Here is a 69625-nt window from a genome sequence, read left to right on the forward strand (position 1 = left end):
TGAATCTATTGACTTTCTACATGAAAAAGACGCTCTTGCACTTTCTGTCTGAATCATCACGTGAAGGGGGAGTGCCTGGGGAGCTGCAGAGCCTGGTGCCTCAGCAATGCCACGCGTGCTTCTGGGAAAGTCTCCTCTTGAAGAGGGGAAGAAAATGATGGATGACGGAGAAAATCTAGTTTCATTTTTCTTCCACTAAATGCTTTGCCTGTTGTTCCTATACTGAAGACATAAATTTGGGGATGAGGTTTTTTAAATGCTTTATTTTCTTCTAAAATACAACCACATATTTAAGCTGTTTCCTGTTGAAACACATGTGCAATTTTTAAATAATCAGCACATCTGGATACCAAAGATGGATTGAGGGCTTCTAAATGACTCGTCTGAAAGAAGATGAAGTGAAACTCCAAGCCCAGAGCGTTACCCAAAATGGAGGGTCTTTCCTGGATTGAAATTTCTCTTTCTGGAAGCTGGAATATGAGCTACTGTATGCAAAGAGCTGTGGCCTTTAGATTTTAGTATCTTGAAAGATGCACTTAAATTGAGTATAAGAAGGCCTTGGAGTTTCAACAGGCATTTATCAGGATTAAAGTAATCCAAGCAGGCTTGACTCAGGCTCGGCAGTCTGGATCTGGATTTCAACAGCAGATGTTTGGCGGGGAAAGCCATTTTTCTTATATTTAGTTTGTGTTCTTAAATTTATTGAAGAACTAACTTTCAAATCATTCCATTTTAAATGGAATTCAAATTCTGGGTCAGGAAATGGATAAAATGCGGTTCCTGGAATTCGTTAAGTTGTGCAAAATGAACAGTCCCGAGCCCTCAGAACCCCCTGCCTGCACGTCCATTGCAACCTCACACACTGTCACCTACTATTTTTGTTAGTTTCTCCTGGAAGTTGAAACCATAATTTCCAACCCTTTCGTTTATGGATATAAAGAGCGTCTCTGCATTTGATTTGGGGGCTGACTGTACACTCTATGAAGATGAGATTATTTTGGCAGAATGTTAAGAGTGTGAGACACTTACTCCCTCATTTCACGAGGGTGTTAACCTCCCATCCCCTTGTGCCCCTCGTGGGCCGCCCAGAGCCCAGCACAGCGCTGTTGACAATCACTCTCAGAGGTGCTCTGAGGCTCCTTCCAGCAAACCCTCCCCTTCACCATCATCCCTCACATGTCAGACCTGCTTCTCTTGCCTAAGGCTCTCTGCCCTCTGCCACCTCTGCCCCTGTTTCCTGTGTCACAGTGTTTGAGGCTCCAAAGTCACTGTGGATGGTGACGGCAGCCATGAAATTAAAAGACGCTTCTTCCTTGAAAGGAAAGCTATGACCAATCTAGACAGCGCATTAAAAAGCAGAGACACCACTTTGCCGACAAAGGTCCATCTAGGCAAAGCTATGGTTTTTCCAGTAGTCACGTATGGATGTGAGAGTTGAACCATAAAGAAGGCTAAGTGCCAAAGAACTGATGTTTTTAAATTGTGGTGCTGGAAAAGATGCTTGAGAGTCCCTTGGACAGCAAGGAGGTCAAAACAGTCAACCCTAAAGGAAATCATCCCTGAATATTCACTGGAAGGATTGATGCTGACGCTGAAACTCCAATACTTTGGTCACCTGATGTGAAGAACTGACTCATTGGGATAGACCCTGATGCTGGGAAAGATTGAAGGCAGGAGGAGAAGGGGACGACAGAGGATGAGATGGTTAGAAAGCATCACTGACTCAATGGACATGACTTTGAGCAAACTCTGGGAGACGGTGAAGGACAGAGAAGCCTGGCGTGCTGCAGTCCATGGGGTCTCAACGAGTCAGACATGACTTGGCAACTAAACAGCAACAACAAATCTCTTGTACTTCTAACTCCAATTTGGCATTTGTTCCCCAGAGACCTAGATAAATACAAAAAAGATGTAAACCAAGTAATGAAAATTTATAAGCTGATTCCTCTGCTTTCATTGCTTTTTCTTGTATTTTATATTATGTATTGAACAATATAAAGGAATATAAAATATTTCTCTCCAAATACTGATTAGATACATTGTGTGTCTTTTACTTGTTGCATTTTTCTATATCCAACTCTTGTATAAAGTATTAATCCTAAAGCTTTGGTCATGTTAATTAATCTTTTTGTTTTATCTTTTTAATAGCACTTTGAGGTTAACAAAATTGAGAAGGCATTGCAGAGATTTTCTGTACACCCTCTTCCCCCACACATACAACCCCCCCCCCATTATCAACATCTGCCACCAGAGGGGCATCCGTTACAATGGCCGAGCCTGCACTGACCCATCACAACCACCCAATGTCCGTGGTTTACCCTTGGGTTCATCCTTGGTGTTGTACGTCCTATGCGTTTGGACAAACGTACGACATGTAACAAACATCATAGTATTTGACACCATATATTAGTATTTCCCACCACAAAAATCCTCATGTCCCCGCCTTGACCCTCTGGCGATCACTGATCCTTTTATTGTCTCAGGTTTGCTTTTTGCAGAATGACATATTTTTAAATAACACAGTATGGAGTCTTTTCAGATTGGTGACTTTCATTTAACAATATGCATTCAAGTTTCCTCCATGTTTTTTCATAGTTTGAGAGCTCATTTCTTTTTAGGACTGAATAATATTCTGCTGTCTGGTTAGCCCACAATTTATCAGTACAGTCACCTTCTGAAAGACATCTTCGGTGCTTCCAAGATGTGGCAGTCATGAATAAAGTTGCTATAAACATCCGTGTGAGGGTTTTTGTGTGAACATAAGTTTTCCAGTCCTTTGCATAAACACCAGGTAACATGGTTGCTGGATCAGGGGCTAAGAGCATGCTTAGTTTCGTAAGAAACCACCAGCCCATCTCCTAGAGGGGCTGGGCTATACCGTTTTGCATTCTCATCAGCAATGAATGAGCGTTCCTGTTGCTCCACATCCATGCTAGCGTTTGGTGTTTTTGGTGTTCTGGATTTGGGCCATTCTAATAGCTGAGCTGTGACATCTGGTTGTATTTGCATTTCCTTGATGACTCATGATACGGAACATCTGTACATATGCTTATTCCCACCTGTATACCTTCCTCAGTGAGGTGTCTGTTAAGGTTTTAACCCATTTTTTAATCAGGTGGCTTGTTTTCTTGTTATTAAGCTTTAAGAGTTCTTTGTGTGTTTTGGATAATAGTCCATTATCATCTGTGCCTTTGCAAATGTCTCCTCCCAGTCTGTGATTTGTTTTCTCATTCTTTTGACATTGTTTTTTCACAGAACAGAAGTTTTTAATTTTGGTGAAGTTGAGTTTATCAATTATTTCTTTTATGAATTATGCCTTTGGCATTGTATCTAAAATGTCATCAGCATACACAAAGTCATCTAGTCTCCTATGTGATTTTCTACATCTTCTCACTATGATTTTACATTTGAGTCTAGGGTCTACCCTGAGTTAATTTTTGTGAAGAGTAGAAGATGTGCATCTCATTTATTTTTTATGCAGGTGGGCGTCCAGTTGTTCCAGGATCACTTGTTGAAAAGATTGTCTTTGCTTCATTGTGCTGCCTTTAGTCAAAGGCCAGTGGACTGTGCAAAGGTTTATTTCTGGGATCCCCGCTCTGTTCCATTGGCCTATTTGTCTAGTGTTTCATTGATACCACATGATCGCGATTGCTGCTGGTTAATGATAAGTCTTGAAGTCGAGCAGCGTCAGTGGTCCAATTTTGTCCTGCTCCTTCCATATTATGTCATCCATTCCGGGGCTCTTACCTTGCCGTACAAACTTAGAATCACTTTGTCGATATCTACACAGTATATTTGATTCAGATCATATTAAATTCATAGATCGAGTTGAGAAGAACTGATACCACGATTATAATGGGTTTTCCTACACACAAACATGAAAAGCCTTTCCATTTTTAAAGTTACCTTTGGTTTTCTTCCCCAGAGCTTTGTGGTTTTCCTCGTATAGTTCTTGTACGTAGTTTGCTAGTTTTATATCTGAGTATTTCACTTTGAGGGGTTACTATAAATGGAATTGTGTTTTTCAATTTCAAATTCAGTTTGCTCATTGTTGGCATATAAAAAAGCAAATTATTTTCACATTCACCTTGTATCCTGCAACCTGACTACAATCACATTTAGGTTCCAGGGGGGTTTTTTTGTTTCTTTCTTTCTTTTTTTTTTGCCAATTCTTTCAAATTTTCTGCATAGATGATATTGTCATCTGCAAACAAAGGCAGTTCTACTTTTCCTTCCCAGTCTGCCCACATTTTATTTCCTTCCCTTGCCTGACTGTATTAGCTAGAACTTCAAGCTTGGTCTTGAAAAGGAGTTGTGATGCGACAGCCCTACCTTGTACCTGAACTTAGCATAAACGTTTAGAGTTTCTCATCTTTCACTATGAATTTAGTTGTACATTTTTGTAGATAGTCTTTATTAAGTTGAAAAAGTCTCTCTTTATTCCTAGTTATTTGTCATGATGAGTTGGATTTTGGCAAACACTTTTTCTCTCTCTCTCTCTGTTGATATAATCCTGTGATTTTTCTTTTTAAAAGTCTATGAATGTGATGGGTTACATAATTGGTTCCAAACACTGAACCAGCCTTTCATATTTTAAAATAAATATTGAAATAAATTGGAGCTATTTGCTTTCCATTAATTTGGGAACCATTAAGTGACTTAAAGTTTTAAAGCTGACTGTCCAATGGGGAGCCAAGATCATAATCTCAGAGCTTGCAATGATATGGAGACTGCTGATGAAAAATAGGAAAAGTACAAAGCTCACAGTTTAACGTGAATTTAATCTTGAATCTTGTTGTTCAGGTTCTGGTAGGAAATACTTCTAAACTTGTATCATTTTATTATTTTAAAAGAGCTTCTAATACATTTCAAATATATATATATATATATATATATATATAATTTCTATAGCAACATTTTGATTGCCCATCCTAACTTTTAAGCTTTAAAAATTCCCCTTATTGTTTAAGATGAAGAATATGTAATGACTCACAATATTTGCCTATATTATTGATTTTAAACATTGACTTCAAAGAATAATTTATCACGTTTTTGGAAAAGAAAACATATATGTGGGGAAAGAATTTTAATTTTTCTACATCTTTTTTTTTGGCTGAGCTCACAACCTTTAAAAAATAATACTTCTATGCCTGTATACTCTTACCCCTCATGCAGACGTTTTTCCTATTAATCGACTTTACCCACTCAGGATGGTCCTCTGAACCTGTTTCCACCTGACTTTTCCAGTCTCTCTTTCATGTGAAGACACCTTCCCATTTCACACTTTTCTGAACTGTGATTCCATGATTTAAATCGGGTAATGCCTACTTAGTGAAAGACTCATTTAAGTAAAATGCGTTTACTGAATATATATATATATTTCAAGGACCAGAAAGATTTCTATTCCAGTCTTTCCAGGGTATCTATAAAATTTGAGGGCTTTATCATTTTTATAACTAACACACTCTACTTCATAATATCTTCCAGATATACTTTCATTAAACTTTTATTCAGTTGTTTCATGTCAATTTCTGCTTCCAAAACTTCACACAAGCTTCATAATTCTTTCTTACATAACCTTAGTGCAGTGTAGGTGATTGCAAAAGCAAATCAAATATTCTTTTGACTAATTTTGATCCATAACATAGATTCTCAGACACCAAAACTACACGTGAACTGTCTCTGCATTTTGATATTTTTAATAAGATGAGGTACTTATTAGCCAGGAAGCCTACAAATTATTCATATTTTTGATGCTGTTGTATTTAAGAAAGTTTTGCTCTATCTCTGGGGCATGTAATGGAACAAATGACTAGCATTTAAGATATCACACGTTTCATCATCATTTGTCTCACCTGAAAGCTTTGGCTGAGTCATCAGGCATCTAGAGAATAATTTCAGTTTGCCTCTTACATGTCTGCAGTTTACCTGTCTATTCAGTATTGAAGAGCTTGCAGGTGTGACAGGAGACCAGACACGTCGTGTGTGTCAGTACCGGGCATCAGTGGCTGAAGTGCTGTTGAAAAGTTGTCAGGATTTTTTTAAGAGAAGCTGATTAATATTTATCCATAATATTTATTTGACTACATAGTATGTACATGACTCAGTCCTACATCCTCAACTCCTAACATTTAATTTAGTGCCTTAATAATCAATTTTAAAATGTTGGATATATTTAAACTAAGGTAGCATCATTTACTGCCATTAAATATATGCCCACACATTCAGGTTTGATAAGGGCAGATAATCTCTGTATTTTTCAGAGTGTCAGAATTCAAATAAGCCTGTGGTGATTAGTCATATTTGCCAGATAAATACATGGCTGAATGAACAAAAGGGTGCACACATGTGTTAACAAAAATGTTTGCTGAGCTCAGGAATGATTCTGGCCGGCCCAGAGGAGGTCATCCAATTCGTACCATATTCTCTTTGTGAGATGCAAATAGCTGAACCACTCACATCACAGAGCTTCCAAGAGAATGAAACTATAAAACGTATGTGCAGGAGAAAGTGCTTTATAAACTCTAGAGTACAGATAATCTATGATGCTTTTTAGTAACCCAAAAGGAAAAACAAAACCGCTCAAGTTATATTCTCTATTTTAGTAACTTTCATACTTCAGCAATTTTAGCAATTAGTACCTTAGTAACTTCAGTACCTTAGTAAAGGTGGTACTTTAGCAACTTTGGTGAATTAACAACTCAATCCCAAGAGACTTGTTTTCAGAGAATTGTATGGTTTGATCCTCTATTAATCAGAAGTTCACTTTGTCAACTGACCCAGAAAGTTCCTGCTCTGTTTTATAAGATGTCTTTGTCACAGAACAAAACTGTCGAAGCACATACTGCTGCACCAGGAATTACATGCTGGTCATAAAGGCAGCCACGTGGGATTGTTCCTACAATGACTTCATTTAAATCTATTCCTTTCCCCGCAAAGAAATCTAGAAAAATCACCAAGTTTCCTTAAACAAAGAGGAGAAGAAAGAAATAAAAGAAAAATGTCAGGTGAGAAAAGGAATAACCTCTTTTAACCAAGCTGTCCTTTCGGGGCCACAAAGCCCGACTCTTAACAAAGCGTGGCAGCGTTGGCAGGTGCAGAGGGCCAGTGTTCAGGACAGAGGACCTAGAGCCTAAAGTGGTCCACAGACGGGTCCTGCCAGCCATGCCTGCCCCACATTTGAGTCCCCTAAATGTGGTACTTTTCCATCTGAGTCACTGTATTTCACGTGATGCAGGCAAGGGGTTTAAAACTAGTTGCACTACAGTCCATCAAATTCTCAATTCTTACCACTTTTACAACATCAGTAGTATACTTTTCTTGTGTACCAGGTCTATGTATGAAGACAGGGTATTAGCACTGGGAATTAGGCTAATTCATGGCTCCTTGTAGATCCTACGCAGCTAGGCATGGGTTAGTTTTTAAGCAATTTGAAACTCTTAAATGTTCATTGAACGACCTGCCTATTTCTGGTGCTTCTTAGAGGAATGAGTATAAATCAGCGAGAAGAAAAACGCCGCTTGTGTGCAGTCAGGTGGGTGTAGAATGTCCCATTTTGGCTCTCCGTGAGCGTCATCCGTGAACCTCGAGGAACTGGAAACTAGAAATAAAAGCACTATTGAGAAGAGCAAAGGAAATTTGAGGGTGTTTGACTTGTAGCTTCATAGACAATCTCACACCAGGTGACACGTGAATGCTTGTGTTCTCAGTTTCACATGGTATTTAGAGTTGAACTACGTTAAAAGGACTGCTCTAGGCTGAATATATTTAGACAGGGTCATGACAATGATCACGGTGATGATTAATTTTAAGAGAATTCTTGCCTTTGCCAGTTGGTTTTCCCTCTGGGCCATGTTTCCACCCAGGCTGTCCAAAATACAGAGGCAAAAACACATCCATCAGCCTCCTCGTCACACTGAACTCAGAGAGGCCAGCCTTCTGCGTGAGCGGCCGGTGAAATCAGCTTCTCGATTTCCGAGGAGCGCCTTGTGTTCTCTTTAAAATGCACCAGAGAAGAAGTTTGAAGGCTTTCAGTGTAACAAGGAGCAAATGTCAGTTGCAATGTGTTTTATGGCACGAGTGGAGAGTTTTGGTCATTTTCTGAAAGATGTTTTGAAAGTTAGCAGGTGCCAAACTGGAGCCACTTAAAAGAAACTAGTTCCAGATACCGCACCCTGCTCTCCCCAGGGACCCTGTGCTAATAATTACAAAGGGAATCAAAGACACCGTGGGCCTGAAGGAGGCTGGAGACATCTGGGAGAGCCTTGAGCAGGAGCGTGAGTCAGGCTGCAAGGGGGTGGATGGGACGGTGAGTCAGCCTCCTGGGGCGGTGACGCCGTCTCCACGGTAGGTGCTCAGGGCTGCTGGGATCCGCCCGGAGGACCCACCCACCGGAGGGGAGGCTGGCTCCAGGCCCTCTGCCCACACGGCTGACGCTCCATACACACCCTGGGAAGCCCTCCTGGAGACGGACCCCCGATTACACATCTCAAGGAAGGGAATGCAGGCCGGACAGAGCCTGGACAGACCCTGGACAGACCCTGGACAGACCCCGGGCAGACCCTGGACAGACCCCTTTCAACATGGGTCCCCAACACCCTTCCAAGGGTCACTTTTGACCGAGGTCACAATAAACAAGCCAGCGCCTCCTGGCCAGCCTCTCTCAGAACCCTTGTCTCCAGGCCAGCAGCACACAGACCACAGAACTGTGCCATCCGTGTTGGTGAGGAGGGGAAAAACTGAATCCTGACGCTCGCTGGTGGGAGATGGATGTCACCCCAGACAGGCTGTGCTGCTTGGCGAGGGGGGCGTCCCTGAGACCAGGGTACATGCTGCCCGATTCCAACTCTCAGCACTAAGGAAGAAACCCCCACCTCCCATAGCCTCATAGAGGCTGCTGTGACATAAGGTTCCAGGGAAAAGCCACGTGAGGGCCACATGGAGGGGGGTGAGGGGCAGAGGGAGGGGGTGAGGGGCACAGGAAGGGGGGTGAGGGGCACAGGGGGGGCCCTGAGGGGCACAGGGAGGGGGGTGAGGGGCACAGGGAGGGGGGTGAGGGGCACAGGGGGGGCCCTGAGGGGCACAGGGAGGGGGGTGAGGGGCACAGGGGGGGCCCTGAGGGGCACAGGGAGGGGGGTGAGGGGCAGAGGGAGGGGCCCTGAGGGGCAGAGGGAGGGGGCGAGGGGTGGAGGGAGGGGGTGAGGGGCGGAGGGAGGGCGGTGAGGGGCACAGGGAGGGGCCCTGAGGGGCAGAGGGAGGGGGGTGAGGGGCAGAGGGACGGGGTGAGGGGCAGAGGGAGGGGGGTGAGGGGCAGAGGGAGGGGGTGAGGGGCAGAGGGAGGGGGTGAGGGGCAGAGGGAGGGGGGTGAGGGGCAGAGGAAGGGGGTGAGGGACACAAGGAGGGGGTGAGGGGCACAGGGAGGGGGTGAGGGACACAGGGAGGGGGTGAGGGCCACATGGAGGGCACTGAGGGGCAGAGGGCGGGCCCTGAGGGGCACAGGGTCGGGGTGAGGGGCCCCTTGACTCAGACAACAAGCAGGATGCAGAAAGGATCTGGTGTGAACATCTCAGGGCAGCTGTGGGTGACCCTGAGCAGAGGCCCCAGGTGAGCAGAGCCCGACCCTAGCTCAGACGACCATGAGATAATAAGTGTGTTGTAAGCCACCAAGCCTGTGGTGATTTGTTACACAATGATAGAAAGGTAATAAAATCCAATAAATAAAAGGGAGGACATGTATTCATCAAAGATGTGCACAGTATTCATTTCAGCTTCATTCATAAGAGCCCCAGGTGGGCACAGAGCCCGCGTGGATCAGCGGGAAAGTGGGTGGACTGTGGCCCCTCCATCGGCGCCCAGGACAGGACAGGGAGGACGAGGAACCAAGTCCCGATAAACCTGGTGATGCCACGAAGCCCACATGCGGCATGTGCGCCAAGAGAAGCCCGGCCAACAAGGAGTCCGTGCCCCGAGTCACCGCACTGACGAGAAGGAAAGAAAAGTGAAGAGAACCTGTGGCCACAGCGTGGCTGCCTCTGGTGCTGAGGGGGCTGCCGGGCCCTGGGGCGTGTGCGTCTCGCCCAGAGGCTGGTCACATTCTCCTGTAAAGACTCAGGGAGCTGTAAGCCTGGCATAGGTCCAGTTCACCCCCATGACACACAGCGACTGAAACTGTGAAAATCAGGAGGAGAAACGGAATGTCTGTCATGTGTAGGCGGGTCATTTACCATAAGGAATTTGTAAGAGTTCCCTTAAAAAAACGCAATTTTCCCTCTGAGTTCAGGTGAACTCAGCTGCATCCAGAATGAAAGGAGAGGGGAGACATCCAAAGTTTGAAGAAAACAGCAAACGTCTGAGTTTGTTTTTCCAGGAAGTCGGGGATCAGCTGGAATGGGGGGGCAAATTTAAGCTGATTGGAATCTGTGATTGTGTATCTCCCCAGATCCACCCCCTCCTCCCTCCTAGCAAGAATAACGCTCTCCTGAGTTACACCTAATGTACACATCTAGCTTCTATCAGCATCTTCACAAAAAGACAGACACACAAGTATATGTTCATAGGGACAAAAAAGGACCTGATGCTGTGCCGTTTGAATTAAAAATTGTGCACATGAGAAGCGATGAAAACCAGAATTTTCAAGGGGAGACTTAAACTGGTGATGAAATCACCATTCGATAAAAGCCATGCTCATAAGCACGTCTGTTCAAGCAGCCTACACTGACAAAGAAACCAGATCCCAGGAGCCTGTTTCCTGCACAGCCCACCTCAGAGCTCTGAGTGGCCCGAGAAGATCCAGGTTCTTGGTCTCCCGGCCCCGTGTCTGGGGATGAGACACCGGCCCCAGAGCAGCTCAGCTGAGTTAACCAGACGGCTGCAGGACTGGGGTCAGGCGGAGTTCTCCACATCCCGGCTGAATCCTGGCCTAACAGTATCCTGTAGCCACAGAGCGTTTGGGAGCCAGCCAAGAGACCCCAGCTGCCTGGCTCTGAGAATTCTTCCTCTCGATCCCACGGAACTGCCACGTTGCAAACCCAGGAAACTAGGGGAACCGCCCCTCACCAAAGACCCCCCAGCCCCCACCCAGACTACAGGAGACTTGAACCCTGGGAAGGGGCAGTGCCCAGTCGGAAGATCGCCCTCTGGGATCAGACCCTGAGGCTCCCCATCCCAGCTCCCCCATCACTGCTGGATCTCACTCCCCACAGTCCCACTTCTCAGACTCATACAAGTCACACCCACCGCCAGGAGCAGAAGGCAGATTTCCCAAAGACGCCGGCAATCGCTGGTGTGACTGGACTCCGCTTCGTTTCTGGGAAGGAAGCATTTGATAAGAGATAAAGGTCATATATTTTCAAGCACAAGGTGAGGGGATTTAAAAACAAATCTATAGCCTGATGTGGACAGACCTCAGACCAACTACTGAGTGTGTGATGTTAAGGAAAACACCCTAGCATCAGGCCTGCACCTGTTTCCACGCCTCCCGGCCACCAGGGGCCACCCGTGCATCCATCAGATAGGAGCTGCCTTCCTGTAGAGTGTTCCCCGTGTAAAACTAAATTCCTGTCCTGCAGCAGAGAGCTCCCTGCCCACGAGAGGACTAACTGCGGTGAGGAACGTTCCAGGCCCCTCAGAGTCCGTTTGCTCCTTCAGTCCATCGAGTCTACTTCTCATTCTTCTTGAGCTGGTCTTGGAAGATGCAGGAAAAATAAACAGAACACACTGGGCAGCTTGAAAGCAAGCCAGGGGCTACCCTATGCTGAAAACTCAGAGACCAGTCAGGGCAGCTGCTGCACCGCATGTGGCTTCAAGACCTAAAAGTCAGGCGAGGACAGCCGCACACGAGCTCCCCTCGGAGCGTTAGGGTGTCAGAGGTTGTGAGGCTCTGAAGATGGCAAGGGTGTTGTTTTTGGCTGCCCAGCAGTCTTTAAATAAACAGTCACTAAAGTTTATCATGTGGTGAAGAAGCCCACTTTCAATTTAACTAGTAAGACATCTGTACAGAAAAGAACAACCCGAAAAAATAAACAACCACTAACATGGATGTTAACGTTTCATCCTCTTAGAAGCTTGAGGGGTGGAGAAATGGAATCTGAGCAAGGGCTGCAGGGTTCTTGAATGAGCATGGACTATCATCGTTTCGGAGGAACCATGGAAACACATCTTGCTTTTGTTTTCAGCATGTGGCCCAGATCCCAGACAGAAGAGAGATGGGCTGCAGACTCCCTTCCCAGCTGGGGCATGTGACACGTGACGGTGCTCCGTCAGCTCGGGACACACATCCACTTCCCGTCCCTGGGAGCGAGGGCGTGTGCGGCAGAGAGGGGCACAGAGCTCGCCCCGAAGACACGGACGCAGCGCCTGAAGGACGAGGCCGCCAGCCAGCACTCGCTCATTCTTAGCACAAATGATTGGACGCAAAACAAATCAGGAGAAGAATAAAACGTCCTGGTTCTGATCAGCAGTTGGTTCCCGCCTTCTCGGCAGAAGGGTTCTGACTCGCGCGGCTTCACTGAACAGTAACAGGAAGTGAGGCTGGAGTGTCCGGGGAAGGTGGCCACACCGGCTACTGGGGGCAGAGACAGTGTGAGGGGTTTGCTTGAGATTAACCCGGGAAGGTGGCTGAGGGAGGCCTGAAACACTGAGAAACGTTGTTGTTGCTAGTCTCAGTCCTGTCCGGCTCTTTGTGACCCCATGGACTGCAGCGTACCAGGCTTCCCTGTCCCTCACATCTCCCGGGAGGGGTGATTGTGATACAGGAAGACAGGGCAGGGATGCTACCTGCGGCTGCAGAGGTGTGTGCGGACCAGGCCACAGGTGGCCTTGCAGGCCATATGAAGTATCTCATCGATATGTCCGTGGAGATGGGAAGCTCCTGGAAAGTGGGAAGGTACTGGTGTTCCGGGGCTTTGCTTAGGAAGAAAGCGTCTTGCTCTTGGGGAGGGGCAGGTGGAAGAGCAGGGCAGCGGTCCAGGGCAACTCCCAGTTCAGACTGGAGAGCTGGGGTGACGCGGGAGATTTCTAGGACACTAGAGAGACTTTGCCGGAGAAGGCGATGGCAGCCCACTCCAGTACTCTCGCCTGGAAAATCCCATGCACGGAGGAGCCTGGTAGGCTGCAGTCCATGGGGACACTAAGAGTCGGACATGACTGAGTGACTTTACTTTCACTTTTCATTTTCATGCATTGGAGAAGGAAATGGCAACCCACCCCAGTGTTCTTGCCTGGAGAATCCCAGGGACAGTGGAGCCCGGTGGGCTGCTGTCTATGAGGTTGCACAGAGTCGGACACGAATGAAGAGACTTAGAAGGAGCTGCAGCAGCAGAGAGATTTTGCATCAGATAATTTGATGGAATGAGCTTTCCTGGGGCTTAGATGGTAAAGAACTACCTGCAATGCAGGAGACACAGGAAACCAGCTTGGATCCCTGGGTTGGGAAGACCCCCTGGAGAAGGGAATGGCAACCCACTCCAGGACTCTTGCCTGAGAAATCCCATGGATAGAGGAGCCTGGTGGGCTACAGCCCACGGGGTCACAGAGAGTCTGACACAACTGAGTGACTAACACTTTTTCATTTGATGGGAGGAAGGACCAAGCTGGCCCTGGGGGAGCAGGTGTTTGCAGTGTCCCTGGCCCGCTTTGTTGAGTAGAAGAGGTGCCAGCAACGAAGATAGGTTTGTGTGTGGGAGTCATTACTTTTCAGTTCGTATGGTGCCTTGAAGAAAACCAAAATAAAAATTAAGGATCCAGGAGGCTGTGTGGCTCTGGCACAGAGAGGGTCAGTCTGGATTGGGAAGGGGGTCATCTGCAAATATTTAGATGGTCAGCCCTGGATGGATCAGGAGTGTCTAGAGACAGCTTGGATGTGGAAGATAAGGAAGAGTGTGCCAGCCTGGACTGGAGGAACCCCAACATTTTATGGCTGGGGAGAGAAGGACACACCTTCAGTGGAGGCTGCAGATGAGAAGCCAAAGGAAGTTGAGACACGCAGGGAAAGCGTCATGGAAGCTAAAGGGTATTTCTGGGGGTGGGGGTGATCACAGCTTTAGGCGCTGACTGGTGATGCTGGGGAGATGTCCCAGGCGTGTTGTGGGGACTCTGTGCTGGGGATCAGGGATCACGCAAGTCTCACAGGAGGAAGAGACACAGGATCTGGGCTCCACGTCAGGAGGTCGCAGCTCTGGGTTAGGGCATCCAGCATCCAGCCTCTGCCTGCCTGACCCCTCAGAGCTCTCCTGTCAGGAACACTGGGCAGGACAGACTGTTTTCTAGGGCACTTGAGCTTCACAGATGTTTTGAAGGAGAAGATAGTTTTAATACTTACTGCTGTAATCAACTTTGAAATTAGCCTGCAAATATGACCTTCAATTGTGCTTTTATTTAAAAGGATAAACAGCAAAATCATGTCATTTTACAAATAATTCTATTCTTTCATTCACAAATGAAACTTTATCCAGATTCAAAGCTAATCCCTATTTTAAAAATGTTTTCTTTTCTTCTTTGCTTTTCCACCACCCACCCAAAAATGTATGGGTAGATTTGAGTATCTTGATAAATGTGGAAACATATTAACTAGATTCTTTGGAATTCGTTTAAGGTAGAGTTTTTGTTGCATTATATAAATCAGAAAATGCCAAACATAAATACTGATATTTAAGTATCTTTGTGTTTCATTAAACATCTACTCAAAAATGAACAAACAATCTTGAGGAACTATGTATCTTTTACACTCCTGTGTCTTTTTCTGTTTGTACCATAAGTTGAGATATGAAGTACAGACACCTCTTCTCTGGGGATACCAAGTCAGGAGTCAGTTCCCTCTGGAAGAGAAGCACATCCTGGCAGGACATGGCTGCGCAGTGCGGCAGGCTTTCCCCCTGGTTTTAACGTTTGTCTCTGTTTATACATCCAAAGTCCTCTTGCAGTTGGGTAACAAGAAAAATATTCATCACTGTCTGATTACTTTTCTGTGATTATCCTTTAGGACCTGTTAAAAGTGACTATACCAAAGCCTTTGACTGTGTGGATCACAATAAACTATGGAAAATTCTGGAAGAGATGGGAATACCAGACCATCTGACAGGTCTCTTGAGAAACCCGTATTCAGGTTAGGAAGCAACAGTTAGAACTGGACATGGAACAACAGACTGGTTCCAAATAGGAGAAGGAGTACGTCAAGGCTGTATATTGTCACCCTGCTTATTTAACTTATATGCAGAGTACATCATGAGAAACACTGGGCTGGAGGAAGCACAAGCTGGAATCAAGATTGCCGGGAGAAATATCAATAACCTCAGATATGCGGATGACACCACCCTTATGGCAGAAAGTGAAGAAGAACTAAAGAGCCTCTTGATGAAAGTGAAAGAGGACAGTGAAAAAGTTGGCTTAAAGCTCAACATTCAGAAAACTAAGATCATGGCATCTGGTCCCATCACTTCATGAGAAATAGATAGGGAAACAGTGGAAACAGTGTCAGACTTTATTTTTTTGGGCTCCAAAATCACTGCTGATGATGATTGCAGCCATGAAATTAAAAGATGCTTACTCCTTGGAAGGAAGGTTATGACCAACCTAGATAGCATATTTAAAAGCAGAGACATTACTTTGCCAACAAAGGTCCGTCTAGTCAAAGCTATGGTTTTTTCAGTGGTCATGTATGGATGTGAGAGTTGTACTATAAAGAAAGCTGAGCGCCGAAGCATTGATGCTTGTGAACTGTGGTGTTGGAGAAGACTCTTGAGGGTCCCTTGGACTGCAAGGAGATCCAACCAGGCCATCATAAAGGAGATCAGTCCTGGGTGTTCATTGGAAGGATTGATGTTGAAGCTGAAACTCCCATACTTTGGCCACCTCATGCGAAGAGTTGACTCATTGGAAAAGACCCTAATGCTGGGAAGGATTGAGGGCAGGAGGAGAAGGGGACGACAGAGGATGAGATGGTTGGATGGCATCACCGACTCGATGGACATGGGTTTGGGTGGACTCCGGGAGTTGGTGATGTACACGGAGGCCTGGTGTGCTGAGATTCATGGGGTCGCAAAGAGTCGGACACGACTGAGCGACTGAACTGAACTGAACTGAAAATTGATGTGCTTTTACATCATATTGTTTGAGTTCCAAACACATCAAATGACTTGATGAGTTTTTATCTATTAAATTAAATAAATGGAATTCTACATACTTTATGTTTTAAACAACGTGAAAAATATTTTTATATATTTGTATATATCCACTTGATGAGTAGCTCAGTTGTGTCCAACTCTTTGCAACACTATGGACTGTAGCCCACCAGGGTCCTCTCTCCTTGGGATTTCCCAGGCAAGAATACTGGAGTGGGTTGCCATTTCCTCCTCCAGGGGATCAAACCCAGGTCTCCTGCATTGCAAGCAGATTCTTTACCATGAGACACTAGGGAAGCCCAATCCACTATATGGATATACATGAATGTATTCATGTCATACAGAAAGCCCTTCTGTGCCACAAAATTCAAAAATGCACTGAATAACTGAAATAAGATTAGTTCAATAATCAAAAGAACTTTATAGTTACCGACAGTGACTGAAATTTTCTTGTTTTCACATCAGAAGATTAGGCGCTTAACAGAGCCCAGCTGGTAGCCATTAATGAGGACAAGATCTAATTACACCCCAGTGAGCAGAGATTATCAATCAGTTCAATTTTACAACTGCTGGGCTCAACTCCTAGAGCCACAGGGAACAAATCACCTCCCAGGACATCAGCACCGCAATTCATAGGAAACAAGTGGAGCAAACACAGTTGTTGCTCTTTTTACCTGAAAGCACTTTAAATACACAAAGTCAGATGCCATGTCTCTCCAAACCTTCTTATCTAGATTAGTGCTGCTAAACCCAAAGTTTATAGGCCGTATTATACCTAACTTCCTCTATGTGAAGTTCAATGTCAGAATATGCCACAATTCTAGAGCCGTAATTCTATAATAAACTTGATTGGTGCTACTATACCCAGAATTTATAGGCCATGCTATATCAAATTTCCTCTATGTGAAGTTTATTTACAGAATATGTCACAATTCTTGAGCCATAATTCTATAATAAACTTGCTAAAATATGAAATAGCCCAATAACTTATTACAAAACCAACTCGATCATATGAAAGCACGAGACCCTTTTATTACACACATTGTTTCAATAATTATCAAAGTATGCTTCTATTTTCCTTTCTAGTGAATAAATATTGAAATGACACAATCAAGGTTTCAAGTTACTAAATAAAGCAGCAACATTTCATTTGGCAGAATGAGAAGAAGCTTTTTTCTTGAAACCGCTCCCAGTTGTCCACATTAGACTGAGGGCGAAGCCTGTTGCTGCTCCCTCTTCACAAAGCCTCTACTCACATGTCCTTTGTTCATTTCCAAACCCCCCTCCCGGTGGGTAGCAGGCAGGGAGTGAAACCAGGATTCATGTTTTTATGTTTTGCTCACTATTCTAGAGTGAACATTTTACGATGGCATTAATTATTCTTCAAACATATGATCTTTAAATGTGTCAGGATACCATGTTTACAGACCTTCCCTCACAGCTTGATAATCTGCCTGTGATGCGGGAGACCTGGGTTCAATCCCTGGGTTGGGAAGGTCCCCTGGAGAAGGGAACGGCTCCCCACTCCGGTGTTCTGGCCTGGAGAATCCCAGGGACAATCGTCCATGGGTCGCAGAGAGTCAGACACGACTGAGTGACTCTCAGTGTCACTCACTCTCACCGTGTTCATATGTGTGTTATAAGTTAATCACTCCTTTTTTGATAATTCAGGTGCATTAGTTTGCCAAAGTTGCTGTAATGAAGTGTCACGGTTCTGGAGGTTTTGAGCTTCTGAATCCTGTCCTCCAACCCACCAGTCACATATTTTCCCAAATCTTAAGTCTTTTGGTCCAAGAGGACGTGTGTAAATTTGCCTGCAGTGGTGTGTGCCCCACAGATGTGTTCTAATCTCTGTGCACCTGTGTGAACCTGTCTTTCCAAAGCCAGCGCAGCTGTCCAGGCATCTCACCGGGAATCATAAGCAAGTTTTACTACCATTGTCAAAGATGGTTCTGAATGTCTTAATCGGGCAGGCGTCACAGATCACTTTTAAATACTGTTACCATTTGAGAGTCCGTAGCTGTGCCTGTGTACCACTGTTCTTTCTAACGCTCTGAATCAGAGGCTGGAAACATAAATCCTACAAAGCTAACCACATCTGAGAACGTCCAAACGCATTTACCTATACAAGTTACTCTTAAATTGAGGTATACTTGAAAATAAATGCTTTATTAGAGAATTAGAGTTAATTTACTAGAAATTATATAAACTTAATTTCAGAGACATCAATCGTTCAAAGAGTACACAATTAAGTGGGCTTAACTTAATGTACAATTTTGCTTAATTGGTTGAGATGGGAAATGCATATCTTAACATATGAAAAACTCAACATTCAGAAAACTAAGATCATGGCATCTTGTCCCATCACTTCGTGGCAAATAGATGGGGAAACAGTGGAAACAGTGGCAGACTTTATTTTGGGGGCTCCCAAATCACTGCTGATGGTGATTGCAGCCATGAAATTAAAAGACGCTTACTCCTTGGAAGAAAAGTTATGACCAACCTAGACAGCATATTAAAAAGCAGAGACTACTTTGCCAACAAAGGTCTGTCTAGTCAAGGCTATGGTTTTTCCAGTGGTCATGTATGGATATGAGAGTTGGACCATAAAGAAAGTTGAGTGCCGAAGAATTGATGCTTTTGAACTGTGGTGTTGGAGAAGACTCTTGAGAGTCCCTTGGACTTCAAGGAGATCCAGCCAGTCCATCCTAAAGGAGATCAGTCCTGAATATTCATTGGAAGGACTGATGCTGAAGCAGAAGCTCCAGTACTTTGGCCACCTGATGTGAAGAACTGACTCACTGGAAAAGACCCTGATGCTGGGAAAGATTGAAGGCAGGAGGAGAAGGAGACGACAGAGGATGAGATGGTTGGATGGCATCACCGACTCAATGGACATGAGTTTGAGTAAGCTCCGGGAGTTGGTGATGGACAGGGAGGCCTGGCGTGCTGCAGTCCATGGGGTCGCAAAGAGTCAGACATCACTGATGGACTGAACTGAACTGAATTGAAAATATGAAGAATTATAAAGAAGAAACCTACTTTAACTTGGAGTCACTAAAAGTTCTTTTTTTTGTGATAGATGATGTAAATTACTTTCAGACGCACTGAAAAAAGCATGCAGCTCATAGAAACTGCAATAAGCGAGAATAGGTCTTCCAGGCAGTGGGTTATAAAATGCCTCACACGTTAGCACGTGGGGACCAGGAGTCAAAGGCAGCGTGACTGGTGCAGGATCCCCTGGGGCAGGAGCGCTGCTGTCTCCGGTCACCGCTGAGACCGAGGGACAAGGAGGGCCTACAAACCCATGTTGGCTCTGAAGCTTGCAAACCTCTCTCAAGCCCTCCTCTTCCACCGCTCTCTCCTCTTACTAACCTCCCCCGCTCCAAACAATATCTTGGAAAAGTAACATCCAGTAAAGTATAGTACAAAGCAAACAAAGGAAAGAAATGTTCTGGAAAATGGGGGAAATATGCAGCATTGAAATGTTCCTTCCCGGGGACCTGATGAATGTGGAGCCAGGAATTTCCGCTGGAATGCTTGCGCTCCAGATGGTCCAGGCCAACATTCTTGGTAGAACTGCTGCGGCAACATACACACTTACTGTACTCCTTTCTCAGCCCTTGTGTAAAAAGTCACATGAAAGTGTAACTATCAAGAGGAAGTTTGTTTTAATCGATCATAAATTCTAGGTCCCTTGAGAATGGGTTAAACATTTTTTTAGAGTGATGACTACATTTTTCTCCTGAAAGGAGTTATAAAGAATATATTTATTTTTTGTTTGAAATGGATTGTTGAAAAGAAATGAGGACTTTTTCTTTAAGGGTAGATTTTTTTGACATTTATTTAACTTTCCCATCATTATAGTCCTAAAAATTTATATAACAACTAAGATAAGAACTATGTAAACATTATCATGATGTCCTAAACTAAATTTAAGTCCTACAGCAAAAACAGATCCCAGAAATTGCTGCTTTAAGGAATGGAACTGTTAAGAGCCCTAACACTACACGATGATCTATCGTACACTTGATTATAATTTAAGTAAGACGGTGACATCTGGAGCTTCATGAATGCTAGGGATGAGGTCTCCAACACTGATCCTCCTCCAGATCCTAGGGGTGAAACGCAGGCCATGTAGCATCAAGGCGTGAACCTAGGAAAAGGGTAGAATTAGGTCATGTGAGACAAGGAAGGAATAACAAGAGCTTGGTGCAGGATTCGGCAGAGGTGTGTCTATTCAAGAATAACTTATGACAGTTTTTTGTTCATTCTACTTTTGGCTGCACTGCCTGACACGCACATCTTAATTCCCTGACCAGGGATCAAACCCACGCCCCCTGCAGTGGACACTCAAAGTTCTAACCACTGGACCACCAGGGAAGTCTCATGAGTTTTAAAATGTTTAAATTACTACAATTTTTTTTCAAATCATCCAAGCCTACTTTCTTGACATTGAAAATCCAAATTGTGGTTGAAATCCACAATCAATTGCAAAGAAAGATATTTGAGCTAAGCAAGAATTAGATCCCCTGATAATCTTTAGAAAAACAATCCAGTCCCACCGACCACACACATCACCCTTTCCACAGCTGTCTTTTGGGTTTCGCTGGGACTCATGGCAGAGCAGGGAGTCTGTGACCTCACGTGTAACCTGTGAGGATGATGTTCTGTTTTCATGGAGCCACACTTGGGAGGGTCAGACCGAGTCGGCCACCCTGACATCACACGAGCCGAGGCTCTTCTCAACCACGCTCAAAGCCCGCCAGCATTCGTAATGTTTATCTTGTAACTCCTGTAATCTTTCCTCTTTGAAGCTGAAATCTTTATTTCCATCTTTTCAAGATGCTTCATAATATTGGTGAGCTTTCTTGAAACATGCTTCAGTGACATCTCATTTGGCAATGAAAAGAAGCTTTTTTCTCAAAAGTGCTTGTGGCCTGTGTCCGCTACTGCAGTTTCTCTGAGAAAACTCAAAGTGAAATTCGCTTCTATAATTCATGAAAACACAAGCAGAAATTCCTAGAGAATAGAAGTATAATTCATCCCAGAGAAAGCTTGGAGCCTGCTACTGACAATAACAGATCTGAGTCCACAGATCTGATAAAATCCCATAAAGGTTGTAAGTTTAGAAATATTCCAAATGTATCAAAAGCTCAAAAAACAAACATATAAGCAACAATAAAAACAACAACAAGAAAATCATGCCTGGTCCTTTTTATATTTTCCAAAACTCTTTCCTTTCAGCTCTTACAGAATGCTAGCTGGAGGGCAAACAAAACAAAGAAAATGTGTTTCTATTCAAGAAATGTTAAAATAAATATGTAACGATTTCTTGGTCAACGTTTTCCTTTCCCGAGATAAAAATAATTTGAAGTCGCATCTGATAACTATTAACGTTGCTTCAAGGCTGTGCAGCACAGCATGCCTGCTATGACTCCTCAGCTGTTGGGGCGAGCTGCAGGGGCCAGGTTCAGGGTTCAGAGCCACACAGAGCCCCCACCATACACCCCCAGCTCGCCCGGCTGGCACTGCGTGTGGACCCCTGCCCAGCCCCACTCACTGCGCCGGCAGGCCACCTGACTTCCAGCATGAATACCTTCACCTCCTGTTCCTTTAAAGTCGGTTTCTCCCATCTTTCACCTCCAGAGCCACTCGGGACCACTCCTCCTGCCCACCCGGGGACCCTGGCAGTGATTCTCTGATGGACCCGCATCTTACTGTGCTGTTTGCCAGCAGTTTTTCAGACCGTCTCTTGGCTCTGGCCCTCCATCTGTCCCTCATCATTAAATGCTGGCTTCATGTCTTGCCCCAGATGAACACCGTTTACTGCTCCTGATACCTGAAACGCTCATTTGTGCTCATGGGTGAGGTCTGCGTTCACCGAAACCAGCTACATCACAGGCTCCAAGGCAGGATTCCGTCAAGGCTGACAGAGAGCCTACAAATCTAAGAGGAGGAACAGCCTTGGGACAAATATAGAATCATGTGGCAGAAACACACAGGCACCCCCGCAACCCCCATCCCCCACCCCACCCCTACCCCCCTACTCCCAGAGCATCGGCTCAATTCAGGGCATCGGAAGACTCCTGTGGGGAACCTTGCTCCCTGGAGATGAGCTGCTGGGACCAGGCCGAGCCTGGGGATGCGGGTTGGGGGAGCTGGGGCTCTGGGACAGGTGGGGAGGCCCAGCATCCGCCAGGTGGAGCCCCCAGGAGGCTCCCCGCCCTAGGAGCGTGAGGGGTGGGGAGCCTGCAGCTGCTCCGGGAGGCACTGGTGTGTGTGCTACTCAGGTCTCCAGGCCCAACATGACGCAGACCTTACCACGTGCGGGTTCAAAGTTAGTCCTAACAGTTAACGGAGGCGGAGAGCACCAAGTCCTGCTACCTGCCCAGCCACAGAGGAAGCCTGGTAAAATGTGCATGCCAATCCAAGCAACGCGCTCTTCGTGCCTCTGAATTGACCGTGTGGGCTGAAGGCCGGTCCGCCCTCTCCGCAGCCCGCTTGCTCTCCTGGCCTCTGGACCACCTCTCCTCTGGGAGCCTGCTGGCTGGCCTGGCACCCAAGCCGGCCCAGCTCCGCGGACACTGCCAGGCCTCCCCTCCCTTCCCCGGGCCTCCCAGCCCACTCATCTCCGCTCGGCTCCGGGTTGGAATCCTCGAGAAGATTTAAAAAGTATTAGTTCCCACCCGACTCCCTCATTTTCTGGGCCTCTTCCATTCCTGACTTATTTTCTTTATAGCACTTTTCATCATCTGAAACTACTTAAAATAATTCCAAAAGAGCAGAAACCCTGTCTGTCTTCTTTACCCTCTGGTTCACCCACAATAGCCCTTGAAGGGACTTGATATCTTGGGTTGGCCAGAAAGTTCATTTGGGTTTCCCTGTAAGATGGTATGGGAAAACCCGAACCAACTTTTTGGACAACTCAATATATATTCACTCCCTGGGAACTTGCTGAAGGAAGGAACATTTTCCCTGCTCGTCACCGTGGAAAAGAGACCATCCCTACAGAACAGAGACGCGCCCCACTGACCGGAGTTCCCGTGTCCCTGTGACCGTCTCTGCTGCAGCATGGCTGAGTCTGTTTGGCAGGTTGCTGCTTTCAAGAGATGCTCAGAGCAAACCATGTCTGATGGCAAAATATCTGGGGAAACCATGCAAGCGCTGCCTCCCTTGACCTTCGGAAGATGTGCAATGAAAGGATTTTGAAAACAAACACAAAAACCTCTGTTAAACTTATTTCTCAATTACTTTGAACACCGACCCTCTTTCAGGCGGTATTGCTCAGCACTCGGCAGAGGCAGAAGCTCAGAGGGCACCGGTCAGACTGGGCTGTGGAGATGCTCGGGGTGCCGGAGAGGAAGCTAACACAGTCATTAGGCAGGTCTGGTGCTCGGGGGACGGGGCTCCCGCATCGTCCACCAGAAGCTCCTGGTCATGGTAAGTTACATGGAGAAACCCTGAGTCCCTTGAGGAGGAGAACTGTCTGCTGACAAAACGCAGCCACTGCAGAGCTGGGAGTCAGCCAGGTGTACCTTGGTGCTGAGTTGCGCAGAGGGCTCCGTCTGCAAAGCCAAGAATACGGCGTGCTGGTCGTTCAGTCGTGTCCGACTCTTTGCAACCCCATGGACTCTAGCCCACCAAGCTCCTCCGTCCATGGGATTCTCCAGGCAAGAGTACTGGAGTGGGTTGCTGTTTCCTTCTCCAAGAATACTGAGCTGATCAAAAAATAAATTCAGAAAACAGAACGAAAAGGACATGCTGTCAGTGAAGCCACGTGCTTCATTTCCAGGCCGACACGCGCGGAGGTCTTCCCAGGGTGACCGTCTACTCTGGCCTGGGTGGGAGCGCCTCAGACCTCCTTCCACATTTCCTCCACTTTCCACAGACACATGTCTTCATCTCCGCAGTGAAACTCATCCTGTTGTGCTTTTAACAAGTGGAGTGATTAATATAAAATAAACGGCATCTATTTGAAGTGTACAATTTGCTGCTCTAACATAGAGTATGCTCCCGTGAAACTGTTAGTATCACCACAATCAAAGACCACAGTCAAAGGAAGAGACATGTCCCTGCCTTCCAAAATGCACTTGTGATTCCCCCGCCCACTTTCCCTGCTCCTGCCCCTGGTCCTGAGGAAACCGTGGATCTTTCTGTTGCTAAAAAGTAGTTTGTATCTTAAGCAAACAGAATTACGGATTATGGACTTTTTTAGTCTGGTTTCTGTCACCATTTTCAGCATAATTATTCTAAGATTCATCAGTGTAGAGCATGCAATTTATTCTTTTGTTTGTTCTATTGTTTATTCTTATTTCTGAGGAGTACCCCACTGTGTGATTGTATAACATTTATCCATTCAGCTGTCGATGGATGCAAAGGTTGTTTTGCATCCAAAATCAAGTTGGCTATCACAAAGGTGCTATGAACAGTTGTCTGCAAGTTTTTTTGCAGACATATGCTGTCATATATACCTCGGATGGAATGTACAGTAGGTTGTATGTATTATTGGCTTTCAGGAAGCTTCTAAACTGTTTTTCAAAGTGGTTGTGTTATTGTACTTTCCCACTAGCTTAATTGACAGTCCCAGGTCCTCTACATCTTGGCCGGCACTTGATGTGGTTGTACTATAAACTGCAGTGTTTTATAGGGGTGTGTTCTCTCCTTGTAGTTTTAATTTGCATCCCTCTGTTGACTTATGATGCTGAATATCATTAATATCTTGATTTGAAATACATGTATCCTTTTTGGTGAAGTGTCTGCTCAAATATTTTCTTCATTTGTTGTTTTTTTTGTTGCTGTTTATCTTCAAATTAATGAGTTTTTAATGATCTACATGTTCTGACTAGAAGTTCTGATCAGATATATGATCTGTGACTATTTTATCTTTTTATTCATTCCCTTGATATCTTCTTTCAAAGAGAAGTTTTCATTTTGATGGAGTCTGTTTTTTTTGTGTGGTGTGGCTAAAAGACATTTTTTTAACCCAAGGTTATAATGATTTTCTCTTGTCATTTTCAAGATTTATAGTTGTAGTTTTGACATTTAGTTCTAACCAAAAATGTCATCAGTATTTCCCCTGTATACATAATTGTTTGAAGTACTCTCAGCTGTAATGTTTGCTATTTTTTAAATTTAAAACATAGAAAATTGAAGTAATTTGAGATTAAGAATTAGATTTAGGGAAACATGAAGCGCCGCGCTTTTCACCGATCTGTCTCTCATAACCTTTCTCTTTTTCAGTCGTCATTGTAGGGTGTGCATTTCCCTTCCCACGACCTGGTGGGTCCTTCTCCCTGACGTCCCAGGGAGCCTCCCACCAATGTTATCACCTCTGTCACTGTCACGAGTACGTTTGCTCGACCTGTCCAGGGCCCTACGTCGTCCTCAATTGAGCACATGTAATCAGGGGAAATATTAGACGATTCGCCAGCCAGTAGGCACGAGCAACAACCACTCAGACTGTGTTGTCTGTGTGGCAAGTCCGGTCCTCCTACCAGCTACCGGCTCCACCCCAGCCCGACGTCTACATTTGTGTGCCAAAGATTTGGTCATGCAAATGAGCACGCTGGAGTCCCCTTGGGGGGATTTTTCAGCTTCTGTAGAAGTGATCGTGATAACCTGGGCCCGCAAGCTCGCTGATCACGCGAAGACACTGAAGCGGCCTGGGAGACAAGAAACACATGCTGAGTGAACGCGAGAAGGGTGTGTTCACACGATGGGAAAGCCAGGAAAACCTCCTCTTAATACGGAAGCGAAAGGGATCCCACTCAACACTCCAACAAAGGCGAGGCGGCCGTCCTGGAAGACAGGGGAAAGCACGGGCGAGGCACAGAGGGTGCAGGGCGCGGTGACTTCACCCTGGCAGCATCCCACCTTGGCTCACTGGCAGACCGTGACCACTCTGGCAAACTTAGTACTGTCCACTTCATCTCTCACCATTCCATGGAGTCCCTCCAGAGTGGCAGGCTCCACTCCAAAGGAAAGAATTTCCTAGACAAAAAAACGACCCACCTCCCAAAGAGAGCATGTTTAAAAGTAGTGATTAGGGAGGACTGAAAACCCTCGTAGGGAAATAGCTGGAAAGTTCTCATGGAAAACTGAGTTGGACCCATGGAGTGGAAATCAGTCACCTGCGATATTTTAAAATTAAGCTGAGCTGTCTGAGTGTACATTTCAGAAATGCAGCTGGAGCTGCCCAATAAAAATATTTAAAACATTGTCACATTCCCAAACCATCTCTATAAATCAACACCATATTCTTCACTCATCTTTCATACATATGTTCTAAATTTTAAGGAATTTTTTGGAGTTTGAACAACTTGTTTTTAATATCTTGGTGTTAAATGCTAATTTATTTTTCTCTACAAAGAGAGAACTGTAAGGCAATGTTAATACATATGGAGAAAAAACTTACACAAAATTAAAATTAAGTGCAAAAAAATGACAAATTATATCCAGAATGGTTCTTTCATTTGCTCACATAAATGTAAAAATACTAGCTGGGACTATCTATAATATGTTTTTTTTCTGTTTCTTTCTTTATGAAACAAAAAATGTAACAACATCTTTCTCCTGTGAGAGCAAACACTGAGTCATTATCTCTTGATCATGCACATATAAATATTTTGGAGGTGTGTCACGGGATGGTTGGATAGCTAGGGTAGGATCTTGGTATCAGCTCAGTTGCTCAGCCATCTTCGACTCTTTGTGACCCCATGGACTGCAGCACGCCAGGCTTCCCTGTCCATCACCAGCTCCTGGAGCTTGCTCAAACTCATGTCCATTGAGTCGGTGATAGCATCCAACCATCTCATCCTCTGATCTTGGTATAGGTAATACCAGATGCCTCTCCAGTCCCCCTGTGTTACCTAAACTGGCATTATAGAGCCAGGAGAATAATATTTTGAGATACTGTGAAAGATGATTTTATGAAATCACAGTGGAAGTTTTCTCAGTGAATTTGAGAATTTTTGAAAACGGGCCCCTCTGGCATGAAGAGTGATTTTTCTCTAAAATGAAGTATGATGGTACTCAAAGGCTGAAATCCCAGATTTTTAACCCAAGTGTGAGCACAAAGCACTACTATATATAAGAGCATGAGTTTTTTTATCTAACACCAAACACAAGATCCATAAAGGAAAAAAAATAAATTTGCTCCATAAAAACTCAAAACTTTTGCAAAAAGACATACTCTTAAGAAAATTATATGGGTAAAATATCTACAAATCATTTATATGACCAAGGACTTATTTACACAATATTATAAGGTGCTCTCTAAGCTCAATAATGAGAAAGCAAACAATCCCATAAAAAATTGTCCAATGATTTCAACAGAGGCTTCATTGCAGAAGATAGACAAGTGGAAAGTTAAGGCATGAAAAGATGCTACATTTTATTGGTCATCAGGGAAGCACATATTCAAAGCACCATGACACACACCACGTGCCCTCTGGGGCGGCAAAGCACAGAGACGCGCGCACATCCCACCCAGGGCTGGCGGGGGACTGCGTTACAGGAAGTGCTCGGATCACAAGCAAGCCTGAGTGTCAGAACCCTCAAACACGGCCAGACAGAAGGCAAAAGGCACAGCCATTCTGGAGACACTGTGACATTTTCTTACAAAATTAAACACACACTTTCAGATGGTGCAACAATGTCGCTTGTATTTACACTAGAGGAATAAAAGCCTAAAGTCATATGAAAGCTGGATATGAATTTCTTTAGGAGCCTGACGAGCACTAAAGACTAGAACCCACTTCAGTGTTTTTACAGGGGTGTGTGGAACACTGCTTAGTAAGGAAAAATAACACATTATTCATACGTGCAAAATAGGTGAGATTAAGTACATCGTGGTGGGTGAAAGAAGCCAGAGTCAAAAGGTAAGTCTGCGTGGTTTTGTTTTCATGGCATTCTGAAAAAGAAAGAAGACTGAGAATGCAGGGGGAAATCAGGAGCTCCCTGGGGCTGGGGGGTGATCACGAAGTGTCAGCATGTCAGCATGAGGAAATCAGTGGGCTGGGGTGATGGGGCACCTGGCTTCACGCCTGTCAAAGCCCACATGAAGAAAGGTAACCTTACCACATGCAAATACAATAATGAATTCACGGGACGGATGGTGGAGAACCGCGTGTGATTCGGTCTGAGTCACCCAGTTGCAGTGCCCATTTCTCGAAGGAGCTTCCTGCCATCTCGAGTCACAAGGACTCTTCAGCTGATTCCCGGCATCGGTTTTCCAGCTCTCAGGGCAATGATGACACTGTTAGTGTTAAAAGCAGCATTCGATTCCACATTAATTGACAAGAAAAAAAGTGACTGAAATTGCGTGAGGTGGGAGCTCGGCACACTTCAGTCCCCAGACAGCCGGGCTCTGGTGGGGCCTGGGTCTCCAGCGGGGACGCGGCCGGCCTTCAGGGCCCCTGTGCAGACGGGCAGGACCTCTGCAGGGTGGGGCTCCTTCCATCCACTCTCGACGCCCCGCTCTTTTTCACTCTGGCTCAACGCCCCACCCCAGGAGGCCACAGCTCCACCCCGCCACACACTGACCCAACATCACGGGCCCGCGACGTCCATCTTCCAGGAGGCAGATGCCCCGGGCGCTGGGATAAGAGGGAACGCGGCCGGTGGCTCTGCTTCCCAGGCGACGGCCGTAAGTGTTCTGGAATTTTCCACATCTCAGATGCTGCTGGTGCTGATGCAATCTGGTTACTCAAGAAAAATGACCTCACAAGCTTGTCAGCTGTTTTCTCTTGTTTGTGTGGGTCTGAAGTGATGACTAACACCTGACCCCTGACCCCTGGACAGGTCACAGTGGCCGTCTGGGTGATTCGTGATTGCAGGCCCAGGAATCAGGCTGGTGAACTGCCCTACCCCACCATGCCCTCCCCGGAACGGGAGTGTTTACGTTCAAGGGTTTGGCCGGAATCAAGAGTCGTGACCCTGCCAGTCATCCCCAACAAGGGGGGCCTCCTTTCACAGGGTCCCGGCTTCCTCTGTGGCCTGAGTGGCATCTGAGCAGGTGAGGGGCAGTGTCACGGGGTGTTGTGGGCGAGAGGCTGAGCACAGATCCGAGGGGGCAGCACAGCACAAGGACTCGCTGCTCAGAAGCAGTCGGCAAACAGCTCAGGACGTTTGACAAAGTCTGACTCTGTCTCTACTGGCCCTGGGTTACCAGGCGATAAGCGTGCTGGACAAGCTCAGGCCGGCATAACTGTGGGCCAGCGGCAGTCCCTCAGACAGACAGTCGCCCCCTTGGAGCACTTGTAGCTGCTGCGTGAGGCCCTTGCAGAGCGCTGAGCACAGGAGCAAAAGGCAGTGTCCGAAGTGAATTAGAATAGAAGACGCGGCAGACCGTGACTAGACCTGTTACAGCAGCCATGGGGGCAGAGAAGGGCCCCAAACTGGGCTGACGGGGCTCGGGCAGGGGAGGACCTGACCCCCGAGCAAACAGGGCTCAGGTAGTGGAGGACCTGACCAGCTAGGCCGGGCTCAGTAGGAGGGGAGGCAAGTCAGTCCTTGAAGAATAGGCACCAGTTGCCTGGAACTGGGGTAGACTCCCATGGCTTGGATCTTCTAGCCAAAGATCATCCCGAACAGATCATCACATATGGCAAATATCACACACAAAGGCCTTCTCCTGACATTGGCCTGGAACGCCAGCCATTCCTCTCCAGCCAAGCACACTGCTTCCCGGGGGCCTTGAGGAACCTCTCCTGTGGACCAAGGGAGCAGCTGCTGTCCCCGAAGGAGGGTGTGGGCGTGAATCATGACAGATGTGAGGGAGGTGTTGTTTCTGCTCACGAGTCCTTTGTGATCCATATCTGCAAACCCACACTGAAGGCAGGCAGAGGAGTGCGACTAACCAGCCAGCTCACCACGTCTGCCTGCTTCGTGCCCACTCTTCCTGACCTAGGTGCCAGTAGGTATTTTTTCTTACTCCAAGGCTTTCAAATGTCACCATCTACAAAACTATAGAGCCACAAAACTACAGATACTAGTTTTGTAAAGCTCTCCACAAACCTATTTATGAACACAAGCGTGAATTTTTAAATAAAGTCTAAGCAGTCCTAGGATGTTAGTCTTAAATGTCTGTGAGGTGAAGTAGCTTCTCTATAGAATTCCATTTTAATTTAGGAAATATTTCTGCTGTTTGTCCTGCTGTGTTCTTTAGAGAGACAATAAAACCATCAAGCATAATTTGGGCTTTCTCTAGCAATGTGTAATGTGTAAATATATGTTAACATAAATATGTGTTAATTTAAAAACTGAATTGGTGCATGGTTGGTAGACAATCAAAGCACAGTCAGCACGTGGCTGAGACTGTGGAATCCTGGCTGAGGCCGTGTCATGCTGAATAAGCTCTCTCTTGGATAGCTTTCTAAGCCACATAAGTAAATAATCAGCAATTTTAAAATATACACCGTGCTTATCCCATTTGAAAATGATACGCAAAATCATGGAACATGAACAAAGAAATAAGTCTTAAGCTACATCCGTAGGAACAAAGATCCCAAGCTCGTATTTTATGGTGATTGTGGTCTCTGAAATACTTCAGAATCACTGAGACAAGCAACCCAACCTGGTTTCCAAACCCAAATCTCAATTGCAGATTCTTCTCCGTAAAGACAGACGTTCCACTTTGTTCCTGAGCCACTGACCGCCGGTTCCTGGAGGAACTCTGCACGCAGCACGGAGCTTTCCTGGAGAGGTGGCAACAGGTACCAACCCTTTCAGAGGCAGGAGGCAGTTTCTCCAAAGAAGAAACACGTGCCTTCTGTGTTAGGCCCAAGCACAAATCCCTGGGATTCTTCACCCCAGGAAGTGAGTGCAAACCCTGTAATGAAAGCAATGTGGCCGCGGGAGTGGAGAGACCCAACCACCAGCAGCAGCTCACTCCTTCAACATCTTTGGCAGAAGCTTATATGTAAACAGGAGATTTTTTAAAGCAACTGGCCTCAGAATTGTTTATTTCATTCTCACAAAAGTGGATGGATCATCTGTTTCATCAAGACACAAAAGAATAATTTCCTCCTTCCGAAATGAATTAACAAAGACGCACTGTTCTCCGTGGCGGCAGCAGCCTGGCTTCCCTCACTTCCTGCCTTGACCACCGTCGGCCCACGTGGCTGCAGCAGGGTCTGGGCTCCTGGCGGGGTGTCAGGACAGTACATGGTACAGCTCAGTAGACGCTTCTCTCTGAATCCCACCCAGAAAGGAGAGGAAGTTCAGATTTAGAGAAGAGGGGGTCATCTTAACTTCCAAATTTACATCTTCAGCATAGCCTACAGCTCTCCCTGCTTCCATCACCGTCAGAAATGACGACGGTCATTACACAAAACGTCCCCGGGTCCATCTCCACACCTGCGGCGCATGCCACCGGCTCTGCTCAGCGTCCTTTCCCAGAACCACAGCTTTTCCTTCATTCTGTGCAAACACAGCCTCTGCTCCCCCAGCACACCCTTCAGGTTGAGTGCATCCTCCCAGCTCCAAGGCCTCGGGGCGAGGCCACGTGACACCCTTGCCTTGTTCTCTCTCAGCAACCTCCAGGCAATCAGCCGTACGTCTTAGAGCACCTACCACCTAAACCTGCCTACAGGAGACCCGGTTTGATCCTTGGGTCAGGAAGGTCCCCTGGAGAAGGGAATGGCTTCCAGTCTAGTATTCTTGCCTGCGGAATTCCATGTACAAAGGAGCCTGGCAGGCTACAGCTCATGGGGTCACAAAGAGTCAGACATGACTGAGCAACTAAGACACCAACACCACTTCTCTCAAACCCAGCCCCATCCCTCAAGGATCATATGTGTCCAGCAGTTCAGGCCATGGGAACAGAGAGAGCCAAGGGTGAGCACCAGCAGGAGGAGTGAGGAGGTAGACGCAGAGTCGAGGGGCAACCTGCCGGAGGACCAGGCAGAGCAGCTTCTAAACAAGTGTGTGGGCACCGGCCCTAAGGTGGCCACGGTGCTGGAGTCAACACGGTCCAGCCGGGCCAAACTTTCTCAGCTTTTCCTGACCTCAGTGGGCATCTTTACGACCTTCCTTCTGAACTCTGTCAGGTATTAACTTATCTTTATTTTATCAACGTTTCTTTCTGGAAAGTTATCTTGTTCTTTTGTTTGAAACACACTCTTTTGCTTCTTCATTCATCTCCACTCTGCACATTAGATAAAAACAGCCACCTTTCCCAGTCTTCACTAAGGTAGGACATGAACCTTGATGATCATCCTGGCTGCTTCTCAAACTTCTGGGATGGTCCGGGCCACCTTATTTGTTCTCAGGGGTCCCAGGAGACCTGCTGTGCATGCTAAGTCGCTTCAGTCTTGTCTGACTCTTTGTGACCCTGTAGACTGTAGCCCACCAGGCTCCGCTGTCCATGGGATTCTCCAGGAAAGAACACTGGAGTGGGTTGCCATGCCCTTCTCTGGGGGATCTTTCCGACTCAGGGATTGAACCCTGGTCTCTTACGTCTCCTGCATTTGCCGGGGGTTCTTTACCACCAGCACCCCCAGTTAGGAATCCCCCTAGTTGATCTGTCAGTGCCCAAAAGGGAAGATCACAGTCAGCAGTAGATACAGGCTGACTGGGGAGCCAGACCCTCAGTCCTCATTAGCTGGGAAAGTACACAGCCAAGCCCCTTCCAGAGAGAAGCCAGGAGGTGGGTGTTTGTGCCCAGTTGCTCTGTGCTGGGCTTTCAGGTATGGCTGTGCTGGTGGGGGGTGGGGTGGAAGGACTAGCCGCTGCTCCCACAGCAAACTGCTGCTTTGTTCCCCGAAGGCCTGTGGGACTTGTTAACAGAATCCCCATTGGTCGTCAGAGCCAGAGGACCTGGAGACTCATCCCTCTGGCCACAACTGGGACACAGACATGTGACAAGTTCCTCCTGGGGAGATTCTGGTGACTTGGACAGAGGGACAGGGAGAAGGTGAGTGAGGTGTCTACAGTCTCCCCGGTCTCTGGGGTGCTCAGTTAGAAGCTGTGCTTCAGGCAGTAGATTTCCAAATGAGCAGATGGGCCTCTTCTAGGGAGAGAGAAGGAGGTCAGGTTCTTCCTGTCCCACCCCCATCCCTAGGGGCACAGCCCTGGCCGTGCCCATTAACGTAAGAAGCTGAAAGATATGTTTTAAGCAAAAGAACAAGATACTCCCCAATCACATAGGTGATTCTTTGTTTCCATGGGTCTTGTGGATACAGCCTGTTGTCTTTCTGAGTTATGTGGAGTTATGTGTTCTGAAGTCCTTTTAATTGGTACTACATTGCATCTACAGACCAAATTGGAAAAAACTGATATGTTGACAATATTGAGTTTTATTTCCACGAACATGGATTACATCTGCATTTATTTAGTTCTTTGATTTCATTCAACTAAATTCTGTAGTTTTCCTTATATAAATCTTGTACATAATTCGTTAGACATATACCTAAGCACCTCACTTCTTATTCACTGCTGGTACGTATAAAAGTGAAAGCAATGGGCGTGTATCCTGCAGACTCACTACAATAATTTATTAATCCCAAGATTTTTTTTTATTCTTTTGGATTTTCTACATAGAAACTCATGTCACATGTGAAAAAAAAAGAGAGTTTTATTATTATTTTTTTCCAGTCTATATACCTTTTTTTTCTTTTTTAACTAGAACTTACAGTTCAGTATTGAAAAGAAAGAGTAATAGAGTACATGATTACCGAACTTAGTGGGAAAGATATGAGTTAATATGTTAGATGTAGGTGTTCTATAGATCTGGACTGCATTATTATTGCTAAATAGAAGCCTGTGTTTATTTTTCAATGTGGTCTTTTTAGCATCTTGCATTTCTGTGGGGCCATTTGCCTTCTGCCTGCAGAACTTCCTAAAATAATCCTTTAGTGAAGGTCTGCTGCTGGCAAATTCCCTTAGTATTAGTCTTAAAAATACTATTTTTACCTTTACTTTTGAAGAATACTTCACTGTCTGTTTTTCCTTTGATAATTTTAATTATTGTGTTCCACTGTTTCCCAGAAGATATCGTGTGTGTGTGTGTGTGTGTGAGTCTTATTCTTGCTCATTAAGGGTGGTGCGTTTTTTAGCCTTCAAGCCCTTTTTTTCATTTGTCCTTAGTTTTCAAAATCTTTGTAGTAATGTAACTAGGTGTGACTTCTTTCTATTTCTCCTCTCTGATATTCATAATTCTTATCAAATCTGTGAAATGATGGATTTCACCAGTTTGGAAAAATACGTGGCTACTGGCTGCTTAAATATTTTTTGCCACATTTTCTCTCTCTTTCCCTCTTGGATCTCCAGTTAATGTGTTTTAGACTTTTCTCTATTTCTCCTGGGCTCTTTTGGTATACTTTCCACTTTGGGAAATGTCTCTCTTTCTTGATATTTTCTCAATCCTATCTTTCAGCAAACCAATCCTCTCTTCAACTCTTATCTCATCACTATTATATTCATCTATTGAGTTCTTGATTTTAGTTATTATATTTTCATTCTATAATATCAGTTTACAGATTTTAGTCTTTCATGTAGTTCTTAAAAATGTCATCTGGCTTTCTATACACATTAATTATGTTTATTTAAAGTCTCTGGTTTTATAAATTTCTTACCTAAATTGACAGTGGGTTTGTTTATACTGAATGTTTTTTTTTAATCATTTCTATTTGAATTCTTTTTCTACTATACCTGGTAAATTTTGTTTGAATGTTGATTACAGTTTGTGAAAAATTACGGAAGCTTTGGAGAGTGTTGCCTTACTCCAGAGAAGTGCTCATTTTCTCCTGGCAGTTGATTCATAGTGACTGCCAACAGAGGCAGCCAGAGATGATTCAAAGCCCTGGGAGTCCTAGGTGTCTTGGTTGCAGGGGAAGCGCAGGGAGCCCCCCACCTGCCCCTCCCCGGGCTTATTGTTCTGCTCCTTAGGGAAGCAGCATCATAACCTCTGCTGTCAGGAACGACCCACCACCTGCGGCTCCGTCTTCTGTCTCCACAGCAGGTTCATAGCAAAGATAAGAGCACACACTTCCCCGTTCACATCGCGCCCCAGAGGCTCCTGGCTCAACAACCGAGCAGGAAAGGGCGGCCCAGGGTGACTGCCTGTCTCCAAGGGTCCCACAAAGATGCCGGACTCCGACATTCTCGCACTTCGCCGCTCATTCCCAGTGGGTCTGTGTGACCAGCAGACGGGGCACAGACGGGGTCACCCCTGAGGTCAGGTTATGGCAGACTTGTCTGGCTCTTGAACAACTTGTTGGGTGAGGGGCCGCCAGGCTGAGAGGCAGTTCCAAGAGAGGAACTGAGAGGCTGAGACCTTCAACCTCCAGCACGTGCCCGCGGAGGACAGGCCTCCAGTCCCAGCAGGCCGGACCGCAGCCTCCGCCAACACCCTGGCTGCAGCCTGCGCGGGACGATGAGGGAACCACCCGGCCAGGGACGACGCCCGAGTGGACAGAGGGGGCTGCCCGCCGCAACTCGGGGCCACTGCCGACGCACACAGGGCAGTGCCGGAGTCCTCGTGGACGCCAAGGCCGCGCCTCCTCAGCCTCCTCCTGTGGAGACGCCAAGGCCCTGTCTGCCTCCTGATGCAGCCCTGCCGGAGCCCCGCCCCGGGTCCCGAGGCCCCGCTTCCTCCTCAGCCTCCTCCTGTGGAGACCCCGAGGCCCCGCCTCCTGATGCAGCCCTGCCGGAGCCCCGCCCCGGGTCCCGAGGCCTCGCCTCCTGGTGCAGCCCTGCCGGAGCCCCGCCCCGGGTCCCGAGGCCCCGCCTCCTGGTGCAGCCCTGCCGGAGCCCCGCCCCGGGTCCCGAGGCCCCGCCTCCTGATACAGCCCTGCCGGAGCCCCGCCCCAAGTCCCGAGGCCCCGCCTCCTAATGCAGCGCCGGAGCCCCGCCCCGAGTCCCGGGGCCCCGCCTCCTCCTCGGCCTCCTCCTGTGGAGACCCCTAGGCCCCGCCTCCTGATACAGCCCTGCCGGAGCCCCGCCCCGGGTCCCGAGGCCGCGCCTCCTGGTGCAGCCCTGCCGGAGCCCCGCCCCAAGTCCCGAGGCCCCGCCTCCTGATGCAGCCCTGCCGGAGCCCCGCCCCGAGTCCCGAGGCCCCGCCTCCTGATGCAGCCCTGCCGGAGCCCCGCCCCGAGTCCCGGGGCCTTTCTGAGCCATTCCCTGACTACCGAGCGACAGGAGCACCTCCACCTCTGGAGGACGCTTGGACCTCCGGGAAGGGTGCAGCAGGAGAGACCGCAGCCCCCCCGCCTCCCCGGATACCCCCAGCACCGCCTGGCCCCGGGTCTCCCCTGAGGAGCAGCCCCTCCCCTGAAAGTCCCTCGGAGAGGATCAGAAACAATCGCTTTTTGTTACAAGGTGGCCGTGGCCACGCGTGGTGCGTTCCGTCTGGTTTCTTCTGCTTTGGTTTTATTTTTATTTTTAAAAAAGAAAAGCATTGCTCACATACTAAGTTCTCATACTGTAATTCCTGGAAATCATTCTGGAGTCAAAGAATTTTTGTCTGGTAAGAAAATAAAAAAGAACACTAGACTTCCTGCCGCCCTGGGACCTGGGCCAGCAGACGGGGGTTTCAGCCTCCTCCTGCCAGGAGTTGCAGCAACGTGGCTGCCGCCAGAGACCAGGGGACTGAGAGCCAAGGGCAGGCGCCCACCGGGCCAGGGCTCAGACAGCCCTGCTCCCCTGGACCCTCTCTGAGCCTCCGAGAAGAAAGGGGAGAAACGCAGCCATCACTTAACCATGCGTAGCTACATAAACCCTAACACAGACAGTAGACAGTTGAAATCATAAGCTAAGCAATGAAGTTGGTTTGTAACATTGCAAGCCTGGTAATGACCCATCGCGATAGTTCTGCTGACCCTCTGTAAGACAGTCTGGAAGTATCCTTGGGGCAGCCTCGTGGGGGACAGACACCCAGCAATGTTCCTCTGGGACTTTCACTGATCAAAAGCCAGGGGCCATGCTGGAGATTCTTCATGCCTTGTGCTTCCCAGGAATTGGTAGATGGTACCCGGGGGTCAGGGAGTTAGAGGCCCCCAGGTTCACTGACACTGTCAAGGCCCCCCAGGGAAACGCGGTGGGGGGCGCGTCGCCTCCCTTTTGGCTGCTGTAAGGAATATGTGACCACTCGAGCTTTGAGAGAAATCCACCAAATTCCGATCATGGGTGCTGGAAATTCAGAGCTGAATCATGACACAGAAGTTTGGAAGTTGCTTAGCAATTAACATTATTTTTTGTGAAATTCCAGCAATACTGATGGGTTTTCCCTGAAGTCCACCAACCTCCTGGAACCCACAGTGTCTCCGGGAGTTGAGGTACCGGCCCTTCCTTTGTCTCATCCCTCCCTTCGGCAGTTTTCCCGCTTGTGCTTATCTCAGATGAGCAGCAGGCCAGCCCCGCTGTGTCGAGCAGACACTTGTAACATCACAGAAGAAACAGGCCATCACCCAGAGCCCTGCCTCCCTGGGAGAGCCTGTCTGAATCGCTCCCCAAGGAAAAGAGTTTGTGAAGAATACGCGTTTGTTTCAGGATGCATCCTAGTGAGTCACCTGGTTAAAGAGACATGAGAACCACAGGTTGCGGTGCTGGGTAAAGCTTGCTCCAGGATACCCCTCCTTATGATTGGGAAGGGACCCTTAGCCTCTGCTCCTCTGCAGGGGCTTAGCAGAGACGTGACCACATCCACCCCCATCACAGCCCCCGGGGAGGCCTCGTGGGGCCACTGACCGATTTCCTCCAGGGTTCTGAGCAAGGGTGTGATGTCCCTGTGCTTCATGGAAACACACTTGCCTTCTGCTTCCGGTTCACCCTGCCTCCTCCCCCAGGAGCTGGAATTCAGACCCTGTGCTGATGAGGCCCACGTGCCAAAGGGCGTCAGGGCGATGAGGATCCTGGTCCCCTGAGGACCTGCTAAAGCAGAACCACCCATCTGCTCTGCACCAGCTGTCATCTGGGAACGAGGACTTGGAAGAAGAGAACTAACCATCTGCCGTGCCTAAGGATCCACGTTTGGTGCTGTTGACACCCCAGATAGAGCTGTATCCCAACAGGGGCTTGCTGTGGTCTAGGCCCTGGATGTGACAGCATCCTCCGAGGCCCGTAATGAGGCTGGCACCTCCATCTCCCAGATCCCGAGGCAGAGAGACAGAGGTCCTATTACCCAGAGTCACAGGATAGAATGGAAGGATAGGATGCAGATCCAGGCCTGGTCCACACCAAGCCGGGTGGGTGGGGCTGTTGGTGCCAGCTCCAGGGGGCCGTGGGGACACAGCTCTTCCTGCATCATCGGCTGGAGAAGGGAGGTCCAGGGTGCCTCACGCCGTCAGGTCCAGAGGGCTACGTGGGCTTATCTGGGGCAGAGATCCGAGGAGTCCCACTCTCCAAACCGTCTGAACACTAGTTTGAACAACAGGCTGGGGGTGATCAGTCACCCAAACTGAATGGGGATCCGGTCCATTGCCCTGAAGGCAGTGACAGGAGGGCCCCCTTAACAAAGCCCCCAGACCCAAGGCTTAGACAGCAGGCCACCTGGAGGCCAGACATCCAAGATCAAGGCATCAGCAGGTGGGTTTTGGTGAGGACTCTCTCCCCAACCTGTGGATGGTCCACACGTGGCCTGTCTTCTGTGCACTTTCCAAAGTCAAACTTGCCCCCCAAAATAGATCATGGTCACTGTTTGGTGGTCTGCTGCCGGTCTGATCCACTCCAGTTTTCTGAATCCCAGGGGAACCATTATATCTGAGACGAATGCTCAGCAAATCAATAAGATGCTCTGAAAACTGCCATGCCTGCAGCTGGCATTGGTCAATAGAAAGGGTCAGTTCCTCTCCACGGCAATGCCTGATTGCACATCGCACAACCAATGTCTCAAAAGTTGAACAAAGTTTTGCCACATCAACCATATTTACCTGACCTCTTGTCAACCACTTCTTCAACCATCTCAAGGATTTTTTGCAGGGACAAGTCTTTTTGCTTCCTCAACCAGGAAGAGGCAGAAAATATGACCCTGTGACCTGTCCCTGTCTCGGTCCTGAGCAAACGCCCCACCAGTGCCCTAGGGCCCCCACCCTGTCAACCCACGGAGTTCTGCTGACTCCCCAGGCATCGCTGTTGCTCTGGATTTTTCCGTCAGCAGCGCACATGCTGTCATCTGCCCCATTTACAGCAATCCAAACAAGCAGGCAGAGCCCTTCTCTGGACCGCACTCTCCTCAGCTCTGCACTCCTTGAGTAGCTCCGCCCAGACCTGAAGGTGACCCTCCCATCGGTGGAGGGGTGGGCGTGGTGGGTGGCGGGAGAGGGGAGACCCTCAGTAATGGAGTTTAAAAGAGCACCTGCTCAGAAATCCCTGACATTTGTGACTTAGGCTTGCTTAAGGTTCAGGTTGTTTGCAAAAGTCATAGCCTTGCTCACTTAAAATCTTATCTCTGTTTCTCTTGTCCATCTTTAAAAATAAGTAGAAAAACACTGATTCTGGGCCCGGCCCCATGCTGTGAGCCCCTCCCTGTAAGATAATCAATGTTAATAGAGAAAACAGAGTGGTTAGTGAAGAAGCGGTGTGGCCTGCAGCTTCGTCAGGACGGACGGACCCTCCCGAGAAGCAGTGGGCCTGGCGCCCGGGCTGCCCCGACGGACAGGTGGGCGTCTAACAGAGGGCCAGGCTCACCTTTGACCTCCTGTCCTGCAGTTTAGCTCCTGAGAGGCTCCCGGCTTCAACCTTTGTTCATCTTTAAAAATAAATACAAATGGATTTCTTGCTTAGGAAACCATCTATCAATGAAAACGAAGCCTGGTTAGATTTTAGAAATAGGCATTTGAAATTATTTTTTTTCTTTTTAATGTTATATGTACACAAAGAACTTTGATTATTTAAAAAAAATAACCTTATCAATATAAATGTGTTAACGGGAAGACTCTAAAAATACATGTTCTCTTACAAAACCAGAGATAACTTACCAAATGCTTATTTTGCGAGTAGTTTGTCAGTTAACAGGGACTAAACTCGCCTCTATTGGTGGAAATGCCCACGGAGGCTGGGTTAAGGCCGCTGCCCCCTGCCAGTGTCCTTCCGTCCTGACCCAGGGCTGTGGCTCACAGTGTCAGCCAGGATGAGTGGGTGTCACATCCAAGTTTTTCCATGTCAGGCTCACTTTTTCCTGCCAAAGCCCCTTCATTGGCTGATTCTACCGGGCTCTCAGGTTCTCTGGCTTTCTGAGCTCAGTACTTCAAAGATGCAGATTGAGCCACTGGAATGCTTTTCATTGTGTGATTGTACCCGGAGTTCATGGAAAATAAATTGTCTAAAGCAATGCCAGTTCTCTTTGTTTATTTACAGTTTAGGTGGTTAAAGAGAGTGGCATCATTTCACTAGTGCCTTCAGACATAAAACTTTTCTCTTAAAAAAAGAAAACCCAAAAAACAAAAATCCCTGTGTATTCTTTGTGCTTTATTTCTTTGTCCTCAACTTAAAACTTGAAAAATGTCAACACACGGAGGCTGGTTGTTAGGACGGCATTCTTGTTGCCTGACCCATGTGCTGCCGTTGCAGAAACCAGTAATCGAGAAACCAAACACCGCCCTCAGAGAGCTGGAGACTCAGGTTTATTATCCCGGCGGGTCCAGAGGGGTTAACACTCTAAGCTCTGAGCCCTGAGCAAAGGGGTTACAGAGTTTTTATAGAGACACTATAGTGGGAAACACTAGCCGTCAATAGGCTGGTTTAAACTAAGAGGTTTCGCGTGGGTGGGAACAGCAGTCAAGATGGGGAGGAGGATGCCTGACCTTTACACGCACAGGCACGATTGAGCAGGTTTGCAGGGGCTGGGCAGTTGCAAAGAGCAGGACAAGGGTGAGTGAGACAAGCGCCAGTTCCTAGTGTTGTGAGTCCCCGCTTTCTGAGACGCCGTGACCCACGTGATCCAGACTTTGCAAGGGGCAAGCTGAGTTACACAGGCAGAAGGGGCAGGAGGTTCTGTACAATTATAAATTTTCCTCTTCACTGTGACCACAGCGGGCCCTCCTTCACCGTGAAGCAGGTCCAGCACCACACGTTTGAATCCATTTAAAGGGTCGGGGCTCCTCCTGTGCGGGTGGCCTGGGTCCTGTGTTGGTGGCACCTGTGGACGGCAGTCGAGTGTACCCTACAAAGGACTTGCCGAGGTGGTTTTGTGTGTCAGCTTCACTGGGCTCAGGGACTCCCCAGCGGCTGGCTAGACAGGATCCTGGGTGTGTCTAGGGGATGATCCTTTGGATCCTTGGACTCAGCGAACAGATGGCCCTGACCGAGGCAGGAGGGCCTCATCAAACATGATGACGGTCCAACAGGACACAGAGGGGAAGGAAAGGCCAATTCCTCCCTCCCCTCGAGCACGGTCTCCACCTTCTCCCACCTCGGACATCAGCTCTCCCGGCCCTCAGTTCTCCGCCTTGGACTGAACGGCACCACCCCCGGCCTGGGCCCCCTGCTTGTGGGAGCCAGTTCCTACGTGAGTCTCCTGAGATCAAGCATTTCAGTTAGAAGAGAAAGAGATTATCCGTAAGAAAATAAAAATGCATCTACTTAGCCTCATTTTCTGAAACATAAATACTGAAACTATGTGCAGAAATGAAAACAAACGTGCTCTTTCGCCCTTATGGTTCCAACCTGCTGGAGAGGAGAGAGAAATTCATTTTCTTTCCATCTATCATGTCTGTCATCTGTCTATCCTCTATCCATCCATCTACTTAAGCACCCTCTATCTATCATTCTGCCTATCATACCTGCTTTGATGTTGTTCAGTTGCTCAGTCCAGCTCTTTGCGAGCCCACAGAATGCAGCACACCAGGCTTCCTGTCCTTCACTATCTCCCGGACTTTGCTCAAACTCATGGCCACTGAGTCAGTGATGCCATCCAACCATCATACCTGTTTATCCATCATCTGTCTATCTGTGCACCGTCTATCCACCTATCCTCTATCCAACTATCAACTACTTATACATCATCTATCATCTGACTATCATCTATCATGTATCTATCATCTGTTATCTATCATCTGTCTATCTACCTCTCTATCATCTATCACCCATCTATCATCTGTCTAACCATCCATCTAAAGTAAATTCAAGAGAACGCATAGCCTCCTATGCTCAGGCAGGAGCAGCACAGTCAGGAAGGGTTCGGAAGGTGGCGGGACAGGTTGGGCCTGAGTCACTGTACATGGAGACCCTTCAAAGCCACCCAGTGCACGGGGACCAGTACAGCTCCATCCACCCCTGGTGACGCATCCAGTTGGCTTCTTGGTGGCCTGGCAAGTCGTCAGGCTGGTGGTTAAAAGACAGCACAGCCCAGCTTCCTCCCTGTGGTCTGACCCCTCCCCATGAAAGAGGCTCTGTCCTCTAAAACGAACCAAGGAAGAGCTGTGCTTCTGGGGGCCAGGGACTAGCCCTGCCTCAGACCAGGCCTGGGACACAAGAGAAACTCAAGCTGGGTCTTCAGGGTCCCCAACCCCTTTCCCTCCTAGAGGCTTCATGTTCTCAGGCAATGCTGCAGGTCCCAATGACCTGGGTCACCCAGAGGAGGTGTGAGTCTGCCCTTCTTGTCTACTCCTTCCTGGAAATGATGTGTCTCGACCATTGTCCAGTCCCAAGGGACAGCTCTAGGGTCGGGACGTGTAAAGCAGGGGTGAGGAGGGCAGACCCTAGCTGGGGCCTCCTGCCAGCACTGTGCCTGGCACTTACTTGGCCACTGTCCATCAGAACGGCTCTTACCCCTGACGCCGGGCACACAGGGTCCTTGGTGAAAAGCTGAGCAGATGCAGCTACTGAAGACCATCCCCACCCTCCGGTCTTCCCTGGTGGTCCCGTCCGTGTGGCTGAGGGTCCCGTCTGCTGAGACACCCACCCCCTGCTGGCCTCTCTGTGGGTCTCCCGGCTGTGAGCCCTCCAGGTCACCCAGGGTGACATCAGCGGTCTCTGTAGGAACCCAGCCCACAGGGCCGTGTGTGACGGTTAACTTCGGCGGTGTATGTTCATAAAACAAAGCTGAAGTCCATGCCCGCTGCTGGGGCTCCCGTGGGTCCCCGGAGCTGCAGCTGGCCCACATTCTCTCCACAAGAGCCAGGAATGTCTGCCATGAGGGGCTCCGATGGCTGAATCGGGCTTGGCCCTGGACAGGTCAGGAGCCTGGGCATGATGGCGGAGTCCCGGGGGGACGAGAAGAGGGGACGATAGCTGATGGTGAGGCCACCCACCCCCCGCAGGTCAGGGGCGCTGTGTGGACAGCACAGCCATAAAGTGCAGTGTGCTGAGGGGCTACCACCTGCAGGCTCCCCGCAAACCTCTTCACACAGGTTTCCTCAGGCCCCACGGCCACCCTGCCTTCCTCGGTGAAGACCTGAACTCAGGATGTGAGGAACTTACTGAAGACCCCACGCTGGCCAGAGCATGATCCTGGTGGGGGAGACCTCTTCCAGGGCCAGCGGGGAGCTGTCCAGCTTCATCTCAGCACTCGACAGGGCCCCATGAGGATCCAGCGTGGTCAGATCGCGATGTCTTGGCGCCTTGGCTCCTGGGAGTTAGCGCGAGTCAGGGCCAAGTCCAGAGAGCAGCTGTAAGGGACACAGCAGCTGCCGTGTGCAGGAGCCAGTTCGGAGTGGAGCAGAGAATGCCCGTAGGCCTGGTGGTGCAGGGCCCGGGCACACAGACAAGCTCGGGGGGCAGCAGACCCCAGCATCGGGGAGCTGGCCCCTCTCAACTGCAGCGTTCCAGGCCTCAGATTCAACCAGGACGAGACCCTCAGCATGTGCCAGGAAAGAATGTGCTCCGGGGGGATGTCGGCTGGCCCCTGGGCCTATGTGAATCAGGCCTCGGCTTCGGCAAGCAGGACAGATGGTCCTCCAGGGCCATGGCCAGGGGCCTGGAGAGGAGGGGCGGCAGGCCCAGCCCCAGCGCGGGCTCTGGCCTTCGAGCCCCGAGCGGGCCGGGGCTCCGGGGGGCCAGACCAGCCTTTCCAGGCAGCCTCGGGGCTTGGGCTGCGACAGCCGGCAGTGTGCCCCTCCTTATGAGGGGGTCGGGGTCCGGTCTCTCCCACTAAAGTGGCTTCCCCAGGGCTCATAAAACCTGATCTCGGCCCCGCACTCCAGCTGGCCGCCGCATCAGCCCCGGGCAGGGCCTCCAGCCCTGGAGCTGGACCCCAGAACAACCGTTTTTCTATTTTTATGTTGTGGCAAACCTGATGGCTTTTGCTGTTCTGCTCAGCTGTCTTCTTTGTATTTCCAATCTTAGGGAATACGAGTTCATTTTTATTCCTTTCCAGCCATATCAAGAGCGTTCCTCCTTTGGCTCAAAAGCGGATGAAATGCTCTTGCTTCGTGCATGGCTTTACCTTGGTCCTTGCAGTGGGTGACGAGATGCCCCCCCAAGTCCCACGGAGCCCTCAGAGGGTCTGAGGAGGGAGCCACTGTACCCAAACGTCCCTAAAGTTACCCTTAGCTCACTCTCTCCACCTCGACAAAGTCTGAACAAACCAGAAACCATAAAGTGGTAAATAGCGACGTCACAGGCAAATAGGAGCTTGAAAGTCTGAGCAGAAAACAAGCCCAAAAGAACAGCCCATGCCTAGACGGAGAGCCGAGGTGAAATCACTGTGGCCAGTGGGGGCATCGGCAGTGTAGCCGGGGGGACTCCGGTGACACAGGCAGGAGGGACTCTGTTATCCAAAGAACATTTTAAAGTCATGTATTCAAAGGAATTTTTTAATGATTTCCCAAAGTCTGAGAAAGAAAATGGGGCAACCGGGAAGTATAATTTTTTACAAATGATCAGGGTTAGCCCACCAAGAGTTTCTAACATCCAGGGAGAAAGAAGGACGTGTGAGCCTGGTTCTCTGCACTGTTGGCAGGGGGGTCTGTCCACCAGGACGTGGCTGTGATCCGTCTTCGGTGGTCTGAGTGAGTGAAGGTCCTGAAGACAAGGAGAGAAGAGAGTGGGAATGCTCATAGGACGTCCCCGGAGTTGGTTCCCAGGACGTGGGCCCTGAGGGTGCACCTTACTCTGCACCACACCCGTCTCCGCAACGTGCCTGCCCATCTCCACTGCATGGGCAGAGGGGCTTGGAGAAGATGGCTGAGAGGGAGCCGTGTCCTTGGACCATACAGACTTAACGTCCTGAATGGGGCTGCCACAGTGGGCAGGGCCATGCTGAGGTTCATCCCTCTGAGGGGCCTCCAGATGCCTGGGAGGTGGCTCAGGCCTTGGGGATGAGGCTACAGGATCAGTGTCCAGGGAAGAGCAGGTCCCTCAGAGGGGTGTGGAGCTGGCGGTGGTAGGAAGTGGGGACCAGGCCACCACCTGCCCTCTGTGGTTGGGAGTAAGGTCAAGAGGGTGGGAGTGCAAGGGCGCCTTGAGTTTTAAGGGACTATTTTCCTTTTAAGGCTTGCTCTGTGTGGATTACAGATGGAAGAACCCTAGAAACGCTTGTTGCCAAGAGTCATGTGTGAAAGGAGCGCTGTGACGCTGGTTATGTGAGCAAACACCAGACGGTGAGTGTTTGGAGCTGTCTGCTGGGGTTCCTGGCACCCCTGAGCCCCCAGAGGGCATGGAAGATGTGTTCTCGTCCTGAAGTCAGTGCAGGGCACGGGGGATGTGGCAGCCTTGCCACTAGCCCAGTTGCACCAAAGTGGAAAGAGGTCGGTTTTAAGTTGCAAAATGAGTTAAGAATAGGCAAATCCCTAGCAATTTTGTCTGGCCAAATTATACTTTTAGACTCATGCCTATAACTTTATATTTTAAAAGCTCAAATTATTTTATAATCTCCTGAAAATACATCATCTTGCTATTTGTTTTTAAAACCTCATCTGGAACTTTTCATAGTATTTAACCACCCCCCACCTTTGGATAAATAGAGTAATATCATCCAGTTAAGACCAACTACTGAATCATTTTTAGACGCCTCCTTGAGAAGCAGTTTTAAGGTTGGAGGGTTTCAGTGCTGCCCCCTGAAGAGCGAGGCCAGGCTGCCGTGGGTCTGGAGTGCACATCGCTGCAGGCCTCAGAGGCTCCTGGTGTCACCCCAGGCTGGGGAGGCAGGTGCTGGGCTCCAGGATGGGGATCACAGAGCTGAAGATCGTGTGTGTGGGATACAGCCCAAACTCGTCTCCTGAGGCCAAAGCACCACGGTCTCTGCCCTCCTTGAAAAGGGCAGGGATGTGGGCCGCCCCAACCCCATCACCGCCGTCCATGCCCAGGGCCCCTGCTTCTCTCCATCACCAACCCAGCCTCTGGGTGATTTTTTGGTTGAATCACATTCTCTCCCATAGACGATTGTACAGAACCCACACATTCCTTTCTTCTGTGTTTCTTCTCCAGGGTCGCTGGTGCTGTGAGAGGTGGAAATGGCTCTTGTGCTGGTCCCCAGGCCTGGGAGTGTCATGGACAGCGTCCCTGGCAGCTGCAACCCGCCCTAGGACACCCCACCTCCCCCCGCTGTCCCTCTAGCCCCACGGCCCTGGCCATCCTCTCCTCCACCTCGTCACTCAATGGCACCAAATACCTGCAGGACCTCAGCGCTGGCCATTCCCAGGCCACTGTCCCATCGAGGGCACCTGTGGTGAAAGCCTCCAGATCAGCACGATGGTTCTGTCTTTCACCCCAAGGCGTGCCTCCGGGACGTTTCCTCATCACCATCGACAGGGAGAGAAGGGATGAGACGCACGTAAGTTTTGTACACCTTTGAAGATGGGCGGTCCCCTGCAGTCCTACAGCTCCGAACGTCATTTACCGTTCGGATGAACGGCATGAATGAAATGAGATGCTCTCAGGGCCGGCTCTAAGCCAGTGTTTGAAGAGGTTAGTCCCATGTGACCCTCTGGACCAGCCCATGGAGCCCACATTTTCACAGATCTTTTAAAGGAGAGCTGTACCCAGCCTCCCAGGGCCTCCCGGGGGTGAAGCGCTGAGAGCTCGTGACTGCCAGCTCAGGACACCCCGGACGCCAGCACCTCGGTCACACGCGTTTCTTCATCGTCAGGACTCCCTGAGGCCACACAGTGGTCAGTGGCCCAACTGGGCCAGCTCCCCCTCACGCTGGAGCCCAGAGCAGGAAGTGCCAGGTTTCAGCCTCTGATTCCCTTGTTCTTTTTATTCACCGAAATCTTTGGGTCTTATGAACTATGGATGATAAAAATAGCTCAACGTATTTCCTTTCTATAGGAATATCTATATCCTCCAGTCTTTGGAGTTGGTGTAGCAACATGGTCAGGACCACCAGTGCTGTGGTCCGGTGACCTGAGGTCAGATCCAGGCTCTGCCGGTTCATCTCGTCACCTGCATAGGACTCAATTTATTCATCTGTAAAACTGACATAATGGCTGTTCTGGGCAGTTCAGATCATATAATTGCCCCAGGGCACTCATACAAAGTTAGGCACACAGTCGCTCAGTCCTGGTCGACTCTTGGCGACCTCATGGTCTATAGCTCTGCAGGCTCCTCTGTCCATCGGATTCTCCACGCGAGAATACTGGAGTGGGTTGCCATGCCCTCCTCCAGGGTATCTTCCTGATCCAGGGATCGAACCCACGTCTCCCACATTGGCAGGTGGATTCTTTACCACTGAGCCACCTTCCCTGGTACACAGTAGGTGCTCCATAAATGTTGGCTACACATACTTGTTTTCAACTGAACCTTGCAAACATCACCCTCTGTGTACTGTTCCGGATGCCCAGTGAGAATACTGCCCTTTAAACACTATTTGGTGATGCTGACCTAACAGGATTGTTTCTCCACCAGGTAAGAGCGACTATATACATCAACCGAGTTTCTGTTGCCCCGTCAGCTGCCGCGCCTCTGCGGGGACTTTCCTCGGGATCGTGTCTGCCCGATGCTGTCTACTTGTCATCTGGCAGAGGTTCCAGCTGAGAGAAGACAGCAGCAGCCGTAGAGACAAATACGTATAGTTTCAGACGTTTCTGAAGTGAGAAATCGGGGCCACAGAGGAAAAGACCACTGTGTTCCAGAAAATGAAATTTGGTGTCAAAACGTATTCTGATGAGGTGACTGAGCTTCAAGGACAAAGAAAGAGCATTTCACATGTCCATCCACGTCTTAGGAGAAGATGATGACCAGGCTGGCCTCCGGGGTTTGTGCATCAATTCCGACACCAAACACTGGAATCTGCAGCTTTGTTCCAGCTGTGATTCCCCCTCCAGCACAAAGGCACTGCCAGCGGACAATAGCTCCACGTCTACGCCAGGTCCAGGGCAACATGGTTGTGGGGTGCACAGCCCTCCTCCTGAGCACCCTGGGGCCGCCGCCTCCTTCGCCACCAGCCCTGCTTTCCCTGCAGGGACCCCAGGCCCTGGCCCTCCTCCGGGCTACCCCAATTCTCCCCTTCCCGTCCCACACCCCTAAGACTGCTGTGAGCAGGTGGTGAGAATTTGAGAAAGCTTCTAAAACAAGCAGAAGAGAAAGAGAATTGAAATTAAAAATCACACCACTCTGAAAGCCCATGGCAGACGCACAGTCACCATGACACAAATGAAGGAACAAACAAATGGACAGACAAAGAACAGAAAGTGTCGCTAAGTCTCTCCTGGTTCGTGGACACACAACGTGCATTTTTTTAAATGTCATCTTTTCTGCTTCTAATTAGTTGTGCATAGTTTAATGACTTTCACATTGCATCATATACAGCAGATACTTTCTGGGCAAAGTCTTCATGGGAGCAAGAGAAAACCCTGAGGCCAATAAATCAGTGTGTGCTTGATAAAAACTATGAGAGCAAAGCCTTTGGAGTCCTTGTCAGCCAGCGGGAAGGGTCAGAACGCTTAGGGTCAGAGCCTCGGAGAGCGTGGCCCTGCCTCACGCTGGCTCCCTGCCCGCAGACCCTCACTCCCGCAGGAGACAAGGACTGCTGCCTTATTTCTCAGACTCTCTTCCCTGCCAGCGAGGAAGATGAGCACGGCAGGAGGATGCCAGCCCCAGAGTTAAGGTCATGTGAGTGGCTTTCAGAGACTGGCTCCCTGTCATTTAATCAAAGCAGAAATGAAGACTTGAGCGTGTGAGAATCTTGGGCATTTTAGCCAACAGATTTATCTCACAGAAAATGATTACCAAAGCAGCAAATGCCTGCTTGTTCTAGAAAGAATGTGTGCCGCGGAGACAGGACAGCACGTGGTCTTCAGAGCGCGTCCGTCCCACAGGCCCTCCGTTCAGCACCGCGCTCAGGGTGACACGCAGCCTCGCGGGTGGGGGTTGGGAAGCAAGGTTCCCAGCCCCGCAGGAGAAGCGCTCAGGCCCTGTGAACAAAGGGTGTTCTGTATCACTTTCTGGGCAATTTCTGAACAGTCTCACCTACAGGTGGAGATTGTCTTTAACTGACAGTGTTCTTGGCAACACAGACTGTTCTTGATAAACTGCACCAGGAAACCCCGATGGAGAGGGAGGGGCCGCTGTGGGCAGACCCACGACGGTGACACAGGACAGGTCAGGTGGACCCGCAGGTGTGCACGGGACACGCCTCACCCTAACGCCGGCGTCACGGTGACCAATGCAGTGGTGCCCTGGTACAAACGCCCCACTTGTTCACCCGTCTGCTCAGCCCCCAAACGTCTCCTCCTCACCGTGGACGGCGGGCTCTCTGCTGGATCTGTCAGCTCACGGGCGCGACCAGCCGCTCGCCCAGCATCTCTGCAGTGATTGTCTGAGGTTCTCTTCACCCCGGCAGGGGCCCCGACATAACCTGGGGAGCGGCGATCATGCTGGACTTTGGGCTCCTGAACAAGAATAAATCCGCACATCTCCCGTCCATTGGTTAAATTTAGTCTCAGAACACATCTCTTTCTACAGCTGACAGGAAACAGACACTCGGCTCCTGCCTCGAAAATGGAGACGAGGTGAATAAAGTCTCCTTACTCTTGGAAGAAACTCGATGGCTTTGTGACCCGGATTGGTGTTGGGGAACAGGATGCCCACCTGCTGGCTGGGACCCCTGGGCGAGCGTGGTCCCTGCCGAGTGGACACGGGTGTGGCCCCCCTTGCACTGCTCCTGCCTCCCAGAGACCCCCACGCCTGTGTGTGCACGTTTGACCTGACCTCACCTCACGGGAAGGGCCGCCTCACTTGTTCTCAGGAGACTGGGACCCCGCCCACTTCAGGTCCGGGGGCGGGGCTTGGGGATTAGGTCCCACCCTCCTCCCGGGGGCGGGGCCTGTGGGGAGGGGGCGGTCCTCTCCCCGGTGCCCGACAGTCACAGCTGTCGCCAAACGAGCAAGACCTGAGTCCCAGTGCTTCGGGGCCCTGACTGGTCTAGGAGCCTCTGGGCCCCAGCCAGACAAAGCCAGTGCCGTCCTGTTGGGGCCAAAAGCACTTTAAACCTAGTGTTTGCTGAGTCTTAGTGGCTCTTCTTTCTCTGTGCAAACAGCATAATAGTATTTTGAAATTTATTTGAAAGGGTATGATAGTAGTTAGTAGTGATTTTTAACATATTTGCAAAATAGGAAAGGTAGCACCTATTTGCACTGAATCAGGAGACATGAGAGAAGTTCAGTGTGCCCTGGGGTCTCCTCCACTGGCCTCTCAGGATTTGGGAATTTTCATTCAAGGCTGTTCCACCAGCTGTAAATAGCCTGATGCTGACTGACAGCTCATGGAAAACATGGACATTCAGAGAGACTCCATTGCTGATGACATACAGAAAGATTTCTTGTTGCATGCAGTCCCATACATGATGCTAAAGGTATTTTATTAGATTAATCTCAGAGCCTGCAGGTCTGTGGGCTGAGGTCTCGGGGTTTCAGTCAAGCACTGGGTACAAAAGGCTGAGAAGGAGGAGATAGATTAGAAGCGGGAGACCGGGGTGTCTTGGGTCCACCTCTCATGTAGGTGGGATCAGGTGAGCCCTGAACCAACTCGAGCATCCCTGTGGGAACATGAAATAGACTTACTTGACAAAATTAACAAAGCTGCATCACACAACTGTGCTGGGGTGAAGTAAGATTCATGAAGGAAGTTATAATTCCTCCCATGTGGCTCATGCCTGGGGATCTTGTCCACACTCCTGATGCTGGTTCCTGGTACCCACAGGACACCTATGGTACCTGTCGGCTCTGAGCCCAAACCAGGCAGGTGACCTCTTAATGAGAGCTGACCTTTCTTCCCCTTTTTACAAGGAAATGCAGTGTGATGGCCACTTCCCACAGGCTGTGAGCGGAGGCAGGAGGAGGCAGCGTCTTCACAGACGTGGCAGGCTTGACCTTGCCTGTCTTCCCATGAAAATAAAATTCATAAATAGTAAGAGTAAAGCAAAGCCACAGCCACACATCCCACAAAAGCAGCACATCACTGACATGAGAGAATCCGTCTCAGGAGATGCCATCGATGACATTGTCCTTCACTTAAACCAAGCTGTTTATTTCTTCTGATGCTGAACCTCTTAAGCGGGGCTCCCATCACCTGGAGATGAGTGAAGTCCAAAATTCATGACCATCTGCCTTCAGCATTGCTCACCTCGCCCTCCTCACTCCCGTAGACACCAGAAGTGCTTCCGTGGTTGGAGTGAAGGTGATTTCTCCTCACCCTCCTCACTCCTGCAGGTGCCTGCCTGTAGACTCCGGAAGCACTTCTGTGATTTGTTAAAAGCAGCGTCTGTGGTTTGTCCACCGAGATGCCTTCCCCATGTTTCTGGAGCATTGCCCGGGCAGTAAGCTTCTTGCTGGCCACCCTGGATATCATCTTATGCATTATCTATGGGCTACTTTCATGCATATGCTTCCTGTATTGATTTTACTTTTCTAGGAAAGTTGACAGGGAATCACAGAAAAGTTGAAATGTCTCATGGATTCTGTCCTCCATTCTTCCCTCTTGCTGTGAAATGTGATTTCTCCTTGGAAAATACCTCCTAAAATGCAAACATCCCTTGGCAACAGGGTGGAATCTTGTGTCATTGTGGCCCAGAATCTTCCTGTGGGTACAAGCCCTTAATTTTATGCTGAAGACACTCCTTAAGTGGTTTTCAAGCTCCCAGAATTAATAGTCCTGAGATATCATTCAACAGAACAAACTTCTAATGAGGGATCAGGCTAGTCAGCACATGTCCGCAGAGGCAGCCTGTGAATCAGATTTCTCCATCTTTCCTCGGGGACACGAGAGACGGAAACCCAGTTCTGACAGGTCCTCTCTCCACCACCTGGCTCGTTTGTCTGCTTTCCTCTGCTCCGTTTGCCAGGTGCAGGGTTAACGGCTCACCCGGCAAGCTGTTAGCAACAGTCAGCAAGTCCCTGTGAGGACCAGCCCCAGCTCACTTCCTCCCCCGGTCCCCATGTCCTGCTCCAGGGTTGCTGGGACACCGTGAGGGGACCTTCCCTGCCGGAGGAGCATGGTCCCAGGGCGCACCGAGGGAGCCCAGCCCAGGGGGCGGGGGAGACCCAGGCAGACAGGACCCCACCTCTGGCCCCGTGGGTCACCCGGGTGCAGCTTCTGTTTGCTTCACCATAGACCCAGGGATGCCCCCCGTACTGGGAAGGAGGGGGACACCTGGAGGTCTGGTGGATGGGGCAGGGGGCTGGCTACTCCCCCGCAGAGCAGCTTTCAGACTGGCTTCCACCAGGAGGGGGCCTCGGCCCGTTGGTTCCCACATCGGTCAGGCCAGCTCTTCCCTGGGGTCGGGGTGGTGACCTTTCCCTAGGGTGTAAGTACCAGGTCTGCCTCACCAGAAACAGCCCCGTCCATCCAGGCGGCCCGAGGGGCTCTGGGGAGAGACGGGTGGATGCGAAAGGGGGTGCCCTTTCTCCGTGGTGCCCTCGCAGGCCCCTCCCCTGCACAGCCCCCACGCTCTGCAACCCGAGCCCAGCAACACCTTCTGCAGAGCTCTTTCTTCACACCTTCCGGGGGTGGGGGATCCTACAAGCCAAGCCCCCAGCCTGGAGGAGGGCCCAGGGGCCCGTCCCTCCTCGGGCAGGACGAGCTCCAGCCCCGGGGCGCCCCCTCCTACCTGGCCCCTCGGTGTTGATGCCCCTTGGCTCCAGCGACTGCTGGCGTGTCTGTCCCTCCACGGGACCCTCACTACCTTGCAGCTGCCCCTCGGGGTTCCTTGGGGCTCCAGACTTCTCACGTTCTTTCTGGACCTGAGTGTGTAAGGGGCCCCTCGCTGTCACAGTGGGAGTCGGTCCAAAGTGAGGGGATGCCGACCTGATGCCCTGGCGAGACCTGGGGCCAGATCAGGACCCCCCGGAGCTGCAAAGCCCCTCCTCCCAGGACTGGAATGACGCCCGCCCCCAGCGCGGCGGGAGCCCGTGGGAGTCAGACGCCCTTTGACCCGCGCTGGGAGGCATCCCCAGCGCTGTCACCTGCTGTGTGCGTTGTGTCCACGGGGCGCAGCCGCACCTCCCGCCCTCTGAGCTCCGACTCTGGGCGGGCCCGGGCGCGTGACAGCCCTGAGTCGTGCCCGGGATGGATTGCTTCCTGTGTTTATCTGACTGTCCAGCTGGGCGATAAGCTCATTAGAACGAGGATTAGGCTTCCTCTTGTCACAAGCCAGTAAAATCTGACAGAAAACGAAAATTATGCTTGGTGGTGATTTAGTTGCTCGGTCGTGTCCAACTCTTTGTCATCCCACGGGCTGGAGCCTGCCAGGCTCCTCTGTCTGTGGGATTTCCGAGGCAAGGATACCGGGTGGTGGTGTTGTTCAGTCACTCGGTTGTGTCCGACTCTTTGTGACCCCATGGACGACAGCACGCCAGGCTGCCCTGTCCTTCCCCACCTCCCCACGTTTGCTCAAACTCATGTTCATTGAGTTGGTGATGCCGTCCAACCATCTCGTCCTCTGTCGTCCTGGAGTGGGTTGCCATTTCCTTCTCCAGGGGATCTTCCCGACCCAGGGATCGAACCCTGGTCTCCTGCTTTGTAGGTGGTCTCCTGCTTTGCAGGTGGTCTCCGGCATTGCAGGAGGATGCTTTCCCAACTGAGCTGCCAGGGAAACCTAAATTATGCTTGGTACCCAACAAATAATGATATAAAATGAGCATGTTCCATTTGCTATGTGTGCAGCAATGAGTTCTCAGTACTGTGTTTTCTGGCACTTTTTATATATCACTGTATAATCAGAAACGGTATTTGATAGCTGATACCAGAAAGCCTCTCAGGGAGAAAGCCATGTTTAAGAAGACAGACACCTTCTCACTCAGCTCAGGGAGGAAGGTGATCCCAGGGCAGACGCTGGCGGGACGAGGGGGCAGCTGTCCAGGGCTGGAGTAAAGGGACAAGGTGCAGATCGGAGGCCGCAGGACTCCCGGGAGCCTCGGGGTTAACTGCTGGCTGCCTGATCCACCGCCACACAAGTCCTGCCTCCCCCAACTCCGCGTGCTGCGTGCTCACACAGGGGCTCCGCACGTTTGCTTCTGTTTGTTGGATGATTGGCTGTTCGGCACGGGGTCGAGAGCTGGGTTGGGGACTGTGGAAGTTGCAGAGAAAGCGAGATTCCTTATCTGCATCAGCATTCACAGGCCACGGCAGGCTGACCCAGCACAGGAGACGCTGTGGGCGCCGGTGCTGGGAAGCTGCACACACGGGCGACAGTCCCGCAGACAGAGTGCATATCATCCCCGCACATCCGTGTGCGCTGTGCGTGCACCTACCGCCTACCTGTCAGCTGCCTACGGGGAGGATGCTGCCTCCCAAGGTCAACAGAGGCGTCGGCCGCGTCTGCTGAGGCTGCTGCCACAGGGCGCCCTCCGTGGTGGCTTCTACACGATGGACACTCTGTCCCCAGTTCCAGGGGCTGGACGTCCGAGGTGCAGGGACCATCAGTGTGTGCTGAGGACTCTCTTCAGGCGTCTTTGCACCGTGTCTTCACATGCAGGGAGGGGCAGAGGCGTCCCTGGGGCTCCTTTACAAGGTCACTGGTCCCCTTTGCAGGGCTCCATCCCAGGACGGCGTGACCCCTGTGAACCAACCTGCTGGGCCTTCAGCATGTGACTTTGGGGGGAGGGACACAGACACTAGTGTGTGACTTTGTGGGAGGGACACAGGCACTAATGTGTGACTTTGTGTGGGGGCACAGACATTAGCCCGTCACAGCCCTGACAGCTAAGATGCCAGGCCTGCAGGGCATCAGTCCTAAGGAGACCACTTGGCACCTGCAGATGGTCCTCTGCTCACCCTTGTGTCTGAACAGCTCCTGCTTGTGGTGGCAACAGGTTTCTGTTAACCACTCGCTTTGTTCCAGATGCTGCACCAGATGCTAGATGTACAGGCAGAGCCCTCGACAGCATGTCAGAGATGCCACGATATTTACAGACTCAAGTTGTGCGACAATCCTGCACCGAGTCTGTTGGAGCCATTTTCCCAACAGCATTTGCTCACGTCATTTCTGCATCACACTCTGATCATTCTCACACCATTTGTTCATTATTAGGATATTTGTTATTATGACTCACGGTCTCTGGTCTTTGATGTTACTATTGCAAAAAAATTACAACTCACTGTTGACTCAGGACAGGCAGCAGTTTTTGGCAATGAAGTATTTTGTAATGACGCTTACTTCTTGGAAGGAAAGTTATGACCAACCTAGACAGCATATTAAAAAGCAGAGACATCACTTTGCCAACAAAGGTCCGTCTAGTCAAAGCTGTGGTTTTTCCAGTAGTCATGTATGGATGTGAGAGTTGGACTATAAAGAAAGCTAAGGGCCAAAATTTGATGCTTTTGAACTGCGGTGTTGGAGAAGACTCTTGAGAGTCACTTGGACTATAGGGAGATCCAACCAGTCCATCCTAAAGGAAATCAGTCTTAAATATTCATTGGAAGGACTGATGCTGAAACTGAAACTCCAATACTTTGGCCACCTGATGTGAAGAACTGACTCATTGGAAAAGACCCTGATGCTGGGAAAGATTGAAGGCAGGAGGAGAAGGGAACGGCAGAGGACGAGTTGGTTGGATGGCATCACCGACTCGATGGACATGAGTTTGAGTAAACTCCAGGAGACAGTAAAGGACAGGGAAGCCTGGAACGCACAGTCCATGGGGTTGCAGAGAGCCAGACACGACTGAGGGAGAGCAACACGTGGCAGAGTGCACTTTACATGGCCCCCCACAGTGGGACTGGCCGTGGTGGCCCTGTGGTATGTCTGGTATATGTGCAGGTTAGATGGAGCCATGGAGCCTGGCCTTCCGTGAGTAGGGCTGCTCTGTGTTCACCCGCCTTTGTTCCTCCCAAACATGGGAAATGAATATGGTGACAACCTCTCCTGACCTCTCAAGTCCTAGCATCAAACTCAGACATCTTTGCTGTTGGACACAAAGCCTACAGAATTTGACAATCTGTGGCTTCCCTTGCCCGGCACATGTCTGCATCATGCTGCTCTAGATGACATGGCTCTAAGCAGAGTTGAGTTTAAAGACTTCACTCTCTGTAATCAGATTGCAGACTCCACAATGTCTGGCTGTAGGTGAGTGATCACATCATCGTGGTTATCTGGGTCATGAAAATCTTTTTTGTATAGTTCTTCTGTGTATTCTTGCCACCTCTTCTGAATATCTTCTGCTTCTGTTAGGTCCGTACCATTTCTGTCCTTTATCGAGCCCATCTTTGCATGAAATGTTCCCTTGGTATCTCTAATTTTCTTGAAGAGATCTCTAGTCTTTCCCATTCTATTGTTTTCCTCTATTTCTTTGCATTGATCACTGAAGAAGGCTTTCTTATCTCTCCTTGCTATTCTTTGGAACTCTGGATTCAGACGGGTATATCTTTCCTTTTCTCCTTTGCCTTTTCCTTCTCTTCTTTTCTCGGGTATTTGTAAGGCCTTCTCGGACAATCATTTTGCCTTTTTGCATTTCTTTTTCTTGGAGATGATCTTGATTACTTCCTCCTGTACAATGTCATGAACCTCCATCCTTAGTTCTTCAGGCACTTTATGTGATCTAGTCCCTCGAATCTGTTTATCACTTCCACTATATAGTCATAAAGGATTTGATTTAGGTCATACCTGAATGGTCTAGTGATTTTCCCCGATTTCTTCAATTTAAGTCTGAATTTGTCAATAAAGAGTTCATAATCTGAGCCACAGTCAGCTCCCGGTCTCGTTTTTGCTGACTGTATAGAGCTTCTCCATCTTTGGCTGCAAAGAATATAATCAACCTGATTTTGGTGTTGACCATCTGGTGATGTCCATGTGTAGTCTTCTCTTGTGTTGTTGGAAGAGGGTGTTTGCTATGACCAGTGAGCTCTCTTGGCAAAACTCTGTTAGCTTTCACCCTGCTTCATTCTGTGCTCCAAGGCCAAATTTGCCTGTTACACCAGGTATCTCTTGATTTCCAACTTTTGCATTCCAGTTCACCATAATGAAAAGTTTTAGTTCCAGAAGGTCATGTAGGTCAGCGCAGAACTGTTCAACTTTAGCTTCTTCCGCAGTATTGGTTGGGGCATAGACTTGAATTACCATGATATTGAATGGTTTCCCTTGGAAGTGAACAGGGATCGTTCTGTCATTTTTGAGATTACACCCAAGCACTAAATTTTGGACTCTTTGGTTGACTATGAGGGCTGCTCCATTTCTTCTAAGGGATTCTTGCCCACAGTAGTAGATATAATGGTCATCTGAATTAAATTCGCCCATTCCAGTCCATTTTATTTCACTGATACCTAAAAAGTCAATGTTCACTCTTGCCATCTCCTGTTTGACCACTTCTGATTTACCTTGATTCATGGACCTAACTTTCCAGGTTCTTCTACAATATTGTTCTTCACAGCATCGGACTTTGCTTCCATCACCAGGCGCATTCACAACTGGGTGTTGTTTTACTTTGGCTCCATTTCATCATTCTTTCTGAAGTTATTTCTCCACTTTTCTCTGGTAGCACATTGGGCACCTACTGACCTGGGGAGTTCATCCTTCAGTGTCCTACCTTTCTGCCTTTTCATACTGTTCATGGGGTCCTCAAGGCAAGAAGACTGAAGTGGTTTGCCATGCCCTTCTCCAGTGGACCACTTTTTGTGTGATCACTCACCTAGAGCCAGACATCTTGGAGTCTGAAGTCAAGTGGGCCTTAGAAAGCATCACTACAAACAAAGTTAGTGGAGGTGATGGAATTCCAGCTGAGCTATTTCAAGTTCTAAATGATGATGCTGTTAAAGTGCCACACTCAATAAGCCAGCAAATTTGGAAAACTCAGCAGTGGCCACAGGACTGGAAAAGGTCAGTTTTCATTCCAATCCCAAAGAAAGGCAATGCCAAAAAATGTTCAAACTACTGCACAATTGCACTCATCTCACATGCCAGCAAAGTAATGCTCAAAATTCTCCAAGTGAAGCTTCAACAATACATGAACTGAGAACTTCCAGATGTTCAAGCTGGATTTAGAAAAGGCAGAGGAACCAGAGATCAAATTGCCAACATCCATTGGATTATAGAAAAAGCAAAAGAGTTCCAGAAAAACATATACTTCTGATTTATTGACTATGCCAAAGCCTTTGACTGTGTGGATCACAACAAACTGTGGAAAATTCTTCAAGAGGTAGGAATACCAGACCACCTGACCTGCCTCTTGAGAAACCTGTATGCAGGTCAAGAAGCAACAGTTAGAACTGGACATGGAACAACAAACTGGTTCCAAATTGGGAAAGGAGTACATCAAGGCTGTATATTATCACCCTGTTTATTTAACTTATACGCAGAGTACATCATGCGAAATGCTGGGCTGAATGAAGCACAAGCTGGAATTAAGCTTCCCAGGAGAAATATCAATAACCTCAGATATGCAGATGACACCACCCTATGGCAGAAAGTGAAGAGGAATTGAGAGCCTCTTGATTAAACTGAAAGATGAGAGTGAAAAAGCTGGCTTAAAACTCAACATTCAGAAAACGAACATCAGGGTATGCAGTCCCATCACTGCATGGCAAATAGATGGGGAAACAATGGAAACAGTGACAGGCTTTATTTTGGGGGGCTCCAAAATTCCTGCAGGTAATGACTGCAGCCATGAAATTAAAAGACGCTTACTCCTTGGAAGAAAAGTTATGACCAACCTAGACAGCATATTAAAAAATAGAGATATCACTTTGCCATCAAAGGTCCGTCTAGTCAAAGCTATGGTTTTTCCAGTGGTCGTGTATGGATGTGAGAGTTGGACTATAAAGAAAGCTGAGCACCAAAGAATTGATGCTTTTGAACTGTGGTGTTGGAGAAGACTCCTGAGAGTCCCTTGGACTGCAAGGAGATCCAACCAGTCCATCCTAAAGGAAATCAGTCCTAAATATTCTTTGGAAGGACTGATGCTAAAGCTGAAACTCCAATACTTTGGCCACCTGATGTGAAGAACTGACTCATTAGAAAAGACCCTAATGTTGGGAAAGATTGAAGACAGGAGGAGAAGTGGACAACAGAGGATGAGATGGTTGGATGGCATCACCAATTTGATGGATATGAGTTTGAGCAAGCTCTAGGAGTTGGTGATGGACAGGGAAGCCTGGCGTGCTGCAGTCCATGGGGTCCAAAGAATCGGATATGACTGAGCAACTGAACTGAACTCAACCAAATTTCGCCTAGGAATTTGCTGGAGAAAATCCTAACTCTTTCTACAACTCAAGAGCCCAAGGCACAGGCTGGCTGAGCAGGGCCAGACCCTGTGTGTTGCATCCACTATGCCCAGACTCACTCTGATCTGTGGCAGCTTCTTAGAAAAGCTCCCCAAGTGCAAGCACAGGAGGACAGGCAGAGCACCCATGGCCCTGACCTTCGGCCAGGACTCGGTGGGCCAGGAGGCCCGGAGCCTCGGGCCCCAGCAGACTCGAGAGGGGGAGCTCGCACACTCCCAGGCCGGTCCTCCCAGGCGATAGCCCCTGCCCTTCCCTTGCAGCTGTCGGTCACCAGCCCCGATGCCACCTCCTTCCTCCCTGTGCCTTCCTCTCGCCCCCGGTCCCAAGCGTGTGAGCATCGTGAGGACCAGGCCTCTGCCGGCCTCTTAACAACCACGTCCCAAGCACCCGATGGTGTCCGGAACACGTGGGATTCCAGAAAACGTCGCTGAACAGTGCATGAAGGAATTCATGTGCTTCAGCGTGTTGTTTGCGATCAGAAGACTTTCCGTGAGTGGCGGTCCTTCCTCCCAGATTGGCTCCTTCCTGAGGCTCGGGGCCCCACACGCTCCCACACGCAGTGAGCAGCTTGTCTGCCAAGCCGAGCGTCTCGGCCCACAGGCCGGAGTGTAGGCACGCACCTCTGGGGGCTTGGGCCGTTCGGCCGTGCCAGTCTCCTCGTGCCCTGGGTTGACCACAGTCACAGAGTGTGTCCGCAGCCCACCCCGCAGAGCCGGCTCTCGCCACATCACTGGTCTCACCGCAGCCGGTGACTGGGCTTCTGTGGGCACTGTGGCAGCCGGAGGCCACTGGGCCCAGGAATCTGGGTTCCTCTTACTTGAATCACCATAATTTCACTTTTCTGGGAAGCTTGGAATCTGGTGTCTGAGAAAATGCATGCTATTTATTGAAGGTGAATGTTGAAACTTGCCATTTCACAATAAAGTGAAAGCTGAATATAGTCTCACTAGCCATTAAGAGAACCACAGATGATTTTTTTTTCGTAGAAATATTTTTTTAAGTCATGCTTTGGCAAGCAATGTAGTAGCTATTTCTAGGTTTTAAGCTTTTCTTGAGCAAGAACTCCAGGCTTAAAATGTTGAAGACTACTTCCATCTAAAATCTAAGATAATTCATAGAACACTGTGGGAAGATGAACACCACATAACTGCTGACAAAGCTCCTTGGGTGTGGAGCTCGGGGCACGTGAAGAGGGGATTGGGGAAGGGAGAAGGGAGTCAGTGGACTGCCAGCACTGCTCGGGGCCCCTCTAACGTTCAGAGGGTCTCTGAGAGCCTGAGCGGTCTTCCTCCTTCACAGCCGAGAAACCGGATGGTTTAGCCAAAGCCACACAGCTCAGAGATGACACGCCTGAAACTTGTGCCCCAAACCTCTGCTTATTACAAATAATGTCTGCCTTTTACAAAAGGTGACTTTCGTTCACCATGCAAGTCATTTTTGAAGTAAAACATTATAAAATAATAGCCCAAGAGTCCCAGGCTCAAAGTCAGGAACCCCAGAACCCTCACATACTTGCTTTCTGAGAGTATGCGGCTACTCACTAGCTTCTTTTCATCTGCAGAAAAGGGTAGTTCCTCCCTCCTGGACCAGTTCACTGGTTGTCAAAATAAACTGTGAAAATATGTTATCAAAATGTCTAGTTTTTCTTTTTACAGTTGAATCATGTTTCAAACGTTGTTTTTCCCTCTAGGATGTATTTTGATGGCAATTTCTCTTTCTTTGTTTTACCACTGAGCACCATGAGTGACGTGTGGAGAGGGACTGGGCAAGCAGGAGGCTCAGGAGCTCCTCCAACTGCCCGGGACCCACGTGAGCCCTGGTGTCTGACTCTTCACACACTTGAAGACACACTGGAACCTCCTCTGCCCTGATAGAACTCAAGGTCCTATGGACTCTGCCCTCCAGCCCTCTTACTTAAAGCAGAGATTAGACCAGGAGGACACTGCCGCCTGGGAGACGACAGCCACTTGGAGCCCAAGTCTCGGAAGGTCCTTGCATCCCCACCCATAGTTTTATCAAGCGTCCGTGGCCCCAGGCTCGCTCATCGCCCCGCTCAGAAGAACAGCTCTGTCTCCCACCAAAACCACGCTCGCCCCGGCTCCAATCCTGGACCAGAGCAGAGCGTCCTGCTCTTCCCGCCTCCTGCTCCGCAGGGCCCTGCAGACCCCCTTCCTTCACATGGCCATCTTCTTCCATATCCATGGATGCTCCTTGAGAGCAGGTGGGCTATGCTGACCACCCGGCTTCTCTCCTCCCCCAGGTCCCCTGGTGGACCCCCCCCCCCCGGTCCTCTCTCAAGGAACCTGCATGCCCAGCTCTAGTAGGAGGGCCCCTGCCCTGCCCTTGGTTTTGGGGCCTTACTGAGGGGATGTCTGGGGCCAGCTGACCTCTGCTTCGGCCTCCTCCCCAGGGGACCACCTGATGTGTCTCCTCGAGGAGATGCTGGGAAGATGCTGCAGAGCAGGGAACTGCTGCCAGGGCTGGTGGGAACCACTGAGCTGATATCAGTTGTTCCCACTTTCACTCTTCTTTGCCCAAGGTCTTGAGCTCCTAAACAAAACCCCTGGCATCCTTATGCTGCAAAGGCAGTCAGTCCCATAGGAGATTCAGGCTGGAATGTGGCCTGAGGGAAGAAGAGAGGAAAAAGCAGGCCTTTGGTGTGAATGCTTCCCTGGTGGCTCAGATGATAAAGAATCTGCCTGCAATACAGGAGACCCAGGTTCAATTCCTGGGTTGGGAAGATCCCCTGGAGGAGAGCATGGCAACCTACTCCAGTGTTCTTGCCTCGGGATTTCCATGGACGGAGGAGCCTAGCGGGCTACATCCACGGGGTCACAAAGAGTCAGACATGACTGAGTGACTAACACTTTCACTTTGATGTGGACACGTGGACATTTGTGGCATCTGTTTTGTGCCTGAAATCAATTTCCATTCCCTTCATCTGGCAGTTAATCTTCCTCTACCAGTAATGCAAGATCTCTTCTAGGAACTGGAGAATGCTTTTCAGAAGCAGATTTTGTGTGATCCAGGAAATCCCAGTGTGTAACATGAAATAACTGTTTTGAACTCAAAATGGTGAATGAGCCTTTCAGAAGACTCTTCTCAGCTGGGGAGATTAGAGTCCAGCCTTTTGGTGGAAGGTGATAGAACCACAGCTTGGACACCAGGGAACACTGGCAGCCCCCGGTCACGTCCCTGGGCTTCTGCGTCCACTCTGAGCTCTTTGGTGGCAAACAAGCTGCTTCTGGAAAGAATGGTGTAAATATGCAGGCTCGAGTTGCACTGCAAGCGGAGCCTCGTGGCTGGTGCCGCCTCCCTTTGCAGGAGCGTACGCACGTTCATGCACACATCCCAAAGCTGGATCCCCTGTTCCTGAGCTCCGTCCACCCCCCGAGCCCCCAGCCTGAGCTGCAGCCGGTGGGCCACCCAGCCCTCTCCGACCCTTCCACCCTCAAACTCCAGCCGCCTCCTGTGTCCCTCCTTACGTCCTCCTCTTCTCTCAGCCCACAGGGGTGAGTAGCCCCCGTATGGGGCGATTGAGGGTTTGGGGCTGGCGGACAAATGCTCCAGGCTCCTTTCTTTCAGAGGGGCCTTCTGCTTCCTCAGATGGGCCTGAAAACCCTTGAGCTCGAATTGCGCACTGAGCAGTGACCTCTTAGTGATGGACACATGAATCCCCTTGGCCACTTCCCAGCTCCTGGAGTCCCAAGATAAGGGACCTGACCCCAAGCCCACGGCCACGCTCCCCTTTGGGGGCAACCAAGCTGAGATGAAGTTCAATTACAAAGTCTCCTTGGTTACTGGAGAATCAACACGCAGAAACTAAACTCATGATCACAAAAGCTGAAATCTTCTAATGCTGATAGCATCACATCATGACGGTCCAGCCTCCAGGAGCAGAGCCGTCTGGCCGTCGGTACAGGTCACAGGACGTCTGTCCTGCAGGCAGCCAGGGTCTCCCTCTCGGCCGCCCCTCTGTCTGGGCCCCGAGGCTAACAGTCCCTTCTCCCATCGCATGGTCTGCTTTCAGCAAATGAACCTGCAGGGGACACACTTAGGCTTTAAAACTGCATTCCTTTGGAAGGTTACACCCAGGACATTTCGATTAGGATTTGGGTGTTTCCTAAACTTGTCAGCACCTCCTTCGAGGTTAAGGCTCGGGAAGGCTCCCCTCTGTGAGGACAACCTCGCCCAGCCCAGGCCGGCCCATGGAGACTGAGTTTTCTGAGGGTCCCGCCTTCTACTCAGAGGCAAGGAACAGAGCGGCCATGGGAAAGTACCTGGAGCCCTGCTGCGTCTTCTCCAGGCTTCCTCTGCCCGGTCTAATTCCTGCTAAAGTTTCAAGGGATGCTCCTGTTGTAAAGAGGTCACATTAGCAAAGGTTGATGCCAAGTTCCTGCTCAGCACAGCCCCTGGAAGGACCGCCTGAGTGCGTCCACATGACCACATGTGCCGTAAGGACCCCGGAACTCAGGAGTCTCCTCCAGACACTCCAAGTTTGTTGCCAATTCTTTTAGGAGTTTTATCCAGAGATAATTTAAATTTGAGTCAATGATTTTCCTCCCAAGACAAATAACCATAGGTAATGAAGACAAAGCTGGCGGCTCACCCTCTGCTGGTGACTTGACTCAGGCCTGGAGGAAAAGGGGCCAAAAAGAAAGAGCAAGACCCCAGAGAGGGCAGAGGACGGGAGCTAAAGGACAAGGGTAGCTTCACGCCGTTCTCTTCTATACGCTTCTCTTAAGCCTTTGCACAAAACAAAGCATCAGAGTTCTTAGTCTGACCAGTTCATTAACTGGACACGTGCTGCAGTCATGATCATATAGTTCCCATTCCTACGTGAAGGTGAAATTCATGCTGCGGGACGTTAACCGTATTCAAGTGTACATTGCAACGGCATTTAGTGCATTCACAGTGATGTGACATGATCGCCTATATTTCGTTTCAGAACATTTTTATCTCCATGAAGGAAACTCCGGTCATCACCAATCTGCTTTATGGCTCTACAGATTTATCCATTCTGGATATTCCAAATAAATGAAATTATATAGTATGTACCCTTTGTGTCTGGCTTATTTCATTCAGCATAATATTAATTGGGTCCATCCCAGGAGGCACTGGTGGTAAAGAAGTTGCCTGCTAATGCAGGAGATGTAAGAGATGTGGGTTCGATCCCTGGGTCAGGAAGATCCCCTGGAGAAGGACATGGCAACCCACTCCAGTATTCTTGCCTGGAGAATCCCTGGACAGAGGAGCCTGGTGAGCCACAGTCCGTGGGGTCACAGAGAGTCAGACAGGACTAAAGGGACTCAGCATGCATGCCTGCTGTCGCAGGTATCGGAGCATCAGTTTCAGGCAGAACAACATTCCGCAGTCTGGAATCCACCCATCTGTGATGCACGCTGGAGCATTTCCAGGCTCTGACTGCTGTGGATGGTGTTGCTAAGAACACGTGTGACACGCTCTCGTGTCAGTTCCTATTTCCAGGCCTCTGGGGTTTATACCCAGGAGTGGAATTGTCGGGTCATGTGATGCCTATATGTCTCACTGTTTGAGAAACAGCCAAGCTGCCGTCCAGAGCAGCTGATCCGTTTTTTATCCCCCGCAGCAAAGCGCTCCGGTTCCATCATTGGCCCCATCTTCACCAACACTTCTCTTTTCCTTAAATTATTATTTTAACGGGTATGAAGTGAACCTCATCGCAGTTTCTCTAGTGGTAAATGAGAAAAAGTTGGTGATCGTTTGTATGTCTTTAGAGAAATACCTGTTCAAAACCATTGCCCATTTTTCTAGGTTTTGGGGTTTGGTTTTTTTTTTTTTTGGCTTTTGTTTTGGGGTTATAAGAGTTCTTATCTATTCTGGACACCAGATCCTTATGAGATCTATAATTTCTAAATATTTTCTCCCATTCAATGGTTTTTCTTTTTACTTTCCCGGTAATGTTCTCTGATACAGAAATGCTTTTTAATTTGATAGAGTCCAATTTATCTTCTTTTTTTCCCCCTTAATGCTCATGCTTTTGGTGTCATGCTTAAGAGTCCATTCCCAAATCCAAGGTCCTGAAGATTTATCCATGTTTTGTCTGAGAGTTTTATAGTTTTATTTCTTGTACTTAGGTCACTGACCTAATTTAATTTTTCTGACCTAAGTTAATTTTTCTGTATGGAGTGAAGCAGGAGTCAACTTTGTTCTTTGGCACATGAACAACCAACCACTTGTTGAAGACACTGTTCCTTCCTTACTAAACAATCCCGGGACCCTTGTTGAAAACCAGTCGACCGTGAATGTCTGGGTTTACTTCTGGGCTCAGTTCCAGTGTGTTGGTCTATGTGTTCGCCCTTAAGTTATCACCATACTGTTTTGAACACTGTACCTTTGTTGTGGAATTGAGAATCAGGAAGTGTGAGTCCTCCAATTTTGTCCTTATCTTTCAGTCTTCTGTTGGCAATTATTCAGAACTCTTGTAATCCCATATGAATTTGAGGATCATCTTTTCCATTTCTGCAAAAAGTTATTGGAATTTTGATAGGGATTGAACTGAATCTATAGTTTGCATTGTGTAGTATCATCGTTCTAACAATGTTAAATCCTCCAATCTATAAATACAAGCTGTCTTGCCATTTATTTAGGCTTTTGTTATTTTTTTCACAATGTTTTGCACTTTTATTATATAAGTATTTTACCTTTTGGCTGAATTTACTTCTAGGCATTTTGTTTCAAATTCTATTGCAAATGAAATTGTTTTCTTAATTTTATTTTCATATTATATTTTGCTGGTGCATAGAAACACACAGCGATTTTGTGTGTTTATCACGTACCCTTCAGCTTCTCTGAATTTGCCTTTTTTCTTTAGTGAGCTATAATTGACATATAACATAGTTTAAGCTTAAGGTGTACAACCGTATTTTTTTAAATCCCCCAAAATGTGTCATTAGAAAAGAAAGAGCTTGGAAATTAGAAAGAGAAATTATGAATAAAATATCATGGCATTCCAAAAATGGATTTTAGAGTTTTCTATTATATCCTTTATCAAACAGAACGCAACAACCCAAGAGGATCAGCAGCTATATGACTATGTTTTAAGAAACTGCTAGGATGGACCTTGTTGGCAAGTCTCTTTGTCCAATTATTTAAGACTGAGCTTTGATTGATCTGGGGTTGCCAGTCCTATTCTGGAACTGACTCATCTCACCACGCGTGGTGAAGCTTTATTGTTGCTGTTTAGCCGCCAAGTTGTGTCTGACTCTTTGCGACCCCATGGACTGTAGCCCTCCAGGTTCCTTTCTCCATGGAATTTCCCAGGCAAGAATACTGGAGCGAGTTGCCATTTCCTTCTCCAGGGGGTCTTTCCAACCCAGAGATTGAACCCATATCTCTTGCTTGGCAGGTGGATTCTTTACCATTGAGCTGCCTGGGAAACCTAATCCTCCGCAAACATGGCAAGAAACTCCAAAATCTACTAGAGCCCTCCTGATGCTAATCTAATTCATGCTTCCCAGCAGCTGAAATCTTCAGCTGAAGTGCCCTTGAGTCTTGTGTATAAGATGAAGATTCTAAAGAAATGAGTCTTGATGGAGAGACTGTGTGTTCATGAGGCGTATGTATATGTGTTCACATGAACATATAACGCTAAATACACAATTATGTATCTTATATCATATATTCATGAGGCATGTGTATGTGTGTACACACGAGGAGACAATGTTAAATTTATATGATTCAGTTCAGTTCAGTTCAGTCGCTCAGTTGTGTCTGACCCCATGGACTACAGCATGCCAGGCCTCCCTGTCCATCACCAACTCCTGGAGTTGACTCAAATTCATGTCCATTGAGTCAGTGATGCCATCCAGCCATCTCATCCTCTGTCATCCCTTTCTCCTCTTGCCTTCAATCTTTCCCAGCATCAGGGTCTTTTCCAATGAGTCAGTTCTTCACATCAGGTGGCCAAACTATTGGAGCTTCAGCTTCAGCATCAGGCTTTCCAATGAATATTCAGGGCTGATCTCCTTTAGGATGGACTGATTGGATCTCCTTGCAGTCCAAGGGACTCTCAAGAGTATTCCTCAACACCACAGTTCTAAAGCATCAGTTCTTTGGTGCTCAGCTTTCTTTATAGTCCAATTCTCATATCCATACATGACTACTGCAAAAACCACAGCTTTGACTAGACAGACATTTGTTGGCAAAGTAATGTCTCTGCTTTTTAATATGCTGTCTAGGTTGGTCATAGCTTTTCTTCCAAGGAGTAAGTGTCTTTTAATTTCATGGCTGTAGTCACCATCTGCAGTGATTTTGGAGCCCCCCAAAATAAAGTCTGACACTGTTTCCACTGTTTCCCAATCTATTTGCCATGAAGTGATGGGACCAGAGGCCATGATCTTAGTTTTCTGAATGCTGAGTTTTAACCCAACTTTTTCACTCTCCCCTTTCACTTTCACCAAGAAGCTCTTTAATTCTTCTTCACTTTCTGCCATAAGGGTGGTGTCATCTGCATATCTGAGGTTACTGATATTTCTCCCGGCAATCTTGATTTCAGCCTGTGCTTCATCCAGCCTGGCATTTCCCATGATATAATCTGCATATAAATTAAATAAGCAGGGTGACAATATACAGCCTTGATGTACTCCTTTTCCTATTAGGAACCAGTCTGTTGTTCCATGTCCAGTTCTAACTGTTGCTTCCTAACCTGCATACAGATTTCTCAAGAGCCAGGTCAGGGGGTATTCCCACTTCTTAAAGAATTTTCCAGAGTTTATTGTGGTCCACACAGTCAAAGGCTTTGGCATAGTCAATTAAAGAGAAATAGATATTTTTCTGGAACTCTCTTGCTTTTTTGATGATCCTGCGGATGTTTGCAATTGATCTCTGGATCCTCTGCCTTTTCTAAAACCAGCTTGAACATCTGGAAGTTCACAGTTCACATACTGTTGAAGCCTGGCTTGGAGAATTTTGAGCATTACTTTACTAGCATGAGATGAGTGCAATTGTGCGGTAGTTCGAGCATTCTTTGGCATTGCCTTTCTTTGGGATTGGAATGAAAACTGACCTTTTCCAGTCCTGTAGCCACTGCTGAGTTCTCCAGATTTGTTGGCATATTGAGTGCAGCACTTTTCACAGCATCATCTTTTAGGATTTGAAAGAGCTCAACTGGAATTCCATCACCTCCACTAGCTTTGCTCATAGTGATGCTTCCTAACGCCCATTTGACTTCACATTTCAGGATGTCTGGCTCTAGGTTGTTGATCACACCATCATGATTATCTGGGTCGTGAAGATCTTTTTTGTATAGTTCTTCAGTGTATTCTTGCCACTTCTTAATATCTTCTGCTTCTGTTAGGTCCGTACCATTTCTGTCCTTTATCGAGCCCGTCTTTGCATGAAATATTCCCTTGGTATCTCTAATTCTTGAAGAGATCACTAGACTTTCCCATTCTACTGTTTTCCTCTATTTCTTTGCATTGATCACTGAGGAAGGCTTTCTTATCTCTCCTTGCTGTTCTTTAGAACTCTGCATTCAAATGGGTATATCTTTCCTTTTCTCCTTTCCCTTTTGCAGAACATATGATTAAGTATCTTATATCATATATTCGTGAGGCGTGTGTATGTGTGTATGCATGAGCATATAATGCTAAATATATATGATTATTTTATTATATCATATATTCTATGCTAAGTGTATGTGAATGTATTTTGTATATACATAAATGTTTTATTTACCAATTGTAATGCATCTCTTAAACCATAAGAAAAACCATTCTTTTTTTTACACTGAACTATAGCTGATTTATAAAGAAAGCTGAGCACTGAAGAACTGACGCTTTTGAACTGTGGTGTTGGAGAAGACTCTTGAGAGTCCTTTGGACAGCAAGGAGATCCCACCAGTCCATCCTAAAAGAAATCAGTCCTTGATATTCATTGAAAGGACTGATGCTGAAGCTGAAAATAAAACCACCAAACAGCAAAACAGATTTATATAAATA

At 48.5% G+C, this 69625-nt stretch overlaps 1 long non-coding RNA gene across 1 annotated transcript; it reads left to right on the forward strand.

Moving 5' to 3' along the window:
* The first annotated feature begins 28924 nt into the window (after positions 1–28924).
* LOC145522055 (uncharacterized) lies at positions 28925–39789 on the forward strand. The gene is made up of 4 exons (XR_014065878.1): positions 28925–29133; positions 30724–32167; positions 32886–33033; positions 37327–39789. It is a non-coding gene; the product is annotated as an uncharacterized LOC145522055 (long non-coding RNA).
* Positions 39790–69625: the final 29836 nt, after the last annotated feature.

This window comes from Giraffa tippelskirchi, chromosome 9 (assembly GCF_054371585.1).
Source record: "Giraffa tippelskirchi isolate mGirTip1 chromosome 9, T2T-mGirTip1v1.2.pri, whole genome shotgun sequence".
Lineage (NCBI taxonomy): Eukaryota > Metazoa > Chordata > Mammalia > Artiodactyla > Giraffidae > Giraffa > Giraffa tippelskirchi.